The sequence below is a fragment of the Armigeres subalbatus genome, chromosome 3 (genome assembly GCF_024139115.2).
Source record: "Armigeres subalbatus isolate Guangzhou_Male chromosome 3, GZ_Asu_2, whole genome shotgun sequence".
Taxonomy (NCBI): domain Eukaryota; kingdom Metazoa; phylum Arthropoda; class Insecta; order Diptera; family Culicidae; genus Armigeres; species Armigeres subalbatus.
In genome coordinates this window covers 87,397,909-87,469,997 of record NC_085141.1, presented here as the reverse complement: position 1 = coordinate 87,469,997, position 72,089 = coordinate 87,397,909, and the positions used below count along the sequence as shown (strand labels likewise).

Here is a 72,089-nt window from a genome sequence, read left to right as displayed (position 1 = left end):
GCTTAAAAATCACATACGTCCTTTGAATAAGTACCAGATATAATCAATTTTGAGAACAAATAGTGAAACTATTGAAAACAATCAATTAACTATTGATTTACAATCAAAAACTTTTTTTCATTTTACACTAATTTTGGCTATGCCAAATAACTTTGTTCTAGCATTTTTCTCAAAGGTGATTCCTTCCTATTGAAATCTTTGAAAAAAGTCGTGGGCGGGAAAGGGTTAAGTCCACACATCTTATTTTCTTTCAATATGATATCAAGCTATTCTTGATTCGAGTTAAATGGAACACATCAACTACACACAACTTATTCAGATCTAAAAAAATCTAATAAATATTTATCGATGAACGTTACTAAATTATTATTGCCACTGAATCGGCAAATAAGGACTTATCCAGGGAAAATGTGATTCGCTGTCAGTAGAATCAACTTTATTATCAAACATATCAGACTTTCATATTCAATACACGACGAATAGACGAAAAAATATACTTTCAGCCTTTATCGTACAATAAGTGTAAGTAAGGACTATCACCCTTATTCTTGTTTACGCACGAACGCACTTTCAAACGAAAGCTGATGCGTATTCTCATGTACGAAACTCATGAGGAAACGATTCGAATGAACTGCATTCGTTCGAAAGTTTCATTCGTCCATAAACAAGAATAAGGGGTGTATAAGATTACTCCTAAGTTGAACTTTTGATATACTCATTAGGGTAATTCGCAAAATGTTGAACGGATATTTTTTTCGCCTATTGTTGAAGGCGACGAAATAAGCCGTTCAACATTTGGCGATTTCCCCTATAGTATTGACTTAGTTTGATAACTTGAGGTGATGTAGGTATGATGAATGTGTACACGCAAAATAATGACGCATTTGCAAATTGTATTCGATGGGAAATCTGATCCCATTGTTACCTATTAAAAATTTATTGGTTGTGTTCCGGAGCTATTACAAAATCGTTGTTTTTTAAGTACAGTGAAAAATAAGGGTATCGTAATACCAAGCCCATATTTTAAAGCCGTAAAACTGGATTCAATGGAGTAATAAAGGTAAATATCTTCTTTTTCTTATTGGCATTACATCCCCACACTGGGACAGAGCCGCCTCGCAGCTTAGTGTTCACTAAGCACTTCCACAGTTATTAACTGCGAGGTTTCTAAGCCAGGTTACCATTTTTGCATTCGTATATCATGAGGCTAGCACGATGATACTTTTATACCCAGGGAAGTCGAGACAATTTCCAATCCGTTAACCGGCACCGGGAATCGAACCCAGCCACCCTCAGCATGGTCTTGCTTTGTAGATTAAGTCAAGAAAGTCTATATATGGATAATACATTGGAGTTAAACAAAAATTAACTAAATTCGAGAAGTGGTTATACTACTCCTACTAAATGAAAAGTTTTCTATGCCCGCCATTGCATTGAGTATGTATGTGTGGCAAGTACAATGGATACTAAACCAATGTGCTTCAGTAAAGGTGTGGGCCAAAGTGCTCCAAGTCTGTATTAGTCGAAAAAATAACGTAAACATTGCCACCCACAGTGGGTGGGGCGAGTGAAACGTCACGTCTGTTATGAAAAATGTACTGAGTATGCCAGATGTGACCTGTAATAAAGCGAGTAAAGCACATCGATACTAAACATTACCTGTAATATACAGTGTCGACCCGATTTTGTCTATGCGGGTATAATAGGCATAAAAAAAGTAGCTCCATATTCACCACTTTTGATGATAACCATGGTATTATGTGATGTGGGGAATTATAGCAGGGGCCTGTAGCATAATCGAAATTGTACTAATAATATTAGTAGAGTAGCTTGTAACTTGTAATTTTCTGTTGCATAATAATTCTACAAGTATTAATTTACAAGTCTAATATTACAAGTAAAGCGCACTAATAATATTAGCAGAATTTACAAGTAACTGTTGCATAAAGAAAATACAAGTACAAATTATTAGCGTTGGCTTGTAGTTTCTTTTACAAGTATGAATGGTCCTGTAATTTAATTTACAATTAGCTTTTATTTTAGTATTTCAGCTGTGCAAAGTAAATATACATCGTTTTATTGTTTTTAACGACTTAATAAAGAAAGAAACTTTTATTCAAAGCGGTTTACATTACCATACGGTGAAATACTATGCACTAAGAATAAATTTCTCGTTCCAATACAAAACTGAGAATTATGATTTTTGGATAACTCTGATGGAGGAACCACAAATGCTGACATCAAGTATTCAAATGGTGCGGCATCAACTACTCAAAAGTGGGTTGTTTTCGCTTAAAACCGTACTTTGGCCCAATAACACAAATTTGTGTAAAAGGACTCTTCTAACACGTAATTTACCAATCCACGTAAAAACATATTACCCAAAGCAGAGTTTAGTAACTTTAGTTTACCTTAAGTTGACTTTATTTAACTCGAATGTGGGTTGTTGTACTTAACAATCTTGGGATTTGCCATGCATGTCCTATCATGGAAGGAAAAACTACTTGAATTTTAAATAAAATTGGAAGCGAATTTATCATCAGTAAGTATTTTGAACTTAAATTTTGAGATGATTTATCTGTTAAGAAATCGCCTGAATTCCATAATAATTTCAATTATTGGACTAAAGTCCAGCAAAACACGTAAATTGAGATCTGCTTCAGGAACACGCGTCTAACTAGTCTAGCAAAATTAGATTTTTCATGGAAGATACGTTCGAGTAAAGTACAAATCGCCCAAATTAAAACCCATGTCAATCCCAAAATCCCCCTATAAAAACCACGTAAAAATCACTCCAGTGCGCAATACTTTTTCTTTGTAAAAAATGCCAGTACCACGAAACCGGATTTAACCACGGAATCAATATTCCGTGTACAGTAGAACATCAAAAATTTGTTTTCAATAAAATGAAATATCTGCAGTTATCAGACGTCGCAACTCATTTCTGATTAGTGCGCATGATAGTACATTCATGCGTGCATGATGCGCACTACTAATGAAATATTTCAAATTGTCGCGACTCGCGTCGCAGCGCAAGTGCTCAATCGCGCGGTCCGGTTTGGTGGCGGCCCGACAATAAATTAAAGTGAGAACTATAATAAATTCGTGTTCCGTGTACACCTATCCCAGTATTCTATGCACAAACTTGCAAAAAAACATAAACAAATCATTTATCGCCGCATTGACAGTGAACTGTCGGATGAATTTTGACAGGTAAATGAACCTGACAGACTTGTAATTTCAACCTCACTAATAATACAAGTACTAATATTATTAGTTGTCGAATCACTTTTATGCAACACAAATTACAAGTACTTGTAATTTTTCGACTTGTAACTTGTAGCTAATATTATTAGTCTTATTATGCTACAGGGCCCAGGTCATAGTATTTGATTTAGGATAATAAATCCCAAGAACTTTGAGAACAATGCACAGTTTAAGAGTTATGAAAATAGTTATTAGCAAAACTTATCCCATGACACGAAATGTCATTTTCAACCTGAACATAACCATTAATTGTGAACTACACTTTTTTCAGGCTGGCAAGTCATCCTATCGGTTATCCTAACAATTCCTTGCGCGGTGGCAGTCGGTTATCTCCTGTTCTATCAATTACACCGATTACGCCTCGAATACATCCTATGTGCCTTAATGTTATCTCTCCAGGCAGCCGAGCTACTGTTTGCGACTCTGTTCGTATTCACACTCTGCCGTCCAACCTCGTACGACTAGTTTCGTCCTATCAAACTGATTCTCCCTATCATCGTTCAGACCAAAATAACGCGAGAGTCTCATATTTTCATTACGAAACGAAATGACATAATAGATTAGCAGCGTCAGTAATTTTTCAATACTCTATTCCATTTCATCTTCATAGCAATAGTCATTTGATATCCAACTTTTAACGGAGTAGATTTTGCATTAGAAATTTTTAAAACCATTTCGAAGCCAAAAAAACGATTCAGCCAAATTCCCGAGACTCGTACAGACAATAGGATTCAAAGTAGAAGCACTATTATGAGCCACATAAAACTCATAAGACTACATAAGCAAGAAAACACAATTTTTCTATATGACTAGGTTTATTATAAACTTACTCATTAAGTCTCTCATACACTTTGTATCATATTTTTTGTTTTGTGTCTTACACAAAACTGTCGTCTCACATTTTAAAAAAATCAAATGACCCAAATATTTGTAGCTTTAAGTGAAATCTTTGTAACTCATAAGTAGTCGATCGATCTACCCCCACGAAGGGTTTCTTATTTATTTATTTATGTGTTCTATGTAATCTCGTTGTAACAAGAAGCTAGTCACCAGGCCAAAGAAAATCATTTTTGTTTAAGATCAAAACTATCTAGATCGAGTTCCATCAATGTACTAATTTTCGAGATGGAATAAGTTTAGGTGACAAACATACTGCACTATTACTTAGAAAATAAGTTGTCGAGAGAAAAATCAAAGAAAATTAAACGGGTTGACAAATCCATTACCTAGCGTTTGTAATAGCCGTCGATTAGCGAAACTCGTTTACATTTGAAGAAAAGTTGTTTTTATATAAATCAACTAGTGACATTGAAATTGATAGTAATAATAGGTGGAAACAATGAAACACTGCAATATATTCAGAAAACAAATGAACCATTTTAGACCATTTATACCAAATCAATATACGATTCAAACGCGATGAAAAACGTTGCAAGGTAAGTGTTTCAAATAGATCTTTTTCGAAAAAAACAAGACATTTGTATGAAAGATAGATACTAAACTTCTCAGCGTTGTTAGACAGTGTAATATACACATCCAATCATTTTTTGATCTTTAAAAATAATTTCAAATTTTCATTAAAATAAAATGTTACAATCTTATAGAAGATTATCTAAAATGCAGGAGAAAACAGTTTTTTTTTTCAATTAACACTTACTAAACAAATAGAAATCTACCTTTTAATAATATAAACCATCATTTAAATTGTCTTTCATCTTACACAGTTTTTCACGACACGATTCAAATAAAATAAAACACAATTTATCTAGGGTAATCCGCCAAATGTTGAACGGCTAATTTCTTCGCCTATTGTTGAACGCACGTGCATTTCTTATGGGAGTTCAACAATAGGCGACAAAATTAGCCGTTCAACATTTGGCGTTTTCCCCTACTTTGGCAGAAAATAAATAGGTTTTACCCTTGATTGATCTTATAATTTTAAACTTTAGCAATTCATTAGAGTCAAACAACATTGCATTACTGTCCCACATACATTGGAATACTAGCTACTGGAGAAGTACACTTTTTTCTACTAAACTTCATAGCCAATATAACCAGTTGATACAAGCCGCAATTGTGTGTCCCGTTTCGGAACGGGTCATGACCACAGAGAAATATTAAGACATGCTAATCAAATCAGTACTGTGTTCTTTTTTTGTTATCGTGTAATTTTCAAAGCCAAAAGACTTTGTAATAAAACATATTACCTTTACGCATGATAAGTAACATACACTGTAATATTAAACGAGAGCTTTTTATGTGGGAGTGGAACTTTAAGAAATAGAAACGAAAGAATGCCATTGTGTGTATGTGTGTGCAAACATCGGACAATCGAGTGCCACCACCACCAGTCTCCTATACGTTAACACACGCCGTGCAGATGTCCCCATGGCCACATAGGTGCAGATATTGGCGAAATCAGCCGTGCCCGAACAGAAACTGAGTGAGGTAAAAGTTCACCATTCCGTACTTCCTATTCACCCACGTCGACACGTTGGGGATGAGCCGGTCGGTGGGTCATCCTTCCATTCTCCGCATTGTATCTCTCCTGCTCTCACTGACCATAGAGTCCAGTATCATCGTCTTCCTCGCATTCATGGTTTATCTCCGATGGTTGGATTCGATATCCTCTGCTAGGGTTATGTAGTTTGGAATCAACCCGGCGATAACACAAAATACCTCCGACGACATGGTTCTGTACGAACTCGGAACGCGGATGGCCATCAGACAAAACACGCTGTTCAACTTCCTCCGATTACGTTTCGTCTTGAGTGCAGCTCCCCTGGGTAAAACTTCGTACTTAAGCATTGAGGATGATACGGCCGCCAGAAGACGTCTGCTACTGCTGCTATTCGGACCACCGACGTTCGGCATGATCCTTGGTAGTGCACCCATCATTTTAGTCGCTCACAGGAATAGTCGACATGGGTGTTGAAATTGAACCGGTCGTCGATCATCACTCCTAGAGTCCTAGATGTCTCAAATCCCGCACAAGCGGTATGTCGTGCATTCCGACGGTAATCTGCATCCGCTGGATCATTCGACAGTTGCTGACCAACATTTTGTTTGAAATGCTACAGCTCTTCCTTCTCTACTGGACTCGAACCTGGGCCAATCGCGTCCAGTCGCCCTGCACGTTGAGCGCCCTCAGGTCCTCTAATTCCTTCTATGCGATGATTTACACAACAGCTCTCATGTGTGTGGGCAAACTCGAACATGCACTCTTTAATGAAATTTATCAGCTATCGAATAATAATCAATATTCGGCTTTACATTCCATCTGAGAATGTTTGTCATAGATATCAATATTTTCATGCCGGAATATTTTGCAAGCTAAAAGTGATGGTATAATATTTTTACTGTCGATTATATAGCATTGTGAAGAGATTTTTAATTTAAGTTTTGCCTTTCTCGTACAACAAAGTTGTACCGAAAGGCTATCATTTCACTCCGAAAACGAACTTTTTATAGGGGGGAAATGCTTATCTAATCTTCCGGTCAATGTCATCATATAGTGCATATACTCCTGTATATATATACGATTGTGATGCATCACCAGTGCTACGATGTGCACGTATTACCTGGCAATCTAACTGCATTGATTGTCTGCCTTTTCAGAATTCCCAATAAGATTCCGTTGAAATATCACAAATGATGGTAATTGCTTGTGGAAAGGGAAAGAAGAGTGCAGTGGGTACCGGCCAAGTTCCCCCTGGCGGTGCTAAAATGATAAGCGGGAACAATACCTAATTCCATTTAAATCGTTAGTGGTGATTATCACACGTTATTATTTTATGTGGAGGGCACGCATGGAACATATTTTTAAACGCGGGTGTTAGGCGGCTAACCCATGCTCGACCAAATAGTAAAATTTAGCTAGAATATTTTAATTTTGTCTGATTGTTTTTATTTTATTTTTATTTTTGCCATCAAATGATTAGGAGCTTATTTTCAGCATCTCATAACGCAAGAGAAGGTAAAACTCTGCGTTGCATAGAACAGTTTAGGAAGTCCCCGATACGGTGCATTGTTGCACTGTCGTAGTTGTCCCGTGTCGTTTATGGCGATGTCGTTCCCGCATCTATGACACCTTTGCTTGAACAAATCATTTTATATTGTCAGGTTTTCTGGATATGATACACTGCGCGGCGTTTGTAGTGTTCCCAAATGGGTACTTGCACAAAACTTCACGCGGCGAATGACTGTCGAAAGGTACGGCCGCGCCAAACGATACACCGCAATGCTATTCACCCATATGAATCAAGTAAACGGGCTGCAGAAAGCGCGGTGGTACCTTTCATGAAGGGTTCGCCGCGTGCAATTTTTACAAAATCAGGCAATATAATGGCTGGACATGTTAATAATTCATTCTATTTCTCAAATCTTGTGGTAGATACTTCTGGAGGCTGTCAAGGTGGTGGGAGGGACATTGCCTAAGAGTGGCAGAGGCTGCTGTGCTCGGGGCGGCAGCAGGAACTAATAACCGGGACGTGATTGTCCCGAAGAACCGATTAAAAATTCATGCAACCCATGAAGAGCTGACGAGACCAGCACCGCTAGAGGCGCTAGTGTATTTTACTCACATTAGGATAAATTTATTTGAAAGTGTTTCGTTCTGTGTAGACTTTTTTGTTGTAAGTTTTCTTTATGTTTATGTTTACGTTTTCATCAATGAAAATAAATACTAAGGTATGGAAATCCATATATTGTGTGCGTGCCTTTCGTGTATGGCGAAAAAGCTTTCACTACTACATTCAAACGAGCTCCCATAAGAAGCCGTGCAAATATGTACGTCACCATTTGCTGTTTACATTTTCCATCATCCACTAATACACTTGCATTTGGTCTTCTTCCTCACCTTCTATCTATTCTCATTGCGTTTTCATTATAAATTTTCAACCAATGTTTGTTGTTTTTTTTGCATCCCGGCCGACCTAAATTTTTTAAATTAAGAAATCCCTCATAAATCGATCATAAATATTGCGACTGGAGCGGCTCTCTTTATACAAAGTGAAATAGACGAATAGATATAAAAACTAATCCATAATCGTTGGAAGCATCCGCGATGTCAAGTGTATTGCGGTGAACGAAGCACCGGCAACGGTCGTTTCAGCGACCGATAACGGGTTCGTAGCTCCCGAGCTGCAGCAGAAGCTGGATTATGAGCGCAGGACCAAACACTTTGCGCCAATGTAAGTCTTAAAAAACAATCAATAGGATTTTTCTTTCTAAAAACTAATTTTCCGAACATGTGCTATATTTTTTTAGAATAATTAAGTATTTAAATATCTTATTTTCAGCAATTAACTGAACTTTTTCCCGTCTCTGAACCGCTATCAACCGCAGCTAATGAGAGTGTCGATGGTGATGGCAATGGTTGTCAACGGAGCAGCGATTTCAGTACGAAGCTCGGTACGAAGTACGTTCGATTCACTACCGGTTGGACCTACAGCTAAAAGTAATCCGCTGTCGAAATGAAGCGGGGCTCCAGGTTTGATTTTTATGACCTGCGAAAGCTTGTTGAGAACTTGCACGTTCGGACACCTATTAGCTATTGTCTGTTCCTGGATGCGTATGATCTTCCAGTTGACGAGTCTCTGAGGACCGCTCTTACGGATCCCAAACGACACGAGCGGCCAAAAATCTCGGAGAAACCACTTGCGGCGAACTTTTAAAAGAAGAGTCATTTTTAGACGATTACCAACTAGAAGCCAGTTCACTAAATCAGGATATTTCCGAAAAGATTTGTTTAGATCTAAAACCGATCAGTTTTGATGTATCATTGAGAGCCCCGTAAAGACTGATAAAGACAAAGTGTCCAAAGCCTTTTTTTTCAAAATCTATCTCACCAAAGTATATCTTCCTCAAAAACATCTTCGTGTAATTTCTTCCAGCCACCTTGGAAATTCATTCAAAATCAAGACAAACACACCTGCACCGTCGGCTTCTTTGGTATTTTCTCGTTCCTTTAGGGATTTCGATGAGAATCCTTTAGGGACTCCTGGGAATTCTTGAATGATTCCTACGAAAATGCTTAGGGATTCCGATGGGAATCCGATAAGAACCCTTTACGTTCTGATGGTAATCGTTAAATGATTCCGATGAGAATCCTTCGAAGACTTTGGTGATAATCCTTAGAGATCCCGATGGGAATCCTTTGGAGATTCCGACGGGAATTCTTTGGAGATTCCTTAGGGAATCCTTTGGGGATTCCGACGGGAAATCCGTTAAGAGACTCCGATGGCAATCCTTTAATGATTCCAACCGGTATCTTCTTAAATTCCAACGCGAATCCCTTAGGGATTGGGACGGGAATACTTTAACACGTACGTTCCCAACCCCCATTTTACGACAAAACTCAAAATTCAAAACCACGCAGCTCAGCCAATTTCTAACGGAATTTCAAGCAATCTTCTGGAATCGATCACAAAATTCCTATAGTTTTAGGAACCGAGGTCAATTTTTGTGCAATGGCCATGGTTCCGGATATATTCCGGGGAGTACTAGGGTTACCTCCCTCCAGGAAAAAATGGTCACTGGCAGATCGGCTTCGAAATCCATCGTGCGACATGTCAAACTTCATGATTTTGCAAAACAAGTACACTGGAGCACATTTCGGCGATTTTCGATCAAATTGGCCACCTCCGGATACTTCCAGGGCCTAGTTCCCTTGGGGAAGTGGCCAATATCCGTTCAATCTTGGAACCCATCTTGCGACATGTCAAACTTCATGATTTTGCAAAACAAGTACATTGGAGTACATTTCGGCGATTTCGATCAAATTGGCCACCCTCCGGGTACTTCCAGGGCCAGGTTCCCTTGGGGAAGTGGCCAATATCCGTTCAATCTTGAAACCCATCTTGCGGCATGTCAAACTTCATGATTTTGCAGATCAAGTACACTGGAGTACATTTCGGCGACTTTCGATCGAATTGGCCACGATCCGGGTACTTCCAGGGCCTGGTTCCCTTGGGGAAGTGGCCAATATCCGTTCAATCTTGTAACCCATCTTGCGACATGTTAAACTTCTTGATTTTGCAGAACAAGTAAACTGGAGTACATTTCGGTGACTTTCGATCGAATTGGTCTCCCGCCGGGTACTTCCAGGGCCTGGTTCCCTTGGGGAAGTGGCCAATATCCGTTCAATCTTGGAACCCATCTTGCGACATGTCAAACTTTATGAATTTGCAGAACAAGTACACTGGAGTACATTTCGGCGACTTTCGATCGAATTGGTCACCCACCGGGTACTTCCAGGGCTTGGTTCCCTTGGGCAAGTGGCCAATATCCGTTCAATCTTGGAACCCATCTTGCGACATGTCAAACTTTATGAATTTGCAGAACAAGTACACTGGAGTACATTTCGGCGACTTTCGATCGAATTGGTCACCCGCCGGGTACTTCGAGGGCCTGGTTCCCTTGGGGAAGTGGCCAATATCCGTTCAATCTTGGAACCCATATTGCGACATGTCAAATTCCTCCGGAAGTTCCTCCAGGGATTCCTCCGGAAGTTGCTCCAGGAATTCCTCCGGAAGTTCCTCCAGGAATTCCTCCGGAAGTTCCTCCAGGAATTCCTCCGGAAGTTCCTCCAGGAATTCCTCCGGAAGTTCCTCCAGGAATTCCTCCGGAAGTTCCTCCAGGAATTCCTCCGGAAGTTCCTCCAGGAATTCCTCCGGAAGTTCCTCCAGGAATTCCTCCGGAAGTTCCTCCAGGAATTCCTCCGGAAGTTCCTCCAGGAATTCCTCCGGAAGTTCCTCCAGGAATTCCTCCGGAAGTTCCTCCAGGAATTCCTCCGGAAGTTCCTCCAGGAATTCCTCCGGAAGTTCCTCCAGGAATTCCTCCGGAAGTTCCTCCAGGAATTCCTCCGGAAGTTCCTCCAGGAATTCCTCCAGAAGTTCCTCCAGGAATTCCTCCGGAAGTTCCTCCAGGAATTCCTCCGGAAGTTCCTCCAGGAATTCCTCCGGAAGTTCCTCCAGGAATTCCTCCGGAAGTTCCTCCAGGAATTCCTCCGGAAGTTCCTCCAGGAATTCCTCCGGAAGTTCCTCCAGGAATTCCTCCGGAAGTTCCTCCAGGAATTCCTCCGGAAGTTCCTCCAGGAATTCCTCCGGAAGTTCCTTCAGGAATTCCTCCGGAAGTTCCTTCAGGAATTTCTCCGGAAGTTCCTTCAGGAATTCCTCCGGAAGTTCCTTCAGGAATTCCTCCGGAAGTTCCTCCGGAAGTTCCTCCAGGAATTCCTCCGGAAGTTCCTCCAGGGGCTCCTCCGGAAGTTCCTTCAGGAGTTCCTCCGGAAGTTCCTCCGGAAGTTCCTCCAGGAGTTCCTCCGGAAGTTCCTTCGGAAGTTCCTCCAGGAGTTCCTCAGGAAGTTCCTCCAGTAATTCCTTCGGAAGTTCCTCCAGTAATTCCTCCGGAAGTTCCTCCAGTAATTCCTCCGGAAGTTCCTCCAGTAATTCCTCCGGAAGTTCCCCCAGTAATTCCTCCGGAAGTTCCTCCAGTACTTCCTCCGGAAGTTTTTCTAGTAATTCCTCCGGAAGTTCCTTCAGTAAATCTTCCGGAAGTTCCTCCGGAAATTCCTACCGGAATTCCTCCGTAAGTTTCTCAAGGAATTCCTGCCGAAATTCCTCCAGTTATTCTTCCGGAAGTTCCTTCAGGATTTATCCAGTATGTTCCACCAGGAATTCCCCTGGAAGTTCCTCCAGGAATTCCTCCGGAAATTCCTAACGGAATTCTTCCGGAAGTTCCTCCAGGAATGCCTGCCGAAGTTCCTCCAGGAATTCCTCCGGAAGTTCCTCCGGGAATTCGTCCAGAAGTTCCTTCACGATTTATCCAATAAGTTCCACCATGAATTCCTCCGGAAGTTCCTCCAGGAGTTCCTCAGGAAGTTCCTCCAGTAATTCCTCCGGAAGTTTCTCCAATAATTCATCTGGAAGTTCCTACAGTAATTCCTCCGGAAGTTCCTCCAGTAATTCCTCCGCAAGTTCCTCCGGAAGTTCCTCCAGTAATTCCTCCGGAAGTTCCTCCAGTAATTCCTCCAGTGGCCAGTGGCCAGTGGTCAGTGGCCTTATTTTGTTGTGCGATATTTGGGCAAATAGAATGAAGTTCAATACAATCCACATCTAATCAAAATCCAATCCAGAACTAATCCAAATCAAATCGGAACCCCATTTAAATCCAAATTTAATTCATATCCAAATCTAGTTCAAATCCAATTACGTGAGACGTATAGAGTAGAGTGGGGCAAGAGTACGCACTTAGTTTTTAATCGACCATGTAGCCCTTATGAAGCAAGTTTCTGCATATTCACCCTTATTCTTATTTACGTACGAACGCACTTTCGAGCAAAAACGCATTCTCGTTCACGCCAGCAAAATCAAATGGGGAAACGATTCGAACGAACTGCATTCGTTCGAAAGTTTTGTTCGTCCGTAAACAAGAATAGGGGTGATTATATCAATGTCGACGATTCGTATACTCTTCCTATATGTTACTTACGGTCGTCTGGGAGATACCAAAAATTTTAACATCTTTCGAAACGCCTCACTTCATACGAGTCGCAGAATAGATACAATGTGTATTTAAGTGCTGAACCAGTAAGCGATGTTGACTCAATTTGGTACTGTACGGAACATGACGCATCTGATGAATGCCATTGTGGCCCGAGGGAAAAAAATGTTCAGGTGGTCTCTTTGCTTATACGACATTAAAGTCTAAAATATGTTTTTTTTTTCTGTTTTTATTTCTAATCTCCATTTTGTTCTGTTGTGTACCACGAAGTTCTTATCAAACGGGAGATGCTCTCTGGCGAACTATAATTTTAGTATTACAATAGGCCACACCGTTAATTACCCCATTTATGATAATGAATATGATAAAGAGTAACTAGATGTCAATCCAAATACATTCAATTTTCTTTCTTATATTTGACACAATAATCATTATAATAAATTCCGTAATCTAAATAGGCTTTCAACATAAAATATAATTAAGAATGACGACTATAATGTTAATTATGATAAGCTATTTACATATTTGTCTAGAGATTTTCTCATCGTTTATTTAATTTTATTACATTCATTAATTTCATGTATTTTAACGATCTAAACATTTAATAATTGAAACAGTTGACGAACCATGTCATCAAAGATGTGGCCTACGTTTTCTAATTTGAGTTGATCTAGGTGAATATTACCAGAAGACCGCTGTAGCGTGAATAATTATAACACTCCCGGTCGATCGTTAAGTTCTCCTCTATGCAGCGGTATACACATAATCGATTTCCTGCAAGACGTCCTGGATATCTTGTAGTTCACTTACTTTTATGAGATCAGAGCAGAAAAAAGAAATCTGAAAAAACAGAATGGTTACGATTGATGAAAAATTAATAAATAAATATATAAATTTTTGCCTTAAACTAAAACCTGGGTGATGTTAACTTAATTTTAAATGGGCGTCTGCTTTACGACAATGTCCAGGAATGTACAACATATGGGAGATCCCACAAGGATTTCCGTCGAAATATCTGAAACTTTCCCGTCGAAATCCCTGGAAGATTTACTTCGAAATTCCTGAAGAAATACCGACGCAATCTTTGTAGACCGAGCTAAAGAATAACGATGGAAATGAGAATCCTTCAGGATTTCCGACTTAATTCTTTCAGACATTCTGACAGGATTCCTACATTGACAGGAATCCAACGGGAATCCATCAAGGATTCTTATGGAAATCCTTCAAGGATTCTTATGGAAATCCTTCAGAGATATCGACAAAAATTCATCAGGGATTCCTTCAAAGATTCTCTCGGAATTACTTTAGGGCTTTCAGCGGAATTTCTACGAGTATTACATCGGAAATTCTTTAAAGATTTCAAAGCGAATACTTTTGAGATACCGATGGGAATCCTTAAGCGATTCCGAAGGTAATCCTTTAAATTCCGACAGGATTTCTTCAGAGGGTAATTTTTCTGGAATTATGATTTCTGTCGAAACTTCGTGAGGAGTCCTGGAGGAAATCTTTCAGAGATTTCAATGGAAATTCTTCAGTGATTCAGACGGGATTTTTTTTATGCTTAACGGTAATCCTTCAATGATTCGGACGGGAACACAAAAAAACGACGGAAATTTTTAAGAGATTCCGACGGGAATCCTCAAAAGATTCCGACCAGAAATTCTAAAGAGATTTCGACAGAGATTTTGAAAAGATTTCAACGGGAATCCTTCAGAGATTCTGAAGGGAATTCTTATTCTAGTATTTTGGAGGAAACAGTTCAGGGATTCTGTCGGAAATTTTCCAGGGATTCCGACGCAAATCTTTCGGGGATTCCGACGGAAATCCTTCTGGAATTCAGAAGCGAATCCTTTTTTAATTCTCTCAGGGATTCCGTCGGAAATCTTTCAGCGATTCCGAAGAAAATTCTCATATTCTGACGGGATTCTGACAAAAAATCCTAAGAAATTCTGACGGTATTTCTTCAGCGATTCCGACGGGAATCCTCCTAGGATTCCGACGAGAGACTTTCAGAGATTCAGACGGGAATCCTCCAATGATTTCGACAGGCATCCTTCAGGGATTCCGACGGGAATTCTTCAGAGATTCCGATGGGAATTGTTCAGAGGTTCATGGACTTCGACAGGGATCCTTCAGGGATTTTGACGATAATTCTTTAGATTCGAAGCGATTGCTTTTAGGATTCTTAAAGAAAATCCTTCCTGAATTCCGAAGGTAGTCTCATGGACTCCGTTGAAATATGGAGGATCCACTACGGAATAGCTGAAGAATCCCCATCAGAAATACTTGAGGATTCCCTTCGGAATCTCTTAAAGGGCCATCCACAAAGTACGTTACGCTTTAAGGTGGTGCGGGAGTTACGAGCAGCGTGACGATTCATACGAAAATGTTATAGGTTCACTGGAACTTGAGGATTCCCGTCGGAATCTTTGGAGCATTCCCGTCAGAATCTCTGAAGGATCATCGTCAGGATTTTAGAAGAATTCTCGTCGAAATCATTGAAGAAATCCAGTTGGAGTATGAAGGATTCTCTTCGGAATCGTCGAGTCGATATCGATATCAAGGATTCCGAAGAAAATCTTTCAGGGCGGGAGTTCATCAGGAATTTCTACGGAAATCCTACAAAGTTTACGACGGGAATCCTTCTGAATTTCGAAGAAGACCCGCCAGAATCTCAAGTATTCCTGCTGTGACATCAAAAGGATTTCCATCGGAGTCTCAGAAGGATTTGCTTCGTAATCGCTGAAGAATTCCCGTTGAAATCCTTTGAAGATTTTAGTCAGAATTTCTGAAGGATTACCGTTGGAAACCCTGAATAGTTTCCGCTGGAATATTTTTATTTACGGATTCCCGTCGGAACCCCACCGACTATAAAAATCTCCTTGCGGAATCATTGAAAGATTCCCGTTGCATCCTTTTGGATTCCCGTTGGAATTTCCTGAGAATTCCCATCGGAGTCTCTGAAGGATTCCGGTTGAAATCCCTGTAGGATCCCTGTCCAAATCTATGAAGGATTCCTTTCGAAGTCCCTGAAAATCCGCACAGCCGTGTGCCCAGCAAATAAAAAACTGATATCCCGTCAAAAATGAGGTTTGTTAGCTGGGTTTCGGCAATTTTTTTGCTGATTTTCAGCAACTTTGACAGAAATCTCGGCAAAAAACATGTTTGCTGGGGCACGGCTGTGCGAATCTCGGTAAAAGTTCAACATTTTGCTGAGATCCCGTTAAAAAAAATTAAGTGTACAGGATGCCCCTCGGAATCTCTGAAGGATTCCCGTCGGAAAACATGTTTGCTGGGGCACGGCTGTGCGAATCTCGGTAAAAGTTCAACATTTTGCTGAGATCCCGTTAAAAAAAATTAAGTGTACAGGATGCCCCTCGGAATCTCTGAAGGATTCCCGTCGGAGCCCCTAAAGGATGCCCGTCCGAATCTCTGAAGGATTCTCGTCAAAATCCCTGGAAAATTCTCAGTCCTCGAAGTCCCTGAGGGATTCCCGTCGGAGTCCCTGAGGGATTCACGTCGGAGTCTCTGAATGTTCCCATCGGAATCACTGAAGGATGCCTGTCAAAATATCTGGAGAATTCCCGTCTGAATTTCTAAAAGTTTCCTGTCGGAATCCCAGGAAGATTTCCGTTGGTATCCCAGAAGATTGGAGTTTGGAGTTTCTGAAGTATTCCCGTTGGAATCTTTGAAGGATTCCCGTTGGAATCTCTGAAGAATTCCCTTCGGAATCCTTGAAAATTTCCCTTCGTAATCCCTAAAGGATTCTCGTCGGAGTCCCTAAAGGATTCTCTTCGAATTTCGAAGGAATCCCGACAAGAATCTTTTAGGAACTCCGACAGGAATCCTTTATGGATTCCGACAGGCATGCTTCAGAGATTCCGCCGAAAATCCTGCTGGAAATCCTACGGGAATCCTCCAGAAATTCTGTCGAAAATCTTTGAGTTATTCCGACGGGCATCCTTCAGGGGTTCCGACGGGAATTCTTCAAGGAATCCGACGGGCATCCGTCAGGGATTCCAACAAGAATCCTCCAGGGATTTCGAACTTCGAACACACAGACAGGGGTCCTCCTTAGCCATGCGGTAAGACGCGCGGCTACAAAGCAAGACCATGCTGAGGGAGGCTGGGTTCGATTCCCGTTGCCGGTCTAGGCAATTTTCGGATTGGAAATTGTCTCGACTTCCCTGGGCATAAAAGTATCATCGTACTAGCCTCATGACATACGGAGGCAAAAATGGTAGCCTGGCTTAGAAATCTTGCAGTTAACAACTGTGGAAGTGCTTAATGAACACTAAGCTGCGAGGCGGCTCTGTCCCAGTGTGGGGATGTAATGCCAATAAGAAGAAGAAGAAGATTCCCGTCGGAATCCCAGAGAGATTCCCGTTGGAATGTCAGAAGGATTATCGTTGGAAATTCTGAGGATTTCCCGTCGGAATCTCTGATGGATTTCCTGTCCGAATCTCTGATGGATTCCTGTCGAAATCCCATAAAGATTTTCGTCGAAATCTCATAAGGATTTCCGTCGGAATCCCATATTGAGTCCCAGAAGGATTCACGTCGGAATGCCTGACTCATTCCCGCCGGAATCTCAGAAGGATTTCCATCAGAATCCCTGAAGGATGTCCCTCAGAATCTCTGAAGGATTCCCTTCGAATCCAAATCCGGGGAATTTGAAGGATTCTCGCCGGAATCTCTTAAAGATTTCCGTCGAAATTCCAGAAAGATTTCCTTCGGAAGGATTCCAGTCGGCCCAGAAAAATTCCCGTCGAAGTCCCTTTAAATGTTATGTCGAAATACCTGAAAGAACTCTGTTAAAATCTCTAAAGGATACCTGTTAAAATCCCCGAATTAGTCCCGTCAAAATCCATGAAGTATTCTTATCTGAACCACTAAAGGATTCATGTCGGAATCAATGAAGAATTATCGTCGGAATACCTGAATTATTCTCGTCAGAGTCCTATTGTAACCTCTGAGTGATTCTTCTCGGAAATCATCGGATCGTCGGAATCTCTACTGGTTTCCCCTAGGAAATCATTATTTTTTTTTTCAGAATCGCTAAAGTATTGACGTCTGAATCAACGAAGGATTCCCGTTGAACAACCTAAAAGATTGATAACAAAGTAATAAAATCAGAATCCCTAAAGGACAGACGTCGCAATCCCTGAAGTATTCATATCGGAATCCTTCCAATATTCTTGCCTAGATTCCCTCTATAATCCCTAAACGATTCTTATCGGTGTTATTGAAGGATCTCTTAAAGATTTCCTTCGAAATTCCAGAAAGATTCCCATCGGAAGGATTCCAGTCGGCCCGGAAGAATTCCCGTCGAAGTCCCTTAAAATGTTATGTCGAAATACCTGAAAGAACCCTGTTAAAATCTCTAAAGGATACCTGTTAAAATCCCCGAATTAGTCCCGTCAAAATCCATGAATCTTATCTGAATCACTAAAGGATTCATGTCGGAATCAATGAAGAATTACCGTCGGAATACCTGAATTATTCTCGTCAGAGTCCTATTGTAACCTCTGAGTGATTCTCCTCGGAAATCATCGGATCGTCGGAATCTGTACTGGTTTCCCCTAGTAAATCATTATTTTTTTTTATCGGAAACGCTGAAGTATTGACGTCTGAATCCACGGAGGATTCCCGTCGGAAACCCTAAAAGATTGCTATCAAAGTAATAATATCAGAATCCCTGAAGGATAGACGTCGCAATCCCTGAAGTATTCATATCGGAATCCTTCCGATATTCTTGCCTAGATTCCCTCTATAATCCCTAAAACAATTCTTATCGGTGTTATTGAAAGATTCCCGTTGGAATTCCTGTAGCATTCTCTTCGAAATCCTCGAAGTATCCCATAATCGCAGTCCATTAAAGCTTCTTTCTAAAAAAAAACTCGATTTTCGCCAGTGTTAACTTTAGTTTTTAACTAAACTTACGGTATATGCTTTTTACCTACCTCACTCCCAAATCCCAATATGATATCTATTATTGCAGTTCCTTAGCAGAAACTGTCAGGAGGAAATGATCGATGAATCTACCAAGTCTATTACCTCTCCTTCCATACTTTCCCTTGGAAGGAACAACATAATCGAATCCACAAACTGCCGTGTTTTGTTGGAGGTGGCACCGGCCGACCGACCTACAATTTTGTTTCACTGTGCTGTTCATAATAGCGAAATATCTGTATCACGGAATTTCGGGCCTGCAGATGTCGAGGTAATCTGGTTGAATTCCTGAAGAAAATACAAATAAATATTGCATGAGAATTATATTCGGCAATGCTGTTAAAACCGAGATTTCGAACAGTCACTCATTAGGATACTTACTTATCCATCTTCCTTGGAGGAACAGCAGTCGGGTTCCGAACTATACAGAGTGTTTGTAGACAAGTTTTTTGAGACTTACATACTTATTATAATGCAAGCTCACACAACACCGTATTTAAAAAATTATTCAAGAATCTCAGTTCAAGAATATCGCAAATTGAAATACAAAACCGGGGAAGAAAAACGGTCGAGAAAAACCAGAAAAACAAAAACAAATTCATTTGTCAATTATGCACGGTGAAAAATATATGCTCAAAAGTTGACAGATTATGGCGTGTGACTTGGTGTCTTTTCATGTGTATACCTAGAACTCTACACACCGATGGAGACTTCAAGCGCAACACGAAAAAAATCCTAGTGTCTCGTCCCGGTTATTAGTTCCTGGCGGCAGTATGATGAAAGCAGTTTCTGAACAGTTAGGATTCAGTTTTCATTCTTAAGAGAATATCTAGAATAATATTATATTTTGATGAGCAATAACAATGCCATCCTCCATTTTGACGTAAACTACGTCTAAGGGGAAGACTCGGATACAGGGTGGCAAATGAAAATTTCCAAATTCGAGACCGTCACGAAATCATGTAAGATTTCAAACGTTAATAGCTCCGTTATCTTTCAATGGATTTTCGAGATTTTATTATCAATCGAATCGGAAACTCTCCAGCATTTTTTTAAGTCCATTGGAACTATTGATAATCAACGTAAAAACATTGAAAATTCCAATTCTTTACCAACTCAGTAAAATTTCAGATTTTCGTTACGACCGCCGTATGGTGCCGTTGGTTCTTGCGCTCTACTTTTGTGCGGTGATTCGCACAAAAAGTACAACAATAGAACCAGAGCAATGACCGCGGTCGGAGCAAAAAAGTAGTGTTTATGAAAAAGTGCTACAGATGCTGGACATGTTGATGTAAGCAAGAGGTGATCATTAAAATTGATTATTAGGCAGCACCCCTTTAAAATAACACTGCAAAAGTCACACAACAGACGGAAAAAGGAAAGGCATCATCACCACTGCGGAATAATAAATTCGGGGTTTTTAAAAAAAAATTGTTATATCCAACCATTTTCATTTGAGTTACGCTAATTTTGTTCGAAACACAAATGAATTGGTGTGCGATCAAACATAATTTGCGGAAAAACTACAAATTTCACGCGGCAAAACGTTTACTAAAACGAAACGCGCTATCTCCTGACCCCATATATCCAACATCCCCAACGGCCGGCGTTGGTATTACTTAAATTTGGGTCACCCGTTTGTACACATTGAAGGTAATATTATTCTTAAATATCATCTGTTGGTTCTCTTTGTAATTACATCTGGCCTGGCAGAAACAGAGTAACAACCGTGGCGTCAATCATGCTCATAAGAGTGGTTCAATTTTTGACTTTTTCGCTCCCCTATGCTTAAACGGTGGTATCAGTTGTCTTTATAGAACTTCCTTAATTTTTAGCAGATTTGGATGTAATTTGACTTAGGACGCGCGATTTGAAGTTTTGCAATGTTGCTCATTAATATCTAAAAATATATGAGTACGTTGGCAACATAGGAAATTTAACCTCTAAGCAAATTAATTATTATCTTATGATCTGCTTTACGTAGTTTACGTTGGGCGGTCGTATCTTGTATATAACCCTTCTGATTTTTTAATCACGAGATTTATTAGTAGCATAGGTTATCAGTACTCCTAATACATATACTTAATTCGGTGGGCACGCTTGGAACACATTTTTTACTTAAGTTCGACCAAAATTGTAAAATTTAATTGATTTATTTTAATTCAGTTTAATTATTATAATCTTTCTGCGTCAAATGGTTAGGTATTTGTTCCCCCACCCCTCCTGCTCCCTCCTTTTCTATTTTATGTTTCTAAACTTAAGCCAACGTGATCACACTAATCCCAAACTGCACGTACCTCTATCATATCAATCTACATACGAGTCTACATACAAGAAGCGACAATCACCAGAAATCGGATTTCAATAATTTCCCTTCTACCATAAGTATAAATCATCTAAGCTATAATCAACTCTATCGTGGCGATCCCGAACTGTCTAAACATCTATTATGAACATAAACACAACCGTTTCTATCTCTACAAACATTTCTCTAATAAAAAGGTTCCATAGCAGTCGCTAGAGCCGGAAGCGGTCAACGAGCCGCTCCATACTCTCCTCCTCTATCTTCTATTATCTCACAAGTTTACTACCCTGAAACTGAACTGTTTCGGATCCCATATGGGTCTGAAGCAGAGGACGGGACGCTCGAGCCTACCAGTCAGTGGATGGAAAGGTCCGTTGTGATAAAGGGTCTATCACAAGCCTCGGATAACCTGGAATAAGTTTTCCACGAGTCGAGTTCACATTGATTTCATGAGTTCTATAAATTAATCGTCACGTTGAAAATTTAAGCCAGCAGTGTAAACGTATTGCCTAATGTCATACAACGTAGATTGCCCACGGCCCGGGGATACGTTGAGTATAACAAGAATAACAAGAAAACGAACTTTTTATAGAAGTCTCGGAGACCCATAGTGTTATATACCATTTGACTCAGCTCGACGAGCTGAACAAATGTCTGTCTGTCCGTGTGTATGTGTGTGCACAAAAGCTAAGAAAAACATTAGACAACTTTTCATATAGTAATCCTTAACCGTTTTCCTCGCAACAAGTTTCATTCGACAGGGGGCAAAGGCTAGTTGATCACTATTGAATTTCAAAACGATCGACCGTTGCGTTTAAATGTTATAAAGAAAATAGTACATCGAACCATATTCACCATATAAGGTTGGTGTCTTGGTTAAATGCGAGAAAGGCAGTATCACTACTCGGTGAATTAAGTTGGGTTTTTTAGTTAACATCGCTGTGTAGATTACTCAAAGCCTGCAAATCTCGGGTACGTATTCAAAAGGATGTATGTGATTTTGTAAACAAAGATTCAAACGTCGATTTGTCCAATCTGATAGTACTCCCACCTAAACAATCACCAGAGATAGGTAGAGGAAGCCTTCGGCTACCTGTTGGTGGTGTTGGTTTGCGTAGGAGTGCCATCAGATCGGACAAATCGACGTTTGAATCTTTGTTTACAAAATCACATACGTCCTTTTGAATAAGTACTCGAGAAATGATGTTTACACCGAACAGCTGATCGATTCTCGCCATACTCGAGCATTTTTCTTCCCTCTTTCTTGATTTCTTTTGTCAAATGATCGCTTATTTCAGCAGTGACAGAACGAGTTACTACACTGCGAGTAAAACGACGTTAATTTTTTAGCCAATCGGTTTGTCGGTGACTGAACCTGCTTCAAGCAGTTTGACCAACATTGACTCCACCTCTCGTTTATTCAAACATCCATCAAGTTTTACCAACAGCGGCACGAACAATCAATTTTTTCGACCAACAATAGTGCTGTCCAATGAGAGCTTGAAGTAGCTCGAAGTTTCTCCCTGTCCTGCTCATGCCCATTTGTTTACAAAAAAGAACGAGCAGGACGGGAACAACTTCGAGCTACTTCGAGCTGCTCATTGGACAGCACTAATATCACACACGAACGACCGAAGCGCGAACTCGAGCACCAACCATCAAAAAATATATGGGGTTTGTGCAACTTCACTACAAATGCTCAAACATGTTCGGCAAACCTTGACTCCACCCCCGACAACTCAAACCAAAACCAACTCGTTTTAATTTTTTCCAACCGAGCCGCCAACTGTCAAATGGTTGTTTGAACAACTTCACACACGTTCAAACAAAGCAGCAACCGAAGCGTTTTCTTGGGGGCGGAGTCAATGTTCGTCCAACTGCTTGACTGGTGTGTACGTTGCATTACGGAAATGGGAGCTCATTCGAATGTAGTAGTGAAGAACGTATTTTCGCCATACACGAATGTCACGCACACGAATATGGATTTCCTCACCTTAGTATCTATACTCATTGGGGTGCATGGTTGCCGCTTTCTCTTTTCGATTTTCTAGCTTTTGTTTGCCTGGAGTCATACAACCTGCTGGCTATCTTGATCGAGTTAGTCTCGCACCTCCGGTGGCCGACTGGCTTGTTTCGCCCTTGCCCTTTTTTACGCCTTTCGCCCTTATTCGCGACCTACGTGAACCTGTCATACTGATTTGCGGACCCCCTTTTTTGGCGTTCTGTGGGCATCTCTTATTGCTGGGCGAGTCCCTTGAGCGTTTGTATGTCCTACTTTCTGCCGCTCTATCGCTAGCGCTTCCTGTACTTGGTACTATGGAAGAAGGGAGCATTCTATGTGCTCTTGTCTTGTCTTGCAACAGCCTTGCAGTCTAGCCGCTAGCACTTCCTGCTCATGCTTTGCAGCAAGACTTGACTAGCGAAGCTTCAGCAGATTCAGCTTTAAGTCTCTCGACGTATTACCCAGTTCGTTTCTCCTTCTTCTTATTGGCATTACATCCCCACTGAGACATTGTCGCCTTGCAGTTTAGTGTTCACAGTTATTAACTGCGAGGATTCTAAGCCAAATTACCATTTTTGCATTCGTATATGCGTATATCATGATGCTAACGCGATGATATTTATATGTCCAAGAAAGTCAAATTCCCTAGACAGGACCGGGAATCGAACCCAGGCACCTTCAGCATGGTCTTGTTTTTTAGCTGCGCATATTACCGCACGGTTAACGAAGGCTCCTCGTGTCCCTGGCACGGCTAAGGAAGGTCCCTGTTCATTGGTGAAATCGTTAATGTCGTCAAGTTGCATCAGTTGCGGCCCGAATATATTTTCACCGTACCGTGCACGCACCCAACTTTGCGCAGCTCCTAACTTTGCGCATTTTGCGGATATTTTTGTAATAGAATGCGTTAAAATTGCATTTCGAAATATAATTATTACTTGTCAGCACAATATGGTGGTGGCTGGCCCAATTATTACTTCCGGTCTTTTACTATACTTAGTATAGTAATAGTCAAGCATTCGTTCTACATATTACTAATATGGGGGTAAGCGTGGTGAATTGTTATAGAATTTAAAAAGAAAACGAATGCTGAGACCAAGTGCCACTGGATGACTCCAAACGGGCCAGTATAATGTGGGGTAGTCAGGGTTTAACTAAATTAGCTAATAGTATAACTTATTTTGCCACGCACCAATTTCAGTATAATTTGTTTCTACGAATCAAATTCCTAGAAGTTAGGTTTTCAGCATTACTTAGCGCAAGAGAGGGTTTAAACTCTGCGTTAAACTGAATTTTATTCGCCGATTCGGGGCGTTACCATGAGTGATCAGCACTCATGGAACACATTGTTTAACGCGAATGTCAGCCGGGTTCGATCAAAAGTGTAAGATTTAGTGTAATTAGTTTAATTATTTTTATTTTTAGGCATCAAACGTTAGGAGCATGTTTTCAGCGTCGCACAGCCCAGGAGAGGGTGTAAGCTCACAACGGTATAGTGTAGGCCGTCCTCGATTGGGGTCCTGTGGGTCGCATGTAGCGGTTTCGGGGCAGTTAGGATTGAGTTTTAATATAAACAGATGTAGGATTGAACAAAGTTATAACCTTTAAGGTTCATATTGTGGAGACTATTGACAGCCAAAGCGTTGAGGATAAGCTTTTAGTTAGCAACTGAATTAATTTATCCGATTTGGAATCCTAGATTGAATAGTAGGTATATATGGACAATAATAGAAACTATATACAGTTATCATTTTATTAAGTATTGAGGATATGTTTTTGGTTAAGTTGAGTATCAGATGGGCATGTGTGATATCCATTAATAAGACAGAATTATTAGAACTGTATTTTTGTCTTTGTAGTAAGATTAATTACTTACTAATGTTTTGCGGGCCGGCGAGTGAAAGCGGCCCAATTCTTTTATCTACCTCTTTCCAGACGACCAGTGATGAAGAAAATCTTATTGTTCCGGTATCAGCAGTGGTATTCATATTCATAACAACCACCGTCAATACAGGAAGTCTGTGTTCACAACGTGATTACTTCAAGGACAATCCCAACATCTTCTGTGAATTGCAGATAAGTATTGCGTTTATATTTTAATTGCACTGAGCTCGTTCTAATCTGATCGATGAATGAATTTACTTGTCACTAATCAATATCATTAGTAAATTTAAATATTCCCGTAGATTAGAAAAGCAAGTGCATATATTTCTATTTTATGGCAACATATCACAACGAAACGGACCCTTGGGAGCCTTAAGTAAGATCTCGGTCCGGTTGCATCTAAGGAGATCTTAGTGCAGTGCACACCGGGCGTGTTGCCCAGTAGACGTATCGCTCAGTGGTATTTAAATACAACGCAGATAGGCTATGGTCAGAGGGTGCGTTGATATTACAAGATTACAAGATTACAAGATTACTTGTCAGCACAATGTACATGTTATCATAACAGTGCATGCATTTTTTCGTTGTTAAATGACATATTTTTCATTTTAATAGTCGAAACTTGTACTGAAAACAGTTAAAATGACCAAAATGGCGTGTTCTTAGCACAAATGACAAGTGACGAGTTACCCGAAAAACTGTATTTTTTGTAAATTTTTATATTCGCTGACAACTGATTACACATGGACCCAATAATTATAATATTGTAGAAGCCATCTCATGAGAATTTGGTTAGTTATTTACATTTCTCTTTAAAATAGATGATGCGAAATGTTAGGAACAATTTTTCAATACAGTGTACCTAATTTTGCGCACAACTCGTATTTCTTCGATAATTTCAACATTTATGATATACCTCGTCGGAATAGGGTTTACGCAAAAAAAGTACTTTTGTTAGCTGTGGCCAATGTACATAAATGAGGCTGTACATACACCAACAGACGTGAAAACATACTAAGTATGTCGAATCATAAGAAAATAATGCCGGGCATCCTCATATTCTCAAATATGCTCAAATATGCCTACAAATGGAATGAACATAAATTGTAATAGTAGTATTAGCCGAAAAAATAAAATTTGGATGAAAAATTGTATGATAGACGCTTGCTTCGTGTTAGAAATTTTCCAAGTTATGTGCGCAAAGTTAGGCATATAATAAGGGGTCTGCTTTGAAGTTCAATTTACTATTTATTTTAGATTTTTGTACCAAATTTAGTTCTCAAACAATAATATAATAATAATACTACAGCATGGAAACTATTTCAGGCAGATAGCTACTTTCTGTAAGTTGTACGAGTTGATTCAATTTTGTATTTCCTTAACTGCGAAAAGTATGGTGCGTGCACGGTATTGTCCGAACGGAGTGGAAGAGTTTTTCCCAAAGATGATTTCGTAACCTAAATTTTAAATGTGAATACCATAGTCCGGGGCAACATTGATTACCGCGGGATAACATTGATCAGATTTTCAAGACATGAACAAAATATTACATCCTGTTATCACAATTACTTATTGTGAGTTAGGTATCTTAATCTTGACTAAATTTTCTTTTGAATGATATAACCTTCGGAGGAATTTGCATTCATTTTTCGCCAAAATTTTAAAATATGAAAAAAGCTCTGATTTCATTTACGGGAGAAATATTTACAGAACAATTTAAAAAATGATCAATGTTTCCCCGAACTACGGTAATTCAAAGATTATATAAAACCTTGTGTTTCAGGGCGGCGCTCAAGATTTCAAACATTAGTGCTGTCCAATGAGCAGCTCGAAGTAGCTCGAAGTTGTTCCCGTCCTGCTCGTTCTTTTTTGTCAACAAACGGGCCTGAGCGTGACAGGAACAACTTCGAGCTACTTCGAGCTGCTCATTGGACAGCATTATTAAAGAGCAATTCAATTTAAAGTGTTTGGTTTGGTGTATGTATAGCTACAAGGAAGACAATAACAAAACAAATCCATCTCGTTCGTTGTGGAATTAATACAAAATATACATTTTGAAATGACCAACTTTCCAGAATGGTTTTCATTGAACGATGGGTAAATAACTTATCATCTAACTCCTTAATATCATGTCTCACATTATTTAATTTTAAAGTTTAATCAGCGCTGCTGCATTCTGCAACGAAGCTGTACCCGATGAATGCTTCTCCAACATGTTGGAATATCTTTTCCGAACCATCGACAACCCGACCATTAGGAATCAGCCTGAAACTGACCCAGAAATCGAAATTGAAAAACTCTGCACGGAAGCGAATCAGCTCAGCGAACAGGAGTTTAGGCTAGTGCTACAATCTCTGGCCTATTTGGTGAAGCGGTCGCTCAAGTTTATGCTGAAACCATCCAATTTACAAGCCGATCTCCGCAACCATCTGCAACTAACAGAAAGCAAGAGCAACTGCTTCGTGAAGCATTGGATTCAAGCAACAAAAATCATACTGGATGCACTGACGACGGAGGAAATAGGAAAATCCAACCAACTGGAGGATGTTTCCTGGAAGGTGCGAGCGCAACTTTCCTCTGAACCACGACAGAAGGACAAACTGGCGCTTGGACAACTGGAACTGAAAACTGCCGAAAGAAATGTCAATTTAGAATTAAACAGCAGTGAACTTGTGGAGTTTTACAATCAACTGGAACGAATACAGATAGAACTGGACTCATTGAAAGTGGGAAGTTTGTAAAATATTTGTTCACCTTATTTCATGTATTTTAAAGTCATATAACAATTTTCTTTGATTGGGAACCGTGATTGCTTAGAACCTGATAGAACTACAGAATATTATAAGTAGTTATCAAATGTTTTCCACGATGTTGATTCAAATAAAAAAAAACTCATCTCACCACCTGGGTGCTACGGATAGAGCCGCCTTTTTGTTCTCAAGCGAGTAGAAGGATATTTGGAATCAATCCAATAAGCAAAATTATTTTGCAGTTACTTAGCTTTCAGACTGATGGGTCTAAAACTCTTTGCTTCTTCATACGAAGCACGTCCTCCTTTTGGGATAAACTTTATATGGGATATGGGAATATATCCAGTAGCAAAACTGCATACTAAAAGCTTTTTAAAACATGTTTGATATGCTCAAAACCTCTCTGAAGTAGAACGGGATAAATCCCATCCTTCCCTGGAGATTTATAGGGAGCAAAACTGTTAAGTGCCCATTGAATCGATTCAGTAGTTATGATTCTACGTGCTTGAGCCCAAGACCCTTCACGACTAGCTTGACTCAAATTGGAAACATTTGCATGAAGGTTTTTCCAGCCGGATCGTTCAGCAGATCGTAGAGCCTTGTTGTAAGCTTTGCGAGCCAACTTGAAAGAATCTGTCCCTGCTGAATGGCATCTGCTCCAACTCTTTCTACACTGCTTCCTGAGCTTAGCCAAATCGGAATTCCATTAAGGGGTTCCTCTTGAGCTTTTTACAGAACGCAAAGGGCAAGCTTCTTCGAAAGCTTCCACGATGTGCAGCGTTGTAGTATCAACTGCATCATCCAAGTCAGTAGAAGTTTCAATAGAAGGTAGATATCCATGAAATTTGGTAGAGAGCAACTCTGTATAAAGATCCCGGTTTGTTGAACGAGGATTTCTAAGACGCAACGTCTGCGAAGTAACATTCAAATGATCAAAGTAAATGTAGCGATGGTCAGATATCGATTCCTCATCTGACACATGCCAATTCGTCAATTAGTGACTGATTCTATTGGAGCAAAGGGTTATGTCAAACACCTCTGCTCTATTAGATACCATAAAGGTTGGGCGATTGCCTATGTTAAGTAAACTAAGTTCGGTACTACTTAAGTATTCCATCAAGCTGGAGCCTCTCAGATTGATATCCGAGCTACCCCAGATGATGTGATGAGCATTAGCATCACTGCCGACAGAATTAGCAGAAGGCCTTTTGAAGTGCAATATATGACAACTCGTTTGAAAGCATCCGTGTGGGATGGTTCATAATGTGGTAAATGAACCGGACAATATACGTATTTCCTGACGGGGGTTCCGCACGTTGCATCGATTGTGACAGCACATACATCTCTGATTGTTAGTTAAGAGATAAGTGTAGCAACGATAGCGTTGTTAAAAAGCACACATGCACGCTGCATTGATCGAGAGTGTGCCATTTCTTTACTGAAAGCAGCAAAAACCGGGTTCACTAGGTTACGAAGGTAGAAAGTACCCTGGCGAAAATAGGGTTCCTGCACCAAAGTCACTTGGGATTGGCCACTTTGCATAAGTATACAAAGATTAATCGTTGCTGTTCTTTTATGCTGAAGATTGATTTGAGCTATCTTAACTGAAGCCTGAAAATAAAAATTGGTAACTAATCAAGAACGTCAAAGACGAACCACAGAGTACAATGTGTATAACGCATAAAGCGAATCCATATAGGTGACAATAAATTTGTTGAAAAACTAAATAAAACATACTCATAATCCCACCCTTATTTAACCTCAAGTTGATTGAGTTGATCAAGATTGAATAAGAGTAGCCGATTATTTCGGAGAAGGTCAACTACGACATAGCTCCGGTTAGCGCAGTAAGGGCTCAATACTGTGAAGGGTTCCCTGGTGCTTCACAGGCTCTTTAGACCCCCTAACCATTCGGTAAGCATAAAGCCGCGTCACACCGAGATTTAAAGGTCACCTGTATGGGGACTTTTACCAGTGCAACAGGCAATCCGTAGCGTTATTCTTAGCCAGATAACTGGCTGCCGACACCACACTATCTTGGCTGTTCGGGGAGAGAAGTTGACATTGACTTTACGTCAATTCTCGATGTGGTCGAACAGGGGGTACTGATGAGATCAAATAGAATTGACAAAATTGTAGGCTGGAAGGGGCTGAATGCACAAAACTGAAGCTCTTCACGATAATGCAGTGTTTTTCAAAAATGTTTTCCTCAGAATGGTGGACCCATAATCGTTTTGCTTTATTCCATTGTTTGGTGCCTATTTCAATATCGACTGACTGATGTTTTTTTTTTAATTTGAAAATTTATGTCTATTCTACTTCATATTACCGACTATACCACTACGGCTGTGATACTTCACCTTCGCTATAAACAGAACAAACATCACCTGTCTACACATACATTGGGTACAATATCTACGCATAACGAACGGCATAGGTATATGAGAACATATTAAAATTGAAAAAGTTTACCTCTCATTGGAATCCACCTTACCATGCGCGTCGCTTATTATAGCTGCCACTGTTGTTGGTTCTGCGTGGCGGCGACGGTCGGAATCCGGCCGGGACCATCGATGTCGTCAGTTTGTTGATCTCATCAAAGTTGACACCATGATGTTCGTCTTTGAAGGAACCCCTCGCTCGGGGATCCCGCGAGCTTCCACCGCCCTGCCTGATTGCCATTTCGCGCGCTTTTGGATTCATGGGATTCGGTCCGGCATAGCGGTTGGCGTTACGTTCGTTTTGTTCCATTATTTCCGAAACATAATGCAGTCCCGCGTTCAGGTGCTGATTTCGCAGTTCTGGGACATCCCGTTCCAAATTGTTCATTAAGTTCGTCATATTTCCGGAGACCTGCCGTTTCTTCATATAACGCATAATCTCGTTTAGGATCTTGACTTGATTCGCGTTCAGATCGTTCATAGAATGCAGTTCAACATCACGATCACGTTCCGTCTGGACACTGACTTCAATAGTGCGTGCACGAATGGCCGTTTGTGTATTAACGGAAACGTATGTCTTACTTCGCCGTTGTACGCAATCCAAACAATTAAAGTCTTCGGTTTGGATAGACCTTTCAATCATGCGTTTGGAGGAAGCACCGCCCCTAACGGGCACAATCGTAATGGCTTGAATAGTTCCTACATCGGCTCCGGATTGTGTGGAGGTTTTCTCCTTCTTCTGATTGGCTATTCTCTGGGAAATGTTACCTTCATCCAAACCAAGGCGCTCAATCATTTGCTTCATTTTACGGTTGATGTTACGGAACGGTTCGCAAAGACCTACATCCTTGGATTTACTTGTTGACGAGTACAAAACGTTCTGGTCGTTCCAAATCAAAGGCGAACGATTATCTAACTTCTTTAGATCTGTATGATACGTTGGAGCAACATATAGGAATTTAGCTGTTTGCTGCTTTGTTTCTTGTTTGTCAAGAATCGTGATGGCTTCCTTGATGCGTTGGACCACTGAAATTGTCAAATTGAGAATAAGAAACAGAGTAATATTATTAGTCATAGTAACTCACCTCTAAGATTAGCACGAGTTGACTTCTTCCCCTCGATAGGACTTCGTGTTGCCAAAAAATCGGACAAATTAATTTTACTGTCCAAGAATAACTAAAAGAATAAATTATTATTAAACTGTAACTGTAACTGTAATAATTATAATTTCGTAATCACAAAAATTGATGTCTTCCAATGATACTATATGACTAATAATTTTCCCGCACTAATAATTGAATGAGATTTGAACTGCCGATAACCGCAAGTCGAGCACATATGTATATGGAGGCCCATATACAGATGTGCTCGACTTGCGGTTAGCGGCAGTGAAGAAAATATAAAAAGGCTTACAAAAGAACCAGAATAATTTGGGTTTAAATAAGAGCTGGTTAAAAACAACAGCTATAAAGTCTAGGTACCATAAAAATTAGTTTTAGTCAAGTTTATGAACAGTAACCACAAAATCAACAATAAATGATATCATTCGTGCATAATCTCTTGCAGTGCAAAAATGATTACTATTGTTTTATTAAGTTCAAATCATTTTTTGTTTTCAAATATTTTATGGACCATGCTCGTTTTGTTTCGAGGGGGTGGTGGCGGATTCGCCTCATACAGTAAATCAACGCCTCGAAAAAAAAAATACTTCATATTTATCTATATATAAAACATAATAAAAAGCTTCGAATATTATTTTCTTCCAAATTTAAAACACCGTAACGAGCTTTGTAAGAATAATTCTTTGTAAGAATTATTCAACGTTTCAATAAAACTAATTGCTCAAAAGTAATTTTGACTAAACCTTGGATACTATTCAGGCATCTAATTGGAATTGTTCGTACCCCTGTCCCATCCAAATTGAATATTTGCCCAGTGTTCTTTACAACTCAACTCCGGATCCTACGTAGAAGTTTTCGCGGATTTCGATAAATCATAACCTTATTAATGTTGCGCGTACGGAATAAGGCTCTTAATGGAATAAAGTCATAAAACGGTAATTTAGATGCTCCCATTGAAACTAAATGTTCCCGTTTGGTAATTTTGTGATGCACTACTCCAAAATTTAACATCATAATAAACGACGTAAAAGTAGAATGAGAACATGGATGCGTAACAACAACAAAAAATCAACGTACCTGTGCGGTTATGTCATCCTTTTTATCCGGCTGTTCGGCAACCGGAGTTTCTTTAGCCGTGTCAGCCGTCCTTTGAGCGGCAGCCGCAGCAGCAGCAGCCATCATCGGATTCATTTGCATCATCATGGCCATCATAGGATTCATGGACATCATCTTTGAGGGATCCATCATCATCTGCATCATCGACGTCATCTGGTTCATCATTGCCGCGGGGTTCTCGCTGCCGGATTGCGTCAGCCTATCCCTGAGCTCATCGGTTAGATCACGACGAGGTCGGGAACGCGATCTCGATCGGGATCGCGTCGAACGACGACTACGAACACGGTCACGACTGCGTGATCTCGACCGCCGAGAACTCTTGGCTCTTCGCGGACTCCTGGAACGCCTGCTGGTATGTTCGCGACTTCTCGAGCGATATCTAGACCGGCTGCGTTCAGTGTGCCGAGGAAAAGGCCGACCAATATCGTCCTCATCGTCGGACATAGATCGCCTAGTGCGCGCCCCAGGACTTCGAGATCTCAAGCGACTTCTAGCTCGCTCAAAGTCTTCGCGATCCTTACGAATTTGCTCTTCACGCTCCCGATCTCTGTCTACCTGAAAGTACCTGTTTGAAGGGGCTAATTCACGTTCGGTGAATCCCGTTCTGGCCTCCTGGGTAGGACTCGAAGGACTCTGTACACGGCTGGCCTCCTCAATACGCTTCAATCTAGGATCTTTTGGTAAACCTTCCGCCGGAATAACAACGACTGAATTTTCAGCAACATGAATGTTATCTTCCTCAACTGTAATTACTTCACGCTCCTCGTTGATGATTGCGCAGTCCGGCGATTTGGACCTGGAATCGGATTCAACTGCCGACGTTGTAGATTCCACGACCGGTGTCGTTTCCGATTCTGTCGTCGTTTTATCCACCTCTATGCGTGTTACTTCTTCTTCTGCAGCAGGAGCGATGTTCCAGGCTTCATTGAACTTCCTGACCTTTTCCAATTCATCTTCCTTTTTTTTGCGCGCACGTTCTTCGGCTGCTTTTTTGGCCTCCTCGCTTCCCTCGGCCCATTCATCCATTACCTCAAAGCTGTCGAGAACTTCGTTCCAAAAATCGGCCGGGACTCCATCGTCGGCACTTTCATCGATAATGCTAGTTCTGGCCGCCATTGTTGTTTAGGCACTCTATTTAAGATGCTAATGCGTTTCCGTTTCTGGTTGATATCTGGATTGTGAATACATTTAACGATATGTTTTTCTATGAATCATATGTATTTCTTGAATTGTAAAGTACTTACATATTTTCTGAACTGGGATACGTTTTTGTTCGCAAAAAATCTATTTTTCTTGTTTCATAAATTTCAGCAAACATCAAAAATACGTTCTCAACGCGGCACCCTCCTTTTTGACAGCTGATGGAAATGCGCAGCGCGCATGTATGAGTGAACACTGAAAACCAAAACTACTCAAAAGTTGGTTGCTTCCACTCAAACCCGCACCAGGGGGGGAGTAAGCCTGTCATCCACGAACAAATCAAGCCTACCTAAGATGTATTAGCCGGGCCTCGCCACTTGGGAGAGGCTGGCCACCCTGGGCCACCCCGCTTGGCAAGTGTAACATTTTTCGAACTGGAATCTTGTAGGATATTGGTTAACCTACACTACTGCTGACTAACGAAAAAATTGTGGGATTGTTTATTTACATTTGCTTCATACTACATGCAGAGGAGGCGCGATGCACCGCATATTACCCCCTGACCCGCACTTTGGGCCAATAGTCCTTTTCTACACTGCCGACCCGCATAGAAATTTTCAATATAATAAATAATTCTGCTTGATTTCTAAAAACAAGTTCTGCACCCTCTTCACGATACATACACAAAACACTCAGATACACGACGTTATTCGTTGAAGTTAGCATTTTAAAGTCTGACTGAATTCGCCCTATAGTAGACCCACTCACGTAAAAAAATAATGTTATTTATTATTAATATTTCTAATACTTTTTTGCCAAAGCAGGCGCTTAATGATATGTATAAGAAAAAACTTATACATCTCATTAGTCAAAATATATTTTAGTTACCAGACAAAGATTGTCGCTTCGGTTCCCTTTGTTCTGCTGTCCGAAACATGTGTGGTACCTAACTGTCAAATCGTATATATTTTTCCTTCCTTGACATTTAGATCCCCTATCCTCGCCAGCAAAAGATGTTCCGGACAGCGACGACAGCGACAATCTTTATCTAGTAACTAAAATATCTTTTCATTAGTTACATACATTCCGAAACTTATACTTTTCATTAACTTATGAATGTTATTAGCCTTTTGATATTGGATCATTCATTAGGTGGCATGATGAAGAGTATAAGTATTTTCAAATGGTTTTTTGCCATAACCGAGGCCATAACATTTAAGGTTATTTTTTTACGTGCTGGGGGTCCATAGTAGGAAATTGCTTCCCTATAGTCGACACTTACCCGCATGGAAGGATGTCTAAAAGCGAACAGGAATCTACCTGAATAGGACGCAAACCACCTTAGCCAAGTTTCTAAATAAGTTTGGACCCAAACCAAATGTATAATTCCCCTCGATTTTTGCAAGTGTATTTGTTTACCTCTACATACTCACTGTTGAATCGGTTTAGCTGTTTAGTAGATTGTCTCGCGCCTTTTGCAGTCGCCATTTTTCTACTCCCCAATTCAGATCGGAAAAAAAGCTGCTGAGAAATTATCTCGAAAATTCTTTATGAGATTCTCAGTGACTGCATAGTAACCAGTTTATTTAGTTGTATTTATTAGAAATTGTTGAAAAGAATTGCGGGATTTGACGGAATCGACTGTGTATTTCGGCGGAGGCGGCAATGGCAATGTAAGTGGTGTCGACGAAACTATTTAGAATTCCTAGAGAGTTATTTTATGTAAGTGGTGTCGACGAAACTATTTAGAATTCCTAGAGAGTTATTTTAAATATTAATCCGAGAGAATTCCAACAGAGTCTGCTCCAGGTGTTCCAGAAACTTTAGTTTTAACCTTTTTCATTCTAATTTGCAGAAAAGGTAACACTAATAGTCCGCATTTGGACATCCCGGTGGAAATCCGTTTTGTGACATCCGGCGGTAAATACCATCTGAGGCGACCCCAAAACCGAAGGGGAAATCCCTGGATACACGTGGGTAAAACATCCCGTGATGGTCGTGACCCAAGCGGTCATTGTAAAGCGCACCACACGTCGATTCCATTGGGACGAGATGTTCTCCGACGCAACCCAATCGGCGATGATACTTGCAATCGCTATGACGATACTCCGTATACCATTCCGGCCCACTACACTTGGGAATATCATATATCATCAAACAACGCTGGATAACCACTTTGATTGGCCATCTTATATAATTGGGTGCGCATTAAAATTGTGATTGCGGGTGCGCATTAAAATCTCAGTATATATTAATAAAAGTAAAGGAAAATTGAAGTTTATAGTTTTTTTGTTTTAAATTCGAAATATAATGTAAACAATAGAAAAAATAAAAGAAGAATCGAGGTATACATATCTCCATAATTTCTAGTAAAATCTAGGAGAACTGTGGTACCCATGTCTTTTAGATATCTCCGCGTTATCTAAGAGAACCGATATGTCAAATCTCTTTCGGTTCAAACGGTTTACTCGTCTAAAATTTGAGGTAGACACCGGTGCAAACGGTTGTTGCATTTGAGGCGGATTTGAGGTGTGACAGGTTCTAGACATCGGAGAAAAATATCTAGGAGACTCAACTTTTTGTCTCAGAGATATCGAGGAGATGTCTAAAACAAATTTCCGAGTGGGTATTCGACATAATATTCGAATTTGATTTTCATGTTTCGTTTCGGGACGTTCTTCTTCCCTACACAATTAGCAAAAATTACCCAAGCAACCAGAAGTTCAGATTTTACTTAAATTTACTCTTAACCGAACTAATTGGTTCACTATGGTTCACATCAAGTTCCAAGCATCCTTAACGAAACTTTAAAGTTCACTTAAAGTTTCGTTACATACAAAAAATTACTTAAAATGAGAGCTGATTAAGCCAAAATAGCCCTTCTTATCAGAACTTCTGGTTGCTTGGGTACCGACTTCGGTAATCTATTTACCGAATTCTCAACAGCTGAACGTTCGGTAACGAGTTCGGTAAACGAATAGACTACCGAAATTTCGGTAATCTGAGTTCTTCCCACGGAATGTCAATTTTACCGACCAATTCGGTAAAGTTCTGGGTTTACCGAAATATTCAGTAATAAGGATGTTGTACGGATTCATTCCGGAATGTTTTTTTTTTCAATAAAAAGAAATTACAATTTTCAATGAGAAGACATTTTATTTTCATCAAAGTCACAAATGCGTTTTTATGTTAATGATTGCGGAATCTTGTGTAAAACGATTTGATTTTTCTGCCTCCAAGAACGGTTGGCTTCATTTTCATGCGCTAGATCATAGAAAAATGTTGCTATGCGGTCTGGTGCTGATGTATCGTGAGAAATTTCGTCTGTGGAAAACACAAATATTTGTTTCAATGAGGCACACCTTGGAAAGGATTTGCTTGATGCGGATAGATATTACTTACCGTTGGCAGGAGCCAATTTCAATGAAACGCATCGCCAGACGCATGACTAACTTTTATCGTTCTTTTTGAGCTTAAATTCAATGCAGAAATACGATGGAAGGAATTATTTTGCAGCAGCACAAACAAAAATGAAGCAAAGTAGATTTGACGTTCGATGGTACCGAAAGATCAGTAAAACATTACCGATCCATTGGTGATACTAACTATTTGCAGTATTTTCGGTAAATATGGTGACAGTTCACCCACAATCACCGAAGTTCAGTATATTACAATGTCAACAAGAGTAAAATCACCGAAATATCTGTGATTTATTGAATCACCGACCCCTTTGGTAAAATTATTTACCGAACTCTTAAACTCTGATTAAGTGTGTATTGTGAACCCCCAAAATATTCCTATCCAGCTTTTCGCGCACGGTAATGGCGACTCTGTTGATTTAAAAGTGTATCCGTCCCTGTACTTCTTTGACATCTGGCTTGGGTTTGACATTTCGATTACCCTCTCCCCTCATCCTGGAACAGGAGGAAAATGGAATGTCAAACCCAAGCCAGATGTCAAAGAAGTACAGGGACGGATACACTTTTACACTCACAGAGCCGCCATTACCGTGCGCCAAAAGCTGGATAATGGACACTCTCGTGTTTATTTTTTATAGAATTGTAAAAAATCATCTAATTTTACTTTCCATAGCACTTCCAATGCATGTAATCAAATCATAGGACTGTAAGGTAGGTTCTCCCGATGAAATTTCATAGTAAAATATTTACATTGCGCTTTAATAATGCAAAAACGGCTGGAGAGTCCACTATTGGTTGGGGGTCCACTATTAGGCTCTTTATCCTATTTCAAACGTTCCCTTTTGCAGCAAGGTTTGCCAAACTCAATAAATGTTTGGTAGATTGCCTTGTTTTTTGCTCCTTGTCTGTCAAAACAGATGTCAAAATATCGGAAAAAGAAAGAGAAATACAAAGGAAACAGCAAAAAGCACGTGGCAGACTTGTCAGTTTTGGCAGATTTTACTATGAGAACGGGCTTGAAGGTGAAAATGAAATCCACGTACAATATTACAAAATACAGCGGTTGTAAACAATGTGCAGTCTCGGCAGTGTCACATGAAAAGGCCTATACATAACGTCGTTTTGAAAAATTATGCTTCAATGTAGTTTTTTGTTTGTTTACTGTTTACCAATAAATTTTCCACTTTTTGTTGCAAGTCAGGTCGCGACCGCGAGTGAGGTTCCACTGGTTGATCCTAAAGGTACATCGGTAATTAGGTACGTTTCATTAGATGGTCATCATTCTCGAGTGGGATGGCATTGAAACCATTAAAATCGCTATTTTCACGAGAAAAGTGAATCAAAAGTGTTGCTTTTCAAAGCGCCCGTTGCTTTTAGGAAGTGTGTTTTCATTTTTGATAGAACCGCAGGTCATTGATCAAGCTAGGAAGGGGCAGGGTTTTTGCGGATTAAGTTGATTATTGCTGTAGGTGTTCGTCGTTTGTGTGCCTGTGAAAATAGGTGAAATCAATAAACGCAGATTTACTGCGACTAAGTTGAAGTGTTGTGTTATGTAAATTCAAGAATATCCCAGCTATGAAATTTGTCATGCACACCACGCATGAAATTTGGAACGCCTTATGCAAAAAACTGGTTAGCAACTGGAGTGAGTACTGTTGCAGCTTATGCAAACGACCCCGGGCAATTTATTATCATAACTTTGAAGGGGTCACAGCGATCAAATCCAGTGCTGCGGAGTTCCGTCAAAGACGAGAGGATAACGCTCGTAGGGAGCAACTTAATGTCCTCCGGGAGATTATTGCAGCCAGAGAAATTGCACATCATTGTAGAACCAATAGCTACATTTACATTCAACTAAAAGAGCTCAAAAATTACAATTTCAAACTTGACCTTGATAAGTTGTCCTTTGTGCAGAGAATGTTTCTCGAGAATCGATACATATTCGAGGCAATAGCAAAGCATATTCGGGTTCAGGATTTACTATCCGAAGTGCAAATCTGTCCAACCATAGAATTTCTCAGCGCGGGCAAGTATAGTATCGAGCCAGAACTATGTCGACATCTTGTGGAGTGTTTATTAGCTGACGAGTACCACAATCGCCCGAGAATATTCACAGATGCTTCGAAATCTGTGGACGGCCGCTGTGGAATTGGGGTTTACGACGAGACTAATAAAGTTCGACTCATGATGCAGCTCAAGCTGGACACCAGTATAATGACTGCCGAAACGCTCGCAATCAAAGTCGCAATGCAGCACATTCAAGACAGAGGCATTCAGAATGCGGTCCTTCTCACCGATAGCCAAGCGGCATGTACTTTCCTCAAAAAGAGTAAAAATAGTCGGCTGCGAAATGCGGTGGCTAACGAAATACTGGAGAAAGCCATGAAGTATCGCACCACCTTCCAATGGATTCCGGGGCACGTTCAAATCGAAGGCAACGACATCGCCGACGAATTGGCACACCAGGCCTTATCTGCGCAGTTTGTTCTTGAAAACGACATTTTCGTCCACGATGCAATTAGCTACTTTGAGGAACGCCAAGCCAACAGTATAAACAAGTGGTATCAGGAATATGTGAGACTAAAGGGGAAATCGTTGAAACAGCTGTTCCGTGGTAGTGAGGAGGAGGATCCATACTGGTTTATGCAGCACAATTACATGCAGTGATTTTTTTTTTCGTTACAAGAAACATTTTATAGAAATGTAAAAGTAATGTATTGACGTTTTACAAGTACCTGGATATGGCGTTTTTAATAACATACTATTAGTAGTTCGCATTGATCGAAACATGAATGTTAGAAGGTGAGCAGTATGTGTTCGTGAAAATCATTAAACAATCCATGCATCCACACGAATAACTCATCATGACAATTCAGTTTTTCAGATGCTTTGTGGATATATTGCTTCATCCCATAGCATCTGTCAGATCTTATGATGCTTGTGGGCATCTCAATACTCTAATTTAATTAACGAGGAGAGCGCTAGAATGAGTTCGTCGATGAAATCATCGCGTAAATATATTAAGTAAGCCGCACAAATGAGGATATGCGTTAGTGAATGCAAAGCAATTCAAGTACATTTTCGGGAATGTTTGCCTGTGAGCAACGTTAGATTCATATCCTAAGCAATAGTGCGCCATCGTAGTTCCCAGGTAGAATTCTTGTCTCTTCCATTGATTCTCTGTATATATTTTTATTCATATTTATTTACTTTATTCTCTATAATATTTTGACTTTCCTCGTACACGAATAACCTGTTCAGATAACTCGTACATTTCTCAATCTATTGTTGTCGATTAAATATATAAATGATCCCGGGGATGATTGTTATCTGATTCCATGAGCAATAATTTGTCGATCGATCATTTCGGATGATATTTGATGCCGTTGTGGAGTAATTGGATGTCCAAAGTGACATGGGGAATTTTTGAAATATTTGAGATTTTGAGGATTTTGGTACAAATTGGTGGTAAAAGATATTTTAGTTAGTTAGTTAGTAACTAAAATATCTTTTGTGGTGGTCGTCGGTGTGGTTACTGCAAGATCATTCAACCCTCATGAAGAAAGGGTTGATTACGATCTATTACGATCCCACACCATGAGTGGTTATGCTGAAAATGTATTCCAAATGGTAGCGCCGGTGGCGCCTTAGCAAAAAAAAACATCGAGTGGCCGTCGGACAATAGCAGCACGAAGTGAAATTTCAACGCAGGGTTCCGATAAGCGTTGGTTGCTGTTAGTTATTGGAAAGGCGCAACGCGGAAAGAAAATTGGTTCCAGCAAAGAAGGGTTGATTTGCTCTGCTGTCTGAGATCCGGAATGTCCTTGCCGACAGGTAAATGTTGATGATTTTTAGCCGGTAGTTGGGAAATTTGCAGCGTCGTAATTTGTGCACCAGGCCATTATTGTCATACATTGTCGAACGCCTTCTCGACATCGAGCAAGGTCATGGCGGATGTTTTAAAGACAGACTTGTTCCGTCTGAGGACGTTGGCAACTCGGGTCAGTTGGTTTAACGTGGGTCAATCGCTTCGAGCAAGATGTTATGATGTTCGCCAGACTCAAATAGCCGGCTGTGAATTACCTTATCGAATTGCTAGGATAACTAGCCTACACTAGCGCTAAAAAGTAAGTAGGCAAATTTTTACCAACATTCTTAGCACATTAGCACCGCGAAACCGGATCCGGTGGCACATGTTTGCGAGCTTGGGAAGGATGGCGTAGAGCTGCTCATCGATTTCCTGCGGTGTGGCCGGATGGCGTTAGTAGCCGATGTTATCATTCACGCACTTTTGGAACCGGCCCCAGTCGACTCGATGGTAGTTTTGCCGGAACTGCTAACGTCGATTAACCGAGGAGCCCACTTCCTCCACCACCGGATAGTGATCCGAAGTGAGCTTCCTGTAAATGACCGGCTGCGAGATATGGGCAATCATGTTTGTGACGTACAATTCGAATGTTAAATGGACGCCGTTATGTTAAATGGCACGGCAAATGCTGGGTAAAGCGTACCATTGGTACTTCGCGTATCTCAAGGAATAAAATAGACCCCATCTCGCGGTCCTTAGCGTCTTACCCAGCAACTCCTATCCCTACCTCCCCGCGGTGCTGGCCGGGATACGAGCAACCTTAGGGAAGATCGGGTAACCAACCCCGGTGGGAACTATGGTCGTATGCTGACAGGGAAGGGGGGGTTTGCTCCTCTCCGGAGGTGCAAATCTTATTGAGCGTCTGTTCTCCATGTCAGGATCGGCTCACAACAGCGTCTGTTCTCCATGTTAGGGGCGGCTGATCATCGTCCGAGTGCCAGCGAGGAACTCTAAGTGAAAATGTGCACCATGGTCAACCGGAAAAAAGAAGGAATGGTCCTCCGGAAATTTAGGGGGTTTGATGTCAGGCCCTGCAAGCCAGCCAAAAAAAACTCACGCAACGAACAATCAACAAGAGAGTAAGGACCGGAACCATCGGCGAAGACCACTGCGACGAAAAGGGACTAGCGATTGGAAACTCGGTTCGTGGAACTGCAAATCTCTCAACTTCATCGGGAGCACACGCATAATCGCCGATGTGCTCAAGGACCGTGGATTCGGCATCGTAGCGCTGCAGGAGGTTTGTTGGAAGGGATCAATGGTGCGAACGTTTAGAGGTAATCATACCATCTACCAGAGCTGCGGCAACACACACGAGCTGGGAACAGCTTTCATAGTGATGGGCGATATGCAAAGGCGCGTGATCGGGTGGTGGCCAATCAATGGAAGAATGTGCAGGTTGAGGATCAAAGGCCGGTTCTTCAACTTCAGCATAATTAACGTCCATAGCCCACATTCCGGAAGCACTGATGATGATAAGGGCGCATTCTACGCGCAGCTGGAACGTGAATACGATAGCTGCCCAAGCCACGATGTCAAAATCATCATAGAAGATTTGAACGCTCAGGTTGGCCAAGAGGAGGAGTTTAGACCGACTATTGGTTCAGTTCAGCGCTCACCGGCTGACGAACGAAAACGGCCTACGACTAATTGATTTCGCTGCCTCCAAGAATATGGCCATTCGCAGCACCTACTTCCAACACAGCCTTCCGTATCGGTACACCTGGAGATCACCACTGCAGACAGAATCATAAATCGGCCACGTTCTGATTGATGGACGGCACATCTTCGACATTATCGACGGCAGGACATATCGTGGCGCTAAAATCGACTCTGACCACTATCTGGTGATGGTTAAACTGCGCCCAAAACTATCCGTCATCAACAATGTTCGGTACCGACGACCGCCGCGGTACGACCTAGAGCGACTGAAGCAACCTGATGTCGCCACAAACGCGCGGCATCTCAAGGCAGCGTTGCCGGAAGAGGGTGAACTCGATGGGTCCCCTCTTGAGGACTGCTGGAATACAGTTAAAGCAGCCATTAACGACGCAGCGGAGAACAACGTTGGGTATGTGGGACGAAGTCGACGGAACGATTGGTTCGACGAAGAGTGCAGACATATTCTGGAGGAGAAGGATGCAGCGCGGGCGGTCGCGCTACAGCAAGGTACCCGGCAGAACGTGGAACGTTATAGACGGAAGCGGAGACAGCAGACCCGCCTTTTTCAGGAGAAGAAACGCCGCCTGGAAGAAACGGAGTGCGAGGAGATGGAACAGCTGTGCCGTTCTCAAGAAACACGCAAGTTCTACCAGAAGCTCAACGCATCCCGCAAAGGCTTCGTACCGCGAGCCGAAATGTGCCGGGATAAGGATGGGAGCATATTGACGGACGAACGTGTAGTGATCGAAAGGTGGAAGCAGCACTACGAGGAACATTTGAATGGCGCTGAGAGTACAGGCAGTGAAAGTCAAGACAGCGGAGGAGATGACTACGTCAGTTTAGCGGACGATGGAAGCCAACCAGCCCCCACCTTGAGGGAAGTTAAGGATGCCATCCAACAGCTAAAGACCAATAAAGCAGCTGGTAAGGATGGTATCGGAGCTGAGCTCATCAAGATGGACCCGGAAAAGCTGGCCACTTACCTGCACAAATTAATAGTCAGAATCTGGGAAACTGAACAGCTACCGGAGGAGTGGAAGGAAGTGGTTATATGCCCTATCTACAAGAAAGGCGACAATCTGGAGTGTGAGAACTTTCGAGCGATCACCATCCTTAATGCCGCCTACAAAGTGATATCCCAGATCATCTTCCGTCGTCTAGCACCATTAGTGAATGAGTTCGTGGGAAGTTATTAAGCCGGCTTCGTTGACGGCCGCTCGACTACGGACCAGATCTTTACTGTACGGCAAATCCTTCAAAAATGCCGTGAATATCAGGTCCCAACGTATCATCTGTTCGTTGATTTCAAGGCGGCATACGACAGTATAGACTGCATAGGGCTATGGAAAATTATGGACGAAAACAGCTTCCTAGGAAGCTTACTAGACTGATCAAAGCAACGGTGGATCGTGTGCAAAACTGTGTGAAGATTTTGGGCGAACACACCAGTTCATTCGAATCGCGCCGGGGACTAATACAAGGTGATGGACTCTTGTACCTGTTGTTCAACATTGCGCTAGAAGGTGTCCGGGTGTGACAGCCAGGGTACGATTTTCAACAGATCCAGTCAATTTATTTGTTTCGCGGATGACATGGATATTGTCGGCCGAACATTTACAAAGGTGGCATAAATGTACACCCGCCTGAAACGTGAATCAACAAAAGTTGGACTGGTGGTTAATGCGTCAAAGACAAAGTACATGCTGGTGGGCGGAACCGAGCCCGACAAGGCCTGCCTGGGAAGCAGTGTTACGATAGACGGGGATACCTTCGAGGTGGTCGAGGAATTCGTCTACCTCGGATCCTTGCTAACGGCTGATAACAATGTCAGTCGTGAAATACGAGGGCGCATCATCTGTGGAAGTCGGGTCTACTACGGGCTCCAGAAGAAACTGTGGTCAAAAAAGATTCCCCACTGCACCAAATGTGTCATGTACAAGACGCTAATAAGACCGGTTGTCCTCTACGGACATGAAACATGGACAATGCTCGAGGAGGACTTGCAAGCACTCGGAGTATTCGAGAGACGGGCGCTTAGGACCATTTTTGGCGGTGCAAGAAGACGGTGTGTGGCGGCGAAGAATGAAACACGAGCTCGCCCAGCTCTACGGCGAACCCAGTATCCAGAAGGTAGCTAAAGCCTGAAGGGTACGATGGGCAGGGCATGTTGCAAGAATGCCGGACAGCAACCCTGCAAAGATGGTGTTCGCTTCCGATCCGGCAGGTACGAGACGACGTGGAGCGCAGCGAGCGAGATGGGCAGACCAGGTGCAAAACGACTTGGCGAGCGTGGGGCGTATTCGAGGATGGAGAGATGCGGCCTCGAACCGTATATTGTGGCGTCAAATTTTTGATTCAGTGTTATCTGTTTAGATGTAGACTAAATAAATGATAAAAATGAATGGACACCGGATCGACTCAACCAAGTTGGGGATTGTGAAGACCTGGTTGAATCGGGCTCAGGATCGTGTAGTGGCCTTCCTCCATATCGTTGCTCTAGATGGTGCCGGCTTCCGCGTTAGCTTGACGATGTTCCTCCGAAGAGTGATGGATGAAGCAGCTGGAAGCTTGACAGAAGGCGACAGTTGATGTTGTAACGAAGAGTGACACCATCTCCCCTGGTCTGCCGGTCGAATCTCACGAGGCGAAAGTCCGGGATGAAGACCTCCGGTTTTAGGTGCATTTTGGTGACGAACTCCGTCTGCTCCTCTTGGAAATCCTTCAACTCGGTGGCTTTGCTCTTGAGCGAGCAAGCGTTCCAGTCGATCATGCCCACTCTAGCAGCGAATTCCAATGATTAACATGCCAAGCGTAAAGCTCGAATCGGACTTTGCAACCACGTACCCGAATGGCGAGCTGCGAGAACATCGGCATAAGTTGCTTTGGGGTGAGAAGCGGAGCAGATCCTTCCGGTGGGACAGTTTTCCCAGTCAGTATCAAGTGAAAACACAGTCCATAGTTTTTTTTGGTAATTTGCCAAGTGTTATAAATCGAAGTAAAACGATCGAATGGGTACCCTCCCCCCACTATTATGGATCAATTAGTGTTGAAACCAATTTTCATAGTTCACTAAAAAAATGTAGGAGTTTGGAACTTTAAGTGTAAAAACGGTTCTGGAATCGTTTATGAATCAATTTTTGATTGGCACAGTGTTTCATGCATAAAATTTCATTAAAATATAGCCAAAAGCTAAATATTTGAACCGTGGTCAAAAATCATATTATGGATCACTTTTGGAAGCGGTCACAATTATGGATCAATTTGGTACATATTATGGTTCAGTATACTGATACACCCAGGTGTTTTTTTACGCGGTTGGAATTCATTAATTTCTCGGTTAACCTGAATTTTTACAGTTTTTCAAATACCCCCTGAATTTTCTTTGATTTTTTGTGAATTTTTTGGTGGGGTTAACTCATTGCTTCATTGACGATGAAGGTCTTAAACGACCAAAACCAAACCGTGTAAAAAAAACCTGGGTGTATTCTCATTTTCATCACCATATGGCCTCCACATATTTATGGACAATCCCTAAATTAGAGTGAGAAATGTCTTCGTTCATAAAAACAGCTTGTTTTATAAGCAAAAAATACACAAAGTAAAAGATGAATGATCGTGGATCATCCATACATTAATTCACGTTTGAAGGGGTGTGGAAGGATGGAGTAGTTCCACAGCAGCTTGAATAGTTTAGATGGCTTGAATTATTTCACCTACCGACAAAAAATCATCCTCACTGTGTGGTTGAATTTGGATTGAAGCTCCAAATCAATCATAGTTTTTTTAACGGGCATCTTCAACTCATAGAACCGTTTGAACATGGATAACATTCTATTCCAGCGTGTCTTGATATCAGCCATCGATAAAAGTTATTTTCCGAACTCAGAACGGACATAGTCTTGTAGCAAATATTTTTTTCACAGGTGATTGCCGAAAGAAAATTCCCTTTCACCAAACGAACTTCTTCATTTGCTCGCAAGACTGTTGAGGGCCCAGGGTTGATATTCTTAGGGGGTGACTTAAGATGACGTTGCAGTGTTGTGAAAGGAACCTGGCGAAGGTTTGACGCCTTACGGATTATTTCCGTTTTTACGAGCATCGAATGCTGCTTTTTATAAAGCTTCGGAATTGTATTGCATCCGTTTTTAATGTTTCCTGCAAGTTAAAGAAGATACGCTATGATGAGATGCTAAGGCCAGAGAAATAATGATAGATGGTTTTAACTGAATCTTATTGAATTTCAATTTCGACGGATTTCCATAGATTTGTTTATATCAGATCTCGGTGGTTTTAGCAGACCGACGAATTCCCAAGAACGACTCGGCAGTGTGTGAGAATCACTAGATTCAGGAAAATACTTCAATGGAAAGTGATCCATAATTGTGGGAATCTACTCGTTTCCGGTCACAATTATGGATCACTTCAATATTCTTTAATTTTTAACAGAATAAAACGAAAATGATGTAAACTCTGTGTGATTTGTGAAAAACATACCTTAATTTTGGTGTACGAACCATTTTTTCACTTTGATTTGAAAAATTTAACGATTTTAAAGCTTATGAATGAAGCAACCACTTCTTGTGAAGCCGCAAAAAATGTTGATATTTTGACAGATGCTCCGCAGCAAGTTTTCAAATGCGCATAACTACCATTGTTTGGGTTGAAAAGCATGATAAACGCAATAAATGTTAGAAAATAAGTGTTTTATGTAACAAAAATATATGCGGAGTTACATTATTGATATCAAGCTAGAAATTTAATGTCAAACACAAAAGTGATCCATAATTGTGGGTGATCCATAATTGTGGGAGGAGTGTAAGTGCATTACGTATTGGCAAAGCAATTTTACTCTATTTTGTGATTCAATATTGAATGCCACCGTAGCGGTCGCAGTTGAACTATCATTTTCACTTTTCTTAAAGGTTACTAATTTCGGTTGGCGGCACCCAGGTGGAAACGATGAAATATCAAGGCAAATCAGTTTATTGCCTAATTTCAGGCTATAAGCCAAGTTTTAAACAAAAAGAACAATTTTTTAACAATGATATGGAAATGCTAATATCAGCTTCCAAACTTAAGACGTACATGTTCATGATAGAATTAGAGGCGTCGAGAATTAGAGCATCGAGTAGCGCAAACCTGGTAAGGTAGCCTACCGAAGATTCTACAGTTACCAAGAAAGGCAAAAGTAGAGCAAACGGATTGATTCAACGGCAACAGGCCCGGCAACGAATTAAGAATGATTGGAAAAGCGGATCTTGGAACGTGAGATCTTTGAATGAACCCGCATGTGTTGGGCTCCTGGCTCGTGAGCTGCAGAAGGTCGGCGTGAGTGTGGCAGCAATCCAGGAAATACGGTGGCCCAAAACTGGAGAACGTGAATTCCGGGCGGTGGATCCCATCGCTAACACTTCATTCAAGTACCACATCTACTATAGCGGCTGTGACAGAGCAGAACGAGGAGTTGGCTTCATGGTGATCGGGAAGCAGATGAAGCGTGTTATCCGGTGGAAGTCGCATTTGCGTGTTGAGAATGAAGGGCGCATTCTTCAACTGTAGTCTGATCAGCATCTTCTTCTTTTTCTTATTGGCATTACATCCCCACACTGGGACAGAGCCGCGTCGCAGCTTAGTGTTCATTAAGCACTTCCACAGTTATTAACTGCGAAGTTTCTAAGCCAGGTTACCATTTTTGCATTCGTATATCATGAGGCTAACACGATGATACTTTTATGCCCAGGGAAGTCGAGACAATTTCCAATCCGAAAATTGCCTAGACCGGCACCGGGAATCGAACCCAGCCACCCTCAGCATGGTCTTGCTTTGTAGCCGCGCGTCTTACCGCACGGCTAAGGAGGGCCCCTAATCAGCATATATGCCCCAACGAACGATAAGCCTGATGACGTGAATGATGAGTTATATGAGAGCCTTGATAAGGCCTACGGAAAGTGACCAACACACGATGTAGAGATTGCCATCGGGGATGCAAATGCGCAGATTGGAAGAGAAAGTTTCTTTTGCCCTGTCATTGGTACGGAAAGCCTTCATTCCTCCATTCCAGCTACCAACGATAATGGTCTGCGACTTGTAACCTTTGCTGCTGCTAGAGGGATGACAATAAGCAGTACCTACTTCGCACGTAAGAATATCCGCAAACACACCTGTCAACATCCGAGTGGAGACACTTGCTCACAGATAGACCACGTGCTGGTCGACGGACGACATTTCTCGGATGTTATAGATGTAAGGTCCTTCAGAGGTCCGAACATCGACTCGACTACCTTGTAGTTGCAAAAATTCGGGCGCGACTCTCCAGCGTCACGAATTCACGAAATAACAGAACGATGCGTTTCAATATCCAACGCTTGTCAGTTGAATGAGTTGCTGAACAGTACCACCAGAGACTGGACGAGCAGATAGGAGATGCCACCGGATTTGGCGACGTCAACAGATTGTGGGAAAATATCCACGAAGCTGTGACTACAACAGCGCAGGAAGTGTTGGGCACTGCACAGCGACGCCAACGAAATGGTTGGTTTGATGAGGAGTGACGGACGAGAAAAATGTTAGTAGGAGTCGAATGCTAGTGGCTCGTACCCGTTCCAACAGAGAGCGGTACAGTGTAACAAGGGCAGAAGAGAAATAAATCCACCGCAAAAAAAAGGCACCAGGAAGAGAATGTGATAGCTGAAGCGCAGGAGAACATGGATAGAAACGATATGCGGAGGTTTTACGCAACTGTCAATGGCGCGTGGCATAAGACTGCGCCAGTGCCCGCCATGTGCAATGACCGAGAGTGGAATTTGCTGACAGACAAGACTATGGTGGTAGCCAGGTGGAAGGAGCACTTCGAAGATTTGTTGAACGGTGAAATCTGAAGGTGTATTAAGGAGCATCTATGCCCCAACGAACGATAAGCCTGAGCGTGTAATACACGCCGGTGTATTTGCTGTGCATGCGCCCGTGTGTATTTGATGTGTTTTGTTTTGACAGATCAAACTGACATTAAATTTTGGATTTTGGAAAGCTCAAATATCCATCTAATAGTTGCACTTACTTAATCATTTTTATGTGATTGTTAAAAATGTGAAAAATAAAAAAGAAGAACGTCGAGTCGAGTCAAGTACAAGACACTGAAGACGACCTCACAGTTGTGGTCGAAATACGTATCTGCAAAGATAACGAAAATTAACTGGTGGAATTAAATGGACAGTACTTAATTTGTCTTAGACGGTTTAATACATTCCACTAAAAGCTTAATATATTTTTCTAAAAAAGAAGATTTTTTGCCAACTGTATAGGACATCTCTGTAGGTAGGGTACATGATTATGTTGATATCAATGATTATTCAACCAAATCAGATTATGTCACAGATTTGGACATATTACGACATACTAAGCCAGTTATCTGCCATCTTGGAGACCACGTGCTTTTTCCTGATTTTTTTTTTCAAAAACACGAGCTGGGAGATCCGTAACGCGCATCAGACTGAATCAATTTGTAGATCATTTGCTTACTTATGGTTAACAATCGACTTAAATTTCGGCTCAGTTCGAAAATCATTAAGTCAGATTTGGGACTTTAGAAATAGAAGTAGAAAACCATGTGGTGAATATGAAATGCATCACGGGATTCATTGTATAATCAGCTGAAGAATCTTGGCTATTTCCAAGTCGTACGTCCACTTCGCGGTTATTTCTCAGTCATAACCCACTGTTCGTTTTTATTCTATATATATTAGAAAGGTTTCGAGTTCATGTTCAGAATTCAGCGACGATTACCCTGTGATCGAAATCAGTTTTGAATGATAGAATAATAGATATAAAAAGCCATCATTGGAACGCATTAACATTTAAAAATGTGTTAGAAAAACTGTTTGATTCGCGGAGGCAGACTTCTGCCGAATGTATTGAATTTTTTTAAAATATTTTTTCATTGATAAGTATGGTTACGTATTTCGTACTCTCCAATATTGAACTGTTTACAGTTTTTTTTTCGTAAGCATGTTTTTTTAAATTTGTAAAATTTAGCAAAATCATTCATTAAGAATACTTTGCATTAAAATCTGAAATAAAACCAGAGTGAAAATAATGTTATTGTACAACCCGTTAAGTATTGAAGTTGGGATTTGTGAAGACCACGAATCTTTTATTGGAGCAGCTTTACCTCTAAGCTGATAATGGCCCAGGTAGAGTCTACCTGGTAGACACTACGGATAAGCAAAAAATACATGGAGACCTATTTCATTTCTGTATGAAATAAGTTATCAGTCTATACGAATTTATTCACGAACACCATAGAATCATCGTAGTCTTTTAGTCGTAAAGACCTCACAAATTGATTGCGTTTTGCCCACGCTCTCAATAAACGTTGGTTCTCTTCCCAGTTTTTGCGATGTTTGCGGTGTGGTGGTGTCAGACACTTTTTCGGAACTTCCTACAGTCTGCTGTAGATGCACCTTGCTACAGAAATACGTACTATGACGTCGCCTAACTCGTATAGAGAACACTCGACGGGGGATTTGCGACGGCTCGCTGTAGGTGCTGATATACGTACTCATACCACTAGCAGCGTCGACGATTGGATCTTTATTGGGCTGGATGTCGTTAGTAGAGAATGCCTATCACTTGGTCGAAACGTGCTCGTCGTATGGACTCGATCAGACAGAATACGCTTATTATTTTATTTACTTACTGCTCCGTCATTCTCTCATTGAAACGCGATGATAATGTTGCTGTTTATGCACACGGAGCTTCAATATGTGCTAAAAGAAAAATGTTCCACAGGAAATTTGAAATCTCCCTATAAAAATAAAAAAAACCAATGGAGTAGTAAGGATTTGGATAATACAACAAATTAATAACCACTTAAAACATTTCTTAAGACAAGATATGGCTAGTTTTGATGAAAGCATGCAATAACAAAATTCAAATGCAAAAACAATGTTTTGACTGTAGCTAAAGTTTCTACTTTTGAATAATTTTACCTAGGTACATATATAAAAAATGCAAAGTGCGGATTGCTTCCATTGCATTTTACCAAAATTCAATGCACAAAGCGTTAACGAATTATTTTGAAATGTTCCAATGATTCTTGGAAAACAGATTTGTACTCGGATCGGGGCCGGAAATCACGACAACTCCTAGGAGTTTTTCGGAATCATTTCTCAATGTAATACGGACAAGAATATCTTGGCTGCGCATATGCACAGCTCATGTTTTGAAATGTATACATTGATATGAAATTTGCGAAAAAGAATCCACGTGTCTTGAACTCTCAACCGCGATATCTCCTACATAACAATACCACTTAAAGGTCCCGTTTGCAGAAAAGCCATCAAAATCCAATTACCAACCTCCATCGCGGTTAGCTCTTTTTTGTCAGTTGAACATTTTACGAATGCTTGATTTGCCCAATCGTCACATGTGCTTTACTGCTGTATATCCACAGTCAAGCGAGCTCGATTGGGCAAATCATGCACCCGAAAGATATTTAATTTTGCAAAAAAAGAGCTAACCTTGGTACTCGGATTCTGATGGCCTTTCCGCAAACGGGACCTTTAAGTGGTCTTGTTGCGTAGGGGTTATCACGCCTATCTAGAGAGTAGGAGGTTGACGGTTCGAGTCCCTTCAAGACACGTGGATGCTTTTTCGCAAATTTCATATCAATTTGTCCATTTCGAAACATGTGCTGTGCATATGCACAGCCAAGATATTTAACAACTTAATTGATGTCCAGGGCGAAAATCGTGTACGAATTGCCAAATTCCTGACTATCTGTCTAAGTTGTTTGGTTGCAAATTTTCGTGTACCCTTGTTAAACGAAACAAAAAAGAGTTTTTCGAAGAGCAATATTGACCCATCGTTTTTATTGGATTAAGATTTCCACTCATAATTTTTTTTCTTATTATTGAGATTTCATTTTGCTGCCTTTCAACTCGAATCATCATAATATATATAAGGAGGCGGGACTAATCAAACGTTCTCTTACTTGTTATCAGCAAAGCAACGCGAAGAGAGTGTGTTCCATGCTGAACTGCAAAGAATAGGCTTGTTAGTGTACCCGAAACGATTGACGAATTCAAACCATTTAGAGACCGACGGTGCCACGCTTCCTCCGAGGCTGTGAAGTGGAAATGTGAGTGAGAGTTTGCGAAATTGTTCTGTGGAATTAATTCACCACCAAAGTGTTCCGTTATTGTAATTCAGTTTCGCGTGCAACGTTCTAGTGATAGTTATAGTTAGAAAAGAGATATCTTTTTAACGATGGATGTGGTGTACAGTTCGGACAGCTGCGATAGTGATTCTCGAGAACAGAAAACAGCTGATTTCGGTCATGCCAATAAGCGCCACCTGAACGAGGATTTGCTGCGCATGTGCAAAGTCAAGAAGCTGGCCGAAGATATCGAAACGTTGCTGCTCAACCATAACAACCTATCGATCGTACCGGCAACTATCGGCGAATTTGTCAATCTACGCGTATTGGACCTCAGCAACAACAGCCTTCGACAGATACCCGATGAGATAACACAGCAGTGTCAGCTGACAACGCTGATTGCCAAGAATAACCTGCTTGACGACAAATCGTTGCCCAAGACACTTAGATCGACTCATGGTGGCGGATTGAAGGAGCTCAACCTGAGCGGGAACCGTTTCACGCAATTCCCGGAACAGGTGACCGAACTCCGTTCGTTAAAGTACCTTTACCTTGGGGGTAATCAAATCACAAACGTTTCCAAGGACATCTGGAAATTGAACAAGTGAGTACTATTGTCCTACAAACATTTCAAAAAATCATCAGTATTTTCAAATTCTTTTGGCAGCTTACAACTCCTCTCGCTTGGCGGCAATCAGATCACCGAGATCCCAGACACCGTCGGGCTGCTCAATAATCTCCACGCTCTTGTACTCTGTGATAACCTGATCGAGGCATTGCCGAGTTCGATCGCTCGTCTAGTGCACCTCAAGTCGTTGCTTTTGCACAAAAATTGTCTCAAGCATCTGCCCCGGGAAATCATCACGCTGAAAAACCTCACCGAGGTAGGTCGCTTTATAATTGAATTAGCTTTTATTGTGTTAGGGTTTTTAGTGCTGTTCGTGTTTCTCTTATCAACCACCCGTAGACGACGGGAGAGATGCTATGGTTCGCTTACTTTGGTTGTTTAGTTTGAAACGGTTTTGTATTGTCCACAAAGAGACATTGAGATAAGACTGGCCGGCTGCATAAAGATTGAGCTAAACGAGAATCAAACGACGTTCTGATTGAAATGAGAGGTATTGTATTTAGTTGATACACTTTGGTAATAGAAAGCTTTCTTTACTAATCTCATCTTCCATGATTCAGCATGATTTGTATGATAATTGAGTACTATAGCGACTTATTCCGCCATCGATATTTACAAACTGATGAGAAGATTTGCGTCACCGCCTTAGGTTGTAAACATCAAAACCAGTTTGATCCACCCCACGTAGATGAGTTTCTCTTGTATGTACCCATTATTAGTTTGTCCTGGTGAATGTTATCTAATCGAATAATAAGGCCATCAATCATTTTAAGACGTATGGCTGGCTTTTCAGTAGATCTGATCAACTTGTTCCTTTGTACTACCACCAACGAATATACTTACTTTATATTTGATGGGCTACAGTTGCTCCTCGATACTTCTTCCTACGCCGAAAGGCGAATTGCACTCGATCCTGGGTCAATCGCTTCCAGACACCCTAAAGGTTTAACGTCATCAGGTCCTTTAAAACTGCGAAAAAGCCTTGTACAGGGCCTACAATGAAGCCAAGAGGTTCTTCCAGGTTCTATACTGACTATAGTCGGGGTTCTGTCAAATCGAACCAAGCTCCAACACAAAATTGCCCATTTTTCCGGCCAATCTTACGTTTATCAGATTTAATTGATAAAAAATCGTATTATACATCCCTGAGCCTCATAACTTAGGATATCCTACAACAAATGTATGCCGCTTGGTGCGGTTTGGCAGAACCCCGACCATATTACCTTCGGTCGACGCTTTTACGAACAACGTATCCATTCCGATGTAGTCTGCCGTGTTGTATTAGCTTAACAATATTCATCCCTTTAAGCACTTGGTACAACTCGCCGCCGCCAAATGCCATATACGGGTCTATAGCTTGTCCGCAGCACCTTCTTCTTCTTCTTCTTCTTCTTCTTCTTATTGGCATTACATCCCCACACTTGGACAGAGCCGCCTCGCCGCTTAGTGTTCATTAAGCACTTCCACAGTTATTAACTGTGAGGTTTCTAAGCCAGGTTACCATTTTTGCATTCGCATATTATGAGGCTAACACGATGATGCTTTTATGCCCAGGGATGTCGAGACAATTTCCAATCCGAAAATTGTCTAGATTGGCACCGGGAATCGAACCCAGCCACCCTCAGCATGGTCTTGCTTTGTAGCCGCGCGTCTTACCGTATGGCTAAGGAGAGCCTCTGTCCGCAGCACCTTAAATACTGCTGAAGCATTTTGATCAGCTTCTTCTAACATCCAAGCTTCATGGTCGCAGCTGTATAACGCAGTTTCATCTCGCGGGTAACATCATTATCACAACCCCACTAGAGAGTTCCAAGGTAGAAAAAATCTTCTACTGCTTCATTTTTTCCACTGTCCATCCAAAATTAAAGTTCATCACTGCGTGAGCCCTACTCTCGCTGTCTCCCTCTTAGGTAGAGGCATAAAAATCCTTCCACGACACGGCGGTCTATCCCTATAGTACTGATATTGTCCGCATAACGCAGGAGAACATGTGATTGTGTGAAACTGGTACCGTCGTCGGGGGTGAAAATGGGTCACTGTTTCAACTACTTGGAATGTTTGTAGAAATGATTGAATGTATCTGAGGGCAAGAAGACTAAAATATAAGATACCTTTTTGAACGATTTTGCTCTACGACCTCCAGGCTGCCAGTGAGAGCGATGACCCATTCTCACCCCCCAGACCCATTGTCACCCCCGATGGCGGTACCGCTTCTTTACATACTTTGCACACGAACTCTCGTGATCGTTCCTTCGTTACACGCTATGCTACAGCATTACACGAATCAACCATATAAGTTTCGCCGAAAAACCATGCTCCAGGATAATTTGTCATATGGGTCATTCCATATGAAGTGACCGAGAAAAAATGCAAACATGCAATCGACTTTCTTAGAATCAAATGAAATTTTGACCAATTATGTATGGGTTATACTCCAAAATCCCAAATTTCGTAGTGATTGGACCTCCCCACGATTAATACGACCATCCCCCTTTTCAGACAAATGTATGAAACTCATCATTTTGATTTGTTAATATCTCTGGAACTGTGAGGTCTATAATCAATCTAAGGTAACCATTCGAAAGAAGATTTTTCACGGAATTTATAAAACATATTTTTTTGATGTGCAGTGTTGCCAAATGAACAATTTTCAAGTTTTTGTTCGAAAAATGCATTTTTTACCCTATGAGTATATTTTGATTTAAAAAATGACCTCACCAACGTGTTCTTTGGCCATTTTTACATTGGAAACGCTTGAGGTATTATGTTCTGATCTTGAGATACAAGATTAAAAAAATGAAAAGCCCTTTTTTCACTGTGAACATTGAATATTTTTACTAATTTCCGAACATACACACACATTCCCATTGACACATACACACATACACAGCTCGATTGCTTGCTCCCTCACTTTCCGCATCGCGATTGGAATTTATATGAAGATCAGTATGGATTTTTTTTTGCATTTTTGCTCCTAGAGGGTTTATTTTATCGTTAATTTAATCATCTGACTTAATACGTTACCATATAGGCTTCGAAGATTTATTATTGAAATCATATGCAAAAAATCAATGTTTCTGCCAGCACTATCTGGCGAACTGTGGTTGTTAGACTTCAAAATAATTTCTCTTTCCGGAATTTTCCTTTAAAATTTAATCCGAATAACTACAATTTGTTCCCCAGCCCTAGAAGATTAAAATTTTTGAAACAACGCTCAGTTGAATGATTGGTACACGTAGTTTGGCAGTGCTGGCAGATTAAACAATTTTGGTCGTCGTTCCAGCAAGGATCCAAGCAAATATCCAAGGATATTTTGATAATATACATACACAGTTGACAATTTTCGATTCCTTGGTGAGTGACTGACAGCTCATGGCTGTCGTCAAATCACATTTGCGTGCTGTGGAGTGTGGGTTTAATTGCCGTGATAGTAAGATAAAAACATTTCGTGGATAATTCTCCTCTGGTTGACTAGTATTGACATTAAGCTTTTCTTCTGCCTTGTGTATAATTACAAAATTCGTTTGAAAATAGCATCCAACGTTCTTTGCCATTTTCAACCCTCTTACCAGCCACTTGTCACAAATAGTCACAAATCACTTACCCTCTCCTTATGTACGCACAAGTATCATTTACATAATGATTTGCCTTTTCATACACTATTTTTCCACAATAACATAGTGGAAGTCTACTTCCTTATGAGCTACTTTATTTTTTTTTATTTGTGCGGAAAGAATATTTACAATGTAGGAAATTCCATATATCGGAATATCTTGAGTAAAATAATGATTTCATATATTTAGAGTGGGGCGTCATGGTCATTTTTTCAAATCAAAGGTTTTTCGAAGCCACTCTGGGCCCTGAACAACTGTGCAGAATTTGGGACCGATTGGTTGCTTCCTCGCTTCCTCGCATCGCGTTTGAAGTTTGTATGGAAATTAGTATGGGAGAACGTATATTTTTGCATTTCTACTACTAGAGGTTTCAGTTCATCGTAAACCAAGTGGTACATTGCGTTAAAGTATAACCCAAAGGATGCCGAAAAACTTTGCTGAAGAAGGCTGGAACGTCCACGAAAAAAGCAGGGTGGCCACCGAACCGGGAAAAACGGGAAAAGCGGGAAAAAGACGGGAAATTGAAGTCACCGGGAAAAAAAGCGGGAAAAACCGGGAATTCAGGACATTTACCGGGAAAAAATAAATTTTCGTCAAGTTACATTCAAAACTCTTCAAAGTTTTTAATGAAGTTGATTTAACAAAAAGATTCAAAGGGTCATGGGTTCGAGTCCCATCGAAGGGAAAGTGGTTACCTCCAATACATTTTTCAAATCAATATCTTCCACATAACGTACATATTCACATATGAGTTTTCGTATCAATATATTATTGTAATGAATAAAACTTAATACTCACGCTCCTCTAATGTGGCTTGAGAAATGGATTGCGAGTGATTTGACTATGCGTCCAATTTGGGAATCTCGAGCTCGTTCAGTAGCTGCTAGGTTGCGAAGGCCGACGGAGGTCCTTCGTAGCTTAGTTGGTTAAAGCACCAGTCTATCGTACTGTAGGGTCATGGGTTCGAGTCCCATAGAAGGGAAAGTGGTTATCTACATACATAGAAGGGAAAGTGGTTATACATTTTCCAAATCAATATCTTCCACATAACGTACATATTCACATATGAGTTTTCATAACATTGTAAATTAACGTCCAAGTCCGGAAATAGGCAATTAACTTTGATTGAACAACAAGTTACCATCCAACTATTATAATTTCAAACTTCATTGCTTCTGTGAACATTATGCTCTAAGAAGACAGAACCACACTAGACTAGCATGCAATGAACATTGCATTGGCTCTGTCAGAAACTTACGAAAGCATTTCAATCAAGAAAAAAAGTACAAAAGTTTTGCAACTAAGAAAAAATCCATTGGTAATAAAGGAATTTGTTTCAAAGGTTCGTTTCAAATTATCAGTTGCTTCGATATGAAAACTGATTTTCGATATAAAAACTGACAGGTCAGAAAATAAAACACTGAAATAAAGTTCAAAAACTATTTTTTCCAAGTAAAATAAAAACCGGGAAAATTTGACAAAATTTATCGGGAAAAGCGGGAAAAACCCGGGAATTTGAAAATCGAATTTCAGTGGCCACCCTGAAAAAGTTATAACGCTTCGAAGATTGAGTGTTCAAACCATATGCAACAAATCGTTTATTCTGCCAGCACTGCCGAACTACGTAGACCAATAATTTAACTGAGTGTTATTTCAAAATAATTTATCTTAAAGGGCTTTAGAGCTAATGGGAGCTATCCGGAATCATTTCACAAAGAAAAAAATCCGACAAGAAAGAAGATGGGTTTTGCCCTTCGATAATCACAGGTCGTCCGGTAGTGCTGGCAGAAACATTGATTTCTTGCATATTTTATCAATTTTCGAAACGTAATAACATTTTTTGTAGGCCTTCCAGCTATGTACCTTCTTCGGCAAAGTCTTTCGGCATCCTCCAGACTATATGCTAACGTATTGAGTCACGTGATTGATGATAAATTGAAGCCGTTAATAGCAAAAATGTAAAAAAGTACGTTTTTCCATATTGCTTTTTGCATTGAAACTTTTCGTTTCGTCACTGAAACCATTGACACTTGTCTTCAGCGACTGCTTCCGCGATAGAGCATTTGCACATTTTATTCACTCATACATCTATATTGCTGTCAAAATGTGCATTATACAATTAAATTTTCAGCTAAAAGCTCTATTTTTTGACACCGGTGCACTCACACAACCAATCGACATCAGTTGTCAAAAAATCAGGAGTACCAACTTGACCACTATCTCCTTGTCGCCGAGTCTGGGCGCTGAGTGCTCCGGCGCGGAAACCCAAATGTGGGAACAAAATTTTGGGGCTTATGCGCAATACTAATCTCCATGTAAATTTAAAACGCGATGCGGCATGCGAGGTCGCAACCAATCGAGCCCATATTTTGCACAGTTGATTGGGGTCCCAAAACGTTTCAGAAAAACCTTGATCTCACTTGATCGGACGAAGTTTACGTTTTTCCATGCATAACAAAATCTTAAGTGATTGATAAGTTCCATATGAATCATATAACATTCAAAACTCTATAACTCGAGAACGGCTCATAATACCTTGGGGTTTCGAGTGTTTCTTATGCAAAATTCTCTGGAGAACACGATGCTGGTGTTATTTTTCGAATAAAAATATACTCATTGGCAGAAAAATACAATTTTATACTTAAAACGCAAAAACAATACAGATGGCAACACTTCTACTGAAAATCGATATTTTTCTCAAAAAGTTTGAAGAATTTTCGCTTAACTTTTTAAAAGGACCTAAGTAACATTTTATTCATGAATTAATTTGAATAGCGCAATCAACAGAACAACATGAAAGCTTTTGATTGCAGTACTCAAATTAATTCATGAAAAAAATGTTACTTAGGTCCTTTTGAAAAGTTAAGCGAGAATTCTCTTCAAAATGCATAAAAAGAAGTTATTTGTAGCTTTAAAACCGTCTAAGATATGAGTCGTTCAAAAATATGGTTTTTACAAATCGACAAAAACGGGGAGTGCTCGCATTTGCCGAGGGGTTGTCCAATCATCAAATAAACTTGGATTTTTCCATATAATCGGTAGATAAACAAATCTACAAAATTTGATAAAAATCGGTGTAAGTCGATTACAAGTGGTTCGGTCACTTGGTATGGAATGACCCATATGCATTTGGTTGAACTGAATCGTACGCTGCTTTGAAATCGATAAACAGATTATGTATCTAGAAGTTGTACTCCAGGAATTTATCGAGGATTTCTCTCAGGGTAAACATTTGATCCGTCGTTGATCGACTCTTACGAAAAGCGGCTTGGTGTTCGCCGACGAAGGAATCTTCAAGCGGTTTCTATTAAACGGAATACGGGGCATGACTTTGTACGCCGAATTAGGCGCATCCAAGTGTGTGCCCTTTTTTAACGTTCCTACAGTGCTAAAAAAAACTCGCACTTACGGTGTTCGGGTCATATTGACCCGGATTTAACCTCGCAATATCTCAGGCATTTCTTAGCCAAATTCACATGTTTATATACCCAAAGTCATCGTCAGCTAATGAATTTTCCGAAACTGATCAGATTGTTGATCGGCCACACCTACATCCTGTAATCGTCGGAGAAAGGATCGTCAGTTGGCCACTTTAATATGAACGAAAATTGCACACGAATATCGCGAATCTCAAAACCGTATCCAATACTATTTAAGAGATGACGAATCATGAATACAGACAATATTTCTACAGATAGGCTCTCTAAACAATTATAGATTTCAGAGCTTTGGTCTACCGGATCAATAACGCTTGGTACGAAACCAATAGCAGCCCATGGTACCCATACAGGCCCTTAGAGGCCATGCGCATAATTTACTATCTAGATATGTCCAAACCGGATGTTCTAGGTTCTCCAAATCATTCTGGAGTTCAGACAAATTGGTCTACCAAGACAACTGGGCTCGATATCAAGCCAATAATAACCCACACAGGTCCTTTGCGCCAATGCCATTTGCGTCATTTACAATCTAGATATGTCCAAACCGAATGTTCTAAGTTATCCAAATCATTTTGGAGCTCAGACCTATTGGTCTATTATGTCAACTGGGCCCAATACAAAGCCAGTAGCAACCCATGGTGTCCATACAGGCCCATAGAGGCCATGCACATGATTTACCATCTAGATTTGTCCAATCCCGGTGTTCTAAGTTATCCAAATCATTCTGGAGTTCGATCCATTTGGTCTACCAAGTCAACTGGTCTCAATACAAAGCCAATAGCAACCCATGGTGTCCATACAGGCCCTTAGAGGCCACGCATATGATTTACGATCTAGATAGGGGAATGACGGCTTTGGCAGGTTTTGTTCTATTATTGGCAGGGGGGTTTTTTATGACTGACTAGGCTCAAATTTGGCCTAAACATTCTTTGCATATCAAAGAATATTGTGGCCAAATTTCATAAAATTTGGTCGACAAAAACCCCCCTGCCAATAATAGAACAAAACCTGCCAAAGCCGTCTTTCCCCCTATGTCCAAACCGGATGTTTGAAGTTCTCCAAATCAGTTACGGCTGAAGTTACGACCTATTGAACTACTATGTCAGCTGCGCTCAATTCAAAGAAAATAGCAACCCATATAGGCCCAAGTGGTTATGTTCATGATGTACAATCTAGATATGTACAAACCGGATGTTCTTAGCTCTCCAAATTATTCTGGAGCTCAGACAAATTGATCTACCATCATCTCAGGTCGGTACAAAATCAGAGGGATACTCCATTCGGCGTAGGTTTATCGAAGAGCTGTAGCCCATCAAGTATCAAGTAAGTATGTCATAATTGAATGTTCGATTGTGGAGTTTAAACCAATAGATCGTTCAAGTCAACTGGGCTTGGCTTGAAACCAGTAGCAACCCATGGTGTCCCCATATACCCTTAGTGGCTATGCTCATAATTTACATTTTGGATATGTCCAAATCGGATATTCTAAGTTTTTCTAATAAGTCTGGAGCTCAGATCAGTTGGTCTACTTAGTCAATTGGGTTCAATATAAAATCAAAGATAACCCACACATCCGGTTTTTTATTTCTGCAGTTCGACAAAGTTCGCACAGCCGTGTGCCCAACAAAATAAAAACTGATATCTCGTCAAAAATTAGGTTTGTTAGCTGGGTTGCGGCAAATTATTTGCTGATTTTCAGCTATGTTGACAGATATCTCAGCAAATTGTTGCTGGTAAAAGTTTAACGAATTGCTCAGATCCCGGTAAAAAAAATAAGTGCGCATGGTGTTCATATAGTCTTTAGCAGCCATACGATTCAACCTGAGGCGAGGTGCACAGCGAGCAAGGTGGATCGATCAGGTGGAGGACGATTTGCGGATCCTCCGCAGACTGCGTGGTTGGCGACGTGCAGCCATGGACCGAGCTGAATGGAGAAGACTTTTATGTATTGCACAGGTCACTCCGGCCTTAGTCTGGTAATAAAATAAAAAAATGGTGAAACCAACCGATGAACTGCACTAATCACTGCTTGGGTTCGGATATGCGTTCGCTTCGCATCGGAGTGTCTCCGACTACCACGTCGGGGAAGGTTCTGGAGGCGGAATTGTCGATAAAGACCCGAAAAGACCGGCGGGTGAGAAAGTTGGGCACAAAAGCTAGGATGTTACCAGTGAAACCTCAGTCCACTAGCTGCTTGAGCACAAGTGGAGTCTAAGTGCGGTTAAGCGTTTTCGAAATATCCAGGGAAACTAGATCGACGTGTTTCCCTTGGTCAAAGACGCTTTGGGGTACGTCTCCTAATCCGGCAAAGTACGAATTTGGTCGAAAGGCGTGTTGGCGAAAACCAAGTCGTCCGTCATACTCAAGCTTTTCACGCAGCCTACGACTCACCAACCTTTCGACGACCTTCGATACATAGGAGCTCAGCGAGATAGGCCGGTAATCAGCGACTTCACGGGAGGAGAAACTGTTTTTAGGTATCGGAATAACGTGGCTGAGGCGCCACTCGTCGGGAAAAGTTTGATTGGTTCAGGCTTAGTCTTGAGAAAAACAGCAATACAATTGTTCATGCGCGATACTTACTTGATACTTGATACTTGATAGGCTACAGCTCTTCGGTGAACCTACGCCGAATGGAGTATCCTTCTCCACTGGACCAATCGCTTCCAGTCGCCCTGAACATTGAGCGCCCTCAGGTTCTCTTCAACTGCCTTCCACGAAGCCTGCGGCCTCTTCCGGGTTCTCTACTAAATATTATCTTCGCTTGACGTTCTTCCAGCATACGAACAACGTGACCAGCCCACCGTAGTCTGCCGTGTTGAATAAGCTTAACAATATCCAGCCCTTTATACACCTGGTACAATTCGTGATTCATGCGGCGCCGCCATATGCAGCACCTTACGCTCAAGCACTCCGAAAGCTCTCCGATCAGCCTCCTTTAACGTCCATGTTTCATGGCCGTATAAAGCCACCGGAAGAATCAGAGTAGTATACAGCGCGAGTTTTTGTTTTCGTTTGCAGACTACGGGACTTAAGCTGGTTACGAAGTCCGTAATAAGCCCTATTTGCAGCTGCAATACGCCTTTTCACCTCGCGGGTAACATCATTATCGCACGTCACTAATGTTGCAAGATACACAAATTCTTCTACCACTTCAAACTTTTCACCATCCAGCACCATTTCGCTGCCACCACCACTAATGAACCCACGTTGACTGCCAGCGACCATGTACTTCGTTTTGCTGGTATTGATCGTGAGTGCAATCCTTGCTGTCTCCCTCTTAAAAGGCACAAAAGCCTTTTCCACGGCACGGCGATCAATTCCGATAATATCGATATCGTCCGAAAATCCCAGGAGCATATGTGATTTTCTGATAATGGTACCGCTTCTTTGCACACCAGCTCTCCTAATCGCTCCCTCGAGCGCTATATTGAACAGTAGATTCGAGAGTGCATCACCCTGCTTTAATCCATCTAAGGTAACAAATGACGTCGATATTTCATCCGCAACCCTTACGCTTGATTTCGATCCGTCCAACGTCAGCCGTATCAGTTTCGCCGGAAAACCATGTTCAAGCATAATTTGCCATAATTCATTCCGTTTCACTGAATCGTACGCCGCCTTGAAATCAATAAACGGATGATGTGTCTGCAAGTTGTACTCCCGGAATTTATCAAGGATTTGTCTCAGGGTAAGCATTTGATCCGTCGTTGATCGGCCCTCACGAAAACCTGCCTGGTATTCGCCGACGAAGGGCTCTTCAAGCGGTCTCAATCTGTTGAACAGAATACGGGACATAATTTTGTACGCCGAATTAAGGAGGGTTATTCCTCGGTAATTGGCGCACTCCAGTCTGTGCCCTTTCTTAAAGAGAGGGCAAATGAGGCCGTCCAACCAGCTAGCAGGCATTTCCTCGTCTTCCCATATTTTCGACATAATATGGTGCAGAACTTCATAAAGCTGCTCACTGCCATGTTTGAGAAGTTCAGCCGGGAGCTGGTCCTTCCCCGCAGCTTTATTGTTTTTCAGCTCTTTAACAGCTTTTTTTAACCTCATCTAGTGTAGGTGACTGCACAGCTTGTCCATCGTCGCTAATATTTATTCTGTTCACCGATGCACCGTCGCTTCTTCCATTCAACAAAGTCTCGAAGTGTTGCTTCCACCTGGCAGCCACTTCAGTTTTATCTGTCAGCAAATTCCCTTGTTGGTCGTTGCACATGACCGGAGATGGCGTTGTCTTTCTCCGCACGCCATTAACAGCCTCATAAAACCTTCGCATATCGTTCTGCTCCATTTTTTCCTGCGCCTCACTAATAACTTGTTCTTCGTACTCTTTTTTCTTCCTGCGGTGGGTTCGTTTTTCGGCTGCTCTTGCTTCCTTGTACCGATCTCTATTCGATCGGGTACCCGACACCAACATCCGGCTTCTGGCAACGTTCTTCTCGTCTGTCACTCTCTGACACTCCACATCGAACCAACCCGTCCTGGGTCGCCTCTGTGCAGTGCCTACCACTTCTCGTGCTGTTGTGCTCACTGCTCCATGGATCGACTCCCATAGTTGATGTTGTCGCTAACGTTGATTTCACTTATCCGTTCGTCGAGCTTCTAGCGGTAATCAGCCGATACTCCTTCCGCCGACAATCGCTGAATATTGTAACGCATCGCTTGCTGTGATCTTTCGTTCGATACAGTTGACAATCGTGATCGAATTTTACTGACAACGAGGTAGTGATCAGAGTTAATGTTCGGATCTCTGAATGTCCGCACATCGATAACATCCGATAAATGGCGCCCATCCACCAGAACATGATCTATCTGGTTGCAAGTTTCACCATTTGGGTGTCTGTGGTGTGCTTTCGGATATTCTTTCGTGCAAAGTAGGTGCTACCGATGGCCATCCCTCTGGCAGCAGCGAAAATTACTAGTCGTAGGTCGTTGTCATTGGTAGCGAAGTGAAGGCTCTCCCTACCAATAATGGGACGGAAAAAGTCATCTCTACCGACCTGAGCGTTAGCGTCTCCGATAACAATTTTCACGTCATGCTTTGGGCATTCTCCATAGGCTTTATCAAGACATTCATGAAACGTGTCCTTTATGTCGTCGGATTTATCGTTTGTCGGTGCGTAAACGTTGATTAGGCTGTAATCGAAGAATTTTCCCCGAATCCTCAACACACAGATTCGTTCGCTAATGGGTTTCCACCGCATTACTCGCTTCATCTGCTTGCCATCACTACGAAACCAACTCCGTGCTCTGCTTTGCCGCCGCTGTGATAGATGTTATACTTGAATGCAGTATTGGTCGTGGGGTCCACGGTTCGGAATTCACGTTCTCCGGATCTAGGCCATCGGACTTCTTGAATAGCGGCCACGTTCACTCCAACCTTCTGCAGTTCACGAGCCGGAAGGCTCTATCGTCCAGGTTCATTTAGGGTCCTGACATTCCAGGTACCGAGTTTCCAATCATAGTCCTTATTTCGTTGCCGGGTCGGTTGCCAAAAATAACGTTCTCTTTTTCTTCTATCTCCATTTTTCGTGGTATTTGAGAGGCTTCAGTAAGCTACCTTACCGGGGTCGCGTTATCTACATCGCGATGATGGGGCTGCCACCTTAGGTATAGCTGACGCGATACAGCATTTCGTTAATCAGCCGCTGGGTACCAGGCAGACGCTGTTTGAGCCACACCTCCTGGTGAACAGACGCTCGAGGCGTACCTTCTCACTCTAGCTGATGTCAGAAGGACAACAGTGCCCAGGCTGCACTACCAGCTAAGTACACAACCCTTAGCTGGCGGTCTTTTGTCATCAGACGACCCGTGGAAGCGTGAGATAGGAACTTGTGGGGACCAGAGCTCTGTTGCGCGATATTCGTGCGCAATTTTTGTCCATATAAAAGTGGCCCAATGACGATCCTTCCTCCGACGATTACAGGATGCAGGTTTTGCCGATCAACAAGTTTCGGAAAACGTATGAGCTGACGATTATTTTGGATACATAAACATGTCAATTTGGCTGAGAAATGCCTGAGATACTGCTAAGTCAAATCCGGGTCAATATGATCCAAACACCGTATGTGTCAGTTTTTTTGGAGCCCTTCAGGAACATCGTACAAAGTAGGTCAAAGTTCAGGAACGTAGTTTTCCACGAAATAGGAAAAGTCAAGAAGTTTCAGGTCTCCACAATGTTGTGTTAAAAAGTGCAATTTGAAAGTGTGAAAAACAATTTGAAAGTGCGATTCGGGTCATATTGACCCGAACACGTTAGGAAGTTTAAGTTATGACGACAGATAAAACAGAGAAAATCAACTAAATAGGAGAACATACTGTTCTGATACATGCCTTTAATCCGGTAAGATATGAACTTCATCAATGTAGGCACATCATTAGTGTCGGTATCATTGTAAACTTTATCTATCAGAGGTTCAACAATGTGTATGAGATCATGATCTGTTCGAGACTGTCCTTCACAATAAAATGCCTCGCAATCAGTCGCTAAAAAGCTCTAAATCACCACTTATCTTGAATGCACTGAATAATGGCCATTGACATTCTTCATATCGCAGCTCGGGATTTTCAATAAGCCCACCAACCAAGCATCTTCTCGGTACCAGCAATTCGGTTCTAACCAGTTTTACTTGAAAGCAAATTGTCATCACGTCACACACCAAGCATACATACGGCAACTCAGTTGCACGTTTCTTTGTCTATTTTCGCCTCTTACAGCTAAGTCTTCGAGATAACCCGCTGGTCGTGCGTTTCGTCAAGGATATGACACTCCATCCACCCACTTTGATGGAACTGGCTGCTCGTACGGTGAAAGTTGCATCACTGCCATACGGTCCCGAGGATCTACCGCAAGCTCTGATCGATTACTTGCAAACCGCTAATTGCTGTGTTAATCCCAACTGCAAAGGTAAGCTCTTGAGTTCTGTGTCAACAACGTATCTTGCTTTGTCTGGAACAGATTGTTCCACTCGTTCCAATTACGAAATAATCTGATGCTTTTATATTCTCATTGTGTTTTCTTATCTACCCTATTCAAAAATAGGAGTATTCTTCGACAACCGAGTGGAGCACATCAAATTTGTCGACTTTTGTGGCAAATACCGTATCCCGCTGCTTCAATATCTGTGCTCATCTAAGTAAGTACTTTTACAATTTTTTTAGAGCGTCGATAGTGTTCATTTCCCATTTTTTCCATAAGATGTATCAATGACACCAAAACGGCGGACGCTTATGGTGAAGCTAGCAGCAGCATGATGCGTAAGGTATTGCTGGGATGATTGTGGAAACCAGGGTGGGCAGAAATCGAAGCTGTGCCATGTTGCCTCCGGTTACATTTTTTCTTGGTGTCCACTGTTGTCCGTTGTAGAAGAAGAATTGTGAAACAGAATTACAATATTGTAGAACAATATTTTCAAAGCAATCCTATTTACAAAGCATCCTATTTACATAGTACGTCCCCTCCCAATGATATCACTGATATTCGATAGTCAATGGTGTTCACATTCATGTTTCACAAACATCTCCTATATTTTAATTTTCTACATTGTGATTTGCTCATAGAGCGTTCGAATTCATTCGATTTTAAACAATACCTTCAAAACCCCAGAAACTGCAAGGTCAATAAACTGTTAAGGATCAGTTTCAAAATTTACTAATTTTTTTTATTGTAATCCGAAACATTCCTTACAAACCGTGCACGAACAAGCGTAAATGGAAATATGCATACTGATACATGGGAAGGTAACCAAGGTATGTTTGGTTTACCAATGCAGTCCACAATCGCATATTTTTTCCATATGCATAAATGGACAATGCATCCAGCAAACATGAGACTGAGATGCGACTATCAACTTTTTACACTAGCCTTGCCCCGGATGAACAGCGAAGCAATATTCGGGGGGAGGGGGCGGAGGAAGCCCATTGAGAACGACTCCGACCTGTACCTTCTATCGCACAAGATAATTAGAAACCCCGTGAGTGTTGTCCGCACAGAATCTATGACAAAAGGTCGAAAGACAAAAGGTCGAAGGATCAAAAGGTCGAAAGACAAAAGGTCGAAATGGCAAAAGGTCGAAAAGACAAAACGTCGAAAGAGACAGAAGGTCGAACGGATAAAAGGTCGAAAGGGACAAAAAGTCGAAAGAGACAAAAGGTCGAAAGGGACAAAAGGTCGAAAAGGACAAAAGGTCGAAAAGTTTAAAAGGTCGAAAGGAACAAAAGATCGATCAAGGACAAGTTGATAACAAGTTGAGTGTATTCCAAAGGAATTTGTGATGCATTTCAACTTCAAGCGGAAGTAATATACTTATCTCATCAATCAAAGTTGAAGAATGAGCAATTTTTAAAGAAGGATTGATCACTATTAATATGAAACAATATTATGAATATCTAGATAGTTCTGTTAGAGATAAAAAGATTATTGATTTAAGAAATAAATTAAACTTGTATTGTGTAAGATTGATTCTCTCTGTCTCAGTTTCTTGTCTATTTCGACCTTCTGTCCCTTTTGAACTTTTGTTCTTTTCGACCTTTTGTCTCTTTCGACCTTTTGTCACGTTCGACGTTTTGTCCTATCGACCTTTTTTCCCTCTCGAGCTTTTGTTCTTTTCGACCTTTTATTTCTTTCGACTTTTTGTCCCTTTCGACCTTTTATCCTTTCGACCTTCTGTCCCTTTCGACGTTTTGTCTTTTCGACCTTTTGTCCTTTCGACCTTTTGCCATTTCGACCTTTTGTCTTTCGACCTTTTGTCCTTTCGACCTTTTGTAATTTCGACCTTTTGTAATTTCGACCTTTTGTCTTTCGACCTTTTGTCACTAATCCGTCCGCACAACATCCGTCATACACTAACCGCAATGACCTATATATGACCAGGTCATATAAAAAAGGCCACCCAGCAACGGCAAACAATTACCTACTTCAGCAATGTTTTCTACAGTTGATACAAAAGAATAATAGCCATACGGCTGTATAGTCGCCAAGCCGTTCTGTACCTGGTCAGCCTACCTTGCTCGCTGCGCTCTACGCCGTCTCGTACCTGCCGAATCGGAGGCGAACATCATCTTTGCAGAGTTGCTGTCCGGAAACCAGTGTTGATAAAAACTCAAAATCTCAAAACTCATGGACGATTCAAATCAAGCGTGAGTTGAAACGCCCCAACTCAGCACAGCAAAGATTTCGTTCGCACGGGAGGGCTCGTTGATTGAGATTTATGAGTGATTTTACCAACACTGCCGACAACATGCCCTGCCCATCGTACCTTTCCGGTTTTAACTACCTTCTGGATGCTGGGCTCGCTATAGAGCTGGGTGAGCTCGTGGTTCATCCTTCGCCGTCACGCACCGTCTTCTTGCACACCGCAAAAAATGGTCCTATGCACCCGTCTCTCGAATACTTCGAGTGCTTGAAAATCCTCCTCCAGCATGGTCCAAACTTCATGTCCGTAAAGGACTACCGGTCTTATAAGTGTTTTGTTCATGATACATTTGGTGCGGGTGTGAATCTTTTTTGATCGCAGTTTCTACTGAAGGCCCGACTTCCACAGATTATGCGCCTTCGTATTTCACATTATTATTAGCCGTTAGCAAGGATCCAGTAGCGAATTCATCGACTATCTCGAAGGTATCCCCGTCTATCGTAACACTGCTTCCCAGGCGAGCCCTGTCGCGCTCGGTCCCGCTCACAAGCATGTACTTTGTCTTCGACGCATTCACCACCAGTCAAACTTTTGTTGCTTCACGTTTCAGGCGGGTGAGTTCTGCCACCATTGCAAATGTTCGGCCGACAATGTTAATGCCAATCTGTTGACAATCGTACCGTGGCTGTTACACCCGGCCAACTGCATGACACTTTCTAGCGTAATGTTGAACAACACGCACGAAAGTCCATTATCTTGTCTTAATTCCCGGAGCGCGGAGCGATTCGAACGACCTGGAGTGTTCGCCAGAAATCTTCACACAGTTTTGCACACCATCCATTCCCAGGGAAGCTGTTCTCGCCCATAGTAGCTCGTCTATAGCTCTACCTATATTTCTAGACCAACATTTGAAAAGGGCGTAACAGCCAAAATTTATTCCTTCTGATTATTCGTGTACATATATAGCTATATATCAAACGAAGAATCAGGTGAAATAAATTTTGGCTGTTACGCCCTTTTCAAAAGTTGGTCTAGATTTGCTGTACAGTAACAGTCTATTGGTGACAGACGACGGAAAATGATCTGGGATATCACTTTGTAGGCGGCTTTAAGGATGGCGATCGTTCAAAAGTGCTCACACTCCAGCTTATTGCCTTTCTTGTAGATGGGGCATTATGACCCCTACCTTCCACTCCTCCGGTAGCTGTTTAGTTTCCCAGATTCTGACAATCAGTTTGTGCAGCCAAGTGGCCAGCTTTTTCGGGCCCATCTTGATGAGTTCAGTTTCGATACCATCCTTACCAGCTGCTTTATTGGTCTACAGCTGTTGGTTGGCTTTAACTTCCCTCAAGGTGAAGGCTGGTTGGCTTCCATCGTCCGCTGAACTGACGTAGTCATCCCCACGGCTGCCTTGACTTTCACTGACAGTGCCATTTATATGCTCCCATTCTTATCCCTGCACATCTTGGCTCGCGGCACGAAGCCTTTGCGCAGTCTTCCCAACGAACATCAAACCCGCTCGGTACAAGAGTACGCGTACTCTTTTTGAACTCTCTTCTTCCGTTCGAACCGCAACGCACGATGATGTACTCAAACCCGAACTTGCGTTCGAGTTCATTTTCAAACCCAAGTTCAAACTTCGGTACGGTAAGGGTACAGTACAGTTGACGTGTTGTGTTTCACACTTATGTTCGTTTATTCCGAACGGTATACACGGGAGGTGCAACATTTGTCATCGCAAATACGAACAGTTTAGGTGCAACTTTTTGACTGCCAACACATGTTTTCGATGGAGTTGTTGATGCCGTCAATCAAATAGCAAGTAAATATTATTGAGATTTAGGATTCATGTTATATTTTCGTCTTGTTTTTAATGTTTTTCAATATCTACTTTATATTGCACAAATTATTACACCAATTTTGTAATTTAATTTTGCAAATTGAAAACGTAAAACATGGTTAGGCATAAGGTTTTGTTTATTGTTAATAATATATGTAAGTGTAGAAAAATCTACAAAAAAAAAAAACAAATGGTTCTTGTAGGATTTGATAAATTGTGAATGCTAGAAATTTATGGAATCTAGCCGTGGAAAAGTTACTGGATTCCAATCATATTATATGTTTATATTTATTTAAAACTTATTAAAAATGAAGATTATTTCAATTACCACCATCGACATTACTGACAGCCAAGAGGTCGATAACAAAATCGTTCGAAAAGGACTTTTATAATTTATTAATTTTCTTGCACTAAACACATTCTTAGCTGTTGAAACAGTGACCTATTCTCAACCCTATTCTCACCCCTCGATAACTGTATCAAAATGATCGTAAAATTTGAGTTTTATCCAAAAATAATGAGTAACACATAAATAATTTATTAATTTATTATTCCATTTATAGATGGTTAAATTAAAAAAATAGCACGTTGCAGGATTTACTTCAAAGTCGGTCTCTGGAAACTTGACATTTTTTCTTTTACTCCAATTATTTCATATAAATAGTATAGAACATAATTATACAATACATTTATATTAATAGTAGAAAAATTCAGATATGTGAATGATCCAAGTTTTGAATTGAAGTCCACCTTATATCTTTGCTTTAAAAATGATATGATGCGTGAAACTGATTGAAGTTAAAACCAAGAACACTGTTCTTGACCGCATATGTGCAAATTTAAATTATT

The 72,089-nt window shown here is 41.2% G+C and overlaps 5 protein-coding genes and 1 long non-coding RNA gene across 7 annotated transcripts in view; 4 read left to right on the top strand and 2 right to left on the bottom strand.

Moving 5' to 3' along the window:
• LOC134227652 (transmembrane protein 216-like) overlaps positions 1-5,525 on the top strand; it is a 6,734-nt gene extending 1,209 nt beyond the window's left edge. The window contains exon 2 of the mRNA XM_062709304.1: positions 3,539-5,525. Within this exon, the coding sequence (XP_062565288.1) occupies positions 3,539-3,732 (194 nt within the window). The 3' untranslated portion in view covers positions 3,733-5,525. The remainder of the gene's footprint in view (positions 1-3,538) is intronic.
• A 7,239-nt stretch (positions 5,526-12,764) lies between these two features.
• On the bottom strand, positions 12,765-19,284 carry LOC134220043 (uncharacterized). The gene is made up of 3 exons (XR_009981752.1): positions 19,102-19,284; positions 18,732-19,008; positions 12,765-13,608 (listed from the first exon to the last, which is right to left on the bottom strand). It is a non-coding gene; the product is annotated as an uncharacterized LOC134220043 (long non-coding RNA).
• A 7,510-nt stretch (positions 19,285-26,794) lies between these two features.
• On the top strand, positions 26,795-27,826 carry LOC134225855 (COMM domain-containing protein 10). The gene is made up of 2 exons (XM_062706265.1): positions 26,795-27,005; positions 27,064-27,826. Exons 1-2 carry the CDS (start codon positions 26,968-26,970, stop codon positions 27,647-27,649), a joined length of 624 nt encoding a protein of 207 aa, XP_062562249.1. The 5' UTR covers positions 26,795-26,967; the 3' UTR covers positions 27,650-27,826.
• Positions 27,827-30,043: 2,217 nt separating this feature from the next.
• Positions 30,044-33,737, bottom strand: LOC134225854 (uncharacterized). The gene is made up of 4 exons (XM_062706264.1): positions 33,581-33,737; positions 32,298-33,507; positions 31,185-31,275; positions 30,044-31,125 (listed from the first exon to the last, which is right to left on the bottom strand). Exons 2-4 carry the CDS (start codon positions 33,450-33,452, stop codon positions 30,149-30,151), a joined length of 2,223 nt encoding a protein of 740 aa, XP_062562248.1. The 5' UTR covers positions 33,453-33,507; positions 33,581-33,737; the 3' UTR covers positions 30,044-30,148.
• Positions 33,738-34,995: 1,258 nt separating this feature from the next.
• LOC134225663 (uncharacterized) lies at positions 34,996-35,709 on the top strand. Its single transcript, XM_062705928.1, has 2 exons — positions 34,996-35,149; positions 35,332-35,709. The coding sequence occupies exons 1-2, from the start codon at positions 35,142-35,144 to the stop codon at positions 35,645-35,647; spliced, it is 324 nt and encodes a 107-aa protein (XP_062561912.1). The 5' UTR covers positions 34,996-35,141; the 3' UTR covers positions 35,648-35,709.
• Positions 35,710-38,058: 2,349 nt separating this feature from the next.
• LOC134225539 (leucine-rich repeat-containing protein 58) lies at positions 38,059-67,917 on the top strand. Of its 2 annotated transcripts, none has more exons than XM_062705707.1 (6): positions 38,059-38,152; positions 52,427-53,185; positions 53,249-53,465; positions 66,984-67,173; positions 67,309-67,402; positions 67,465-67,917. In XM_062705707.1, exons 2-6 carry the CDS (start codon positions 52,692-52,694, stop codon positions 67,541-67,543), a joined length of 1,074 nt encoding a protein of 357 aa, XP_062561691.1. In that variant the 5' UTR covers positions 38,059-38,152; positions 52,427-52,691; the 3' UTR covers positions 67,544-67,917. The 2 variants fall into 2 exon arrangements, with proteins under 2 accessions (XP_062561691.1, XP_062561689.1); XM_062705705.1 differs by lacking the exon at positions 38,059-38,152 and adding an exon at positions 38,628-39,697.
• Positions 67,918-72,089: the final 4,172 nt, after the last annotated feature.

Bases quoted from the DNA above. Each gene is read 5' to 3' on its own strand.
- LOC134225855 (XM_062706265.1), top strand. From the start codon at position 26,968: ATGACCAACTTTCCAGAATGGTTTTCATTGAACGATGG. The intron at 27,006-27,063 runs GTAAATAACTTA...TTAATTTTAAAG, and splicing joins TGGTTTTCATTGAACGATGG to TTTAATCAGCGCTGCTGCAT.
- LOC134225854 (XM_062706264.1), bottom strand. From the start codon at position 33,452: ATGGCGGCCAGAACTAGCATTATCGATGAAAGTGCCGACGATGGAGTC. The intron at 31,276-32,297 runs GTACGTTGATTT...TTATTCTTTTAG, and splicing joins AGGATGACATAACCGCACAG to TTATTCTTGGACAGTAAAAT. The intron at 31,126-31,184 runs GTGAGTTACTAT...TGACAATTTCAG, and splicing joins AACTCGTGCTAATCTTAGAG to TGGTCCAACGCATCAAGGAA.
- LOC134225539 (XM_062705707.1), top strand. From the start codon at position 52,692: ATGGATGTGGTGTACAGTTCGGACAGCTGCGATAGTGATTCTCGAGAA. The intron at 53,186-53,248 runs GTGAGTACTATT...TTCTTTTGGCAG, and splicing joins GACATCTGGAAATTGAACAA to CTTACAACTCCTCTCGCTTG. The intron at 67,403-67,464 runs GTAAGTACTTTT...TTTTTCCATAAG, and splicing joins CAATATCTGTGCTCATCTAA to ATGTATCAATGACACCAAAA.